General features: G+C 32.0%; 1 protein-coding gene across 4 annotated transcripts; it reads left to right on the top strand.

Annotated features, from left to right (window-relative positions):
* The first annotated feature begins 35,330 nt into the window (after positions 1-35,330).
* On the top strand, positions 35,331-67,223 carry LOC117921459 (serine/threonine-protein kinase BLUS1). 4 transcript variants are annotated; one of them, XM_034839326.1, is made up of 21 exons: positions 35,334-35,822; positions 40,900-41,154; positions 41,610-41,734; positions 42,058-42,102; positions 42,187-42,268; positions 42,360-42,428; positions 42,518-42,688; positions 42,790-42,855; positions 51,091-51,159; positions 51,249-51,362; positions 51,453-51,523; positions 51,748-52,008; positions 54,066-54,178; positions 54,303-54,397; positions 54,508-54,549; positions 65,273-65,413; positions 65,495-65,543; positions 65,653-65,702; positions 66,548-66,609; positions 66,698-66,749; positions 66,843-67,223. In XM_034839326.1, the coding sequence occupies exons 1-21, from the start codon at positions 35,664-35,666 to the stop codon at positions 66,846-66,848; spliced, it is 2,097 nt and encodes a 698-aa protein (XP_034695217.1). In that variant the 5' UTR covers positions 35,334-35,663; the 3' UTR covers positions 66,849-67,223. The 4 variants fall into 4 exon arrangements, with proteins under 4 accessions (XP_034695219.1, XP_034695217.1, XP_034695216.1 ...); XM_034839325.1 differs by having other exon boundaries at positions 65,641-65,702; XM_034839327.1 differs by having other exon boundaries at positions 35,335-35,822; positions 51,772-52,008; positions 65,641-65,702.
* Positions 67,224-67,496: the final 273 nt, after the last annotated feature.

Genomic DNA, 67,496 nt, shown 5'->3' with positions numbered 1-67,496 from the left:
TTATGTTCATTTTCTTGGATAGGAAACTGACTGATTGTCAGGTTGTCTTGAATTAATCTAGAGTTTTATAGAGTTTATTCATTCACAAATTTAAGTGAGCAAGACTAAAGAGTCTCATGCATGAATGGGAAACGCAACCAATCTTTCAAGTCTTTTTTTTTTTTTTTGATATATCAGGTAAACTTTTATTCCTTTTTGTAAGTTTTACTAAGTGAAGCATTTGCAATCATTGTTTAAGTGTTAACATATTGTATCTAGTGTTTTTGTCATACAATTACCATATTGTGATTATTGGTTTAGAATTTGTATTGTGTGCCACGTAGGCCAAAGCTGGTTGTTTCTATTAGAAGTTGTTATGTCAGTTAGTTTATATGTTGCATATATACAGGGGGTATAAAGAAGACTGTTGTAATAGAATAGGTCTGGACTTCAGGAAAGGTTTTGAGGTGTATTTGAAAGAAAACAAAGAAGATTTTCTTAGTGAGTTTTTTTAGGAAATCAAACACGAAAAAAGAGGGAAGAAATCTGTGAGAAGCTTGTACTTAATGTTCATCAATAAGATTGACTCTGCATATTTTGGCACAACATATGATTTCTTTGTCACTCTTGTTTTTATGGAAATAAAATAAGTTTAAATTCAATAAGGTATTGTTTATTAGAGAATTAATTACAATAGATTTTCTTTATGTTTTTAAATTCTTCTAATTAGTTGTAATTTCCTTATTTTTGTGTTTTGGGCTAATTCTATGATTGTTTCCTATTTTTGTGTTTTGGGTAGATTGTTTCCTATTTTTGTGTTTTAGGTTTGTGTATATATATTCATTCTTAATCAATGAAAAAGTCAAGCCATTGTTTCTCAATAATCCTCTCTCTACTTCAACATTGTTGGCAACTATTAGAGCTTTCTTGAGTTGAGTTTACATATTTCATGATTCTTTCTCTTTCTTTCTATTGATACTCACTTTTAAGCACTTCTTCCTTTTCTTGTTTGCTATAAGTATAATCGAGGGCATGTTTTCCTAAATTACCATTGATGTCAACTAATTTTTGTACTTGGACCCTAAGAAACTTGCAACATTTCAAGATATGAAACCTAAGAACTTAGCACTTTTAACCATTGCTATGCTCCTTAGCTTCATACAAACATTAAGAAAAAGGCAACACTGACCAATGGCATTAGAAAGATCAATATGGTTTTTTAGTTATATTGTGTCATTGTTCCATGAAACAAAAATTAATATTAAAACGTTAGAAATTGTTGGTTAGCCTCGATTAAAATATATCCCCTACAACAATTCTTTTACCATAAAAAAGATGTATATCTATTTTTGGTTTCAAGATGCATCTACTTTTTATTTCTCATATTTCTTATTCTTTCTATAACAATGATATCCTACCAATTGGGTTAATTAGTGTGTTTGTGATTATGTTGACTTTAGTAAGATCCTAATGGCTAGGCTAATGATGTCATGCTTTATGTTAGTTTGTTTGTGAAATACTTTATGTATTTTTATTTGAGATAGTTGTATATGGATAATAGACAAAATCTTCATTGAATTCTTGGGATGAAATATACAAACTACAACCTTTATAGGAAGAGGACATAGGATTCTAAAACTTAAGTTAGGCCTCATGATCACAGTTTCATGGACTTATAGTCCAAACTGATGTTGGGCCTAAAGACCTTTCAAGCTCAAATTACTTCAATATGGGTTTGGGTTTCTCTAACGAGCTCCTGGGTAGATTCTGCTAATCAGTTTACCTAATTTTTCCTTTACCAAGTCTCAATTTTTGAACTCATAGGCAAGCCTTTGTTTTAATTCCTTTTTTGTTTAACCTTAATGACCTATAAAAAGAAAGGCCCACACGAGGCCTAATTATTGAGCCCATGGAAACTTAGTTTTTAAGGGTGTATGTGTGTGTGTGGTTTTTTTTTTTTTTTTTTGTGAGGTCATTCTCAAGCCTATTGTAATATTGATGTGGAAATGATTCTCCAACTAGTTATTTAATTGGTTCTTTTTCCACCTAAATCCAGTTTTCGATTGAGGCTACCAACACTATAAATTTCTTGTGGATGCAATCAAATTTTTTTACTTGCTTCCATGTTTTAATTGTCCATGTAACTATATTAATGTCATTTAATCTATATGTTTAGAATTTGTGGTATGCTTGTATGATTTCTTGCTTACCTTGGAAAAAATAGTTATTCAAGGATCAATCTAGACTTTGCCCATGTTAATATAGTTGTTGCTAGTTGAATTTATTTTTTGACATGAATTTTTTTGTGCAAGCTTGGTTGGATATTAGCATGTTGGGTTGGATCTATGTTGTTGTTGTAGTTTTTTTTTTTTTAATGAAAATTAATCATTATTAATGTTGGTTTTTTTGTATAATAATGAGTCAGAATGTTGAAACTAGTAAAACAAATTGGATTGGCCCTACTTAGAGAAAACACTTTATTAATATTTGTCTTCAAGAGACAAATAAAACCTTTAGATAAGGTGGAGGTTTAAAGCCTAATGCTTGATCTCAAATTGCTAAAGAGTTGGAAAAGTTACTTGGAAGACACTATGCTCCAAAACAACTTAAGAATGAGTGGAATTACATGAAAAAACAATATCTCACTTAGAGTAAAATGATGACCATGACAGGACATGGTTACAACTTTGTAACCAAAACTTTTGATTGATCAACTGAAAGATGGGAAGAATATTTATTTTTAAAACAGTTGTATTATATATATATATATATATATATATATATATATATATATATATATATATATATATATACATATATATCTGTGTGCGTGCGTGTGTGTTTGACTAATTTGTTGTTTATTTTGTAAAATAGAAATATCCAAAAGCTAAATAATTATATTTTAAACAGTTAACAATCACTACTAGAAAAATTGTATACAATGACGTTCATTTTCTTGGTGCTTTTAAAAAGTGTCACTATTTCTAACCAACAATGGCACTTGCTAGAAGGTTGGGTTATAATGGCGCTTATTGTATAAATTCTTGGGCCTTTATAAAAGTGTTCTTAAAAAATTAACTTTTTTTTTTTTATATCTAAGACACTTGGTAAAACATCATTTGTTAACATATTATATATACTTCTTTTTGAAATTTTATTGTACCGCAAAACATGCCCTCAAACAAATCGAGTTCCCTTTCGAACCCACCAACACATATCGAACTCTATTTCACTCTAAGAAAAACTCTAGTGCCACAACTGAATATTGAAGACCTACTGTGAGGGTATTTCACACTGACACCCACACTAGGGGTAGTCTACTAGCGATTTCTCTGAAACACCCATGAAAATAGATCACTCCATTCTTAAAGCCTAAGATTCTAGCAATCTACTAGAGATCGAACTTACAACAAGTGGCTAGTGAGCGAAATCATTCCTTGCAAAATCTATATGAAACAAACCCATCATTGTTAAGCTTATTCTCATTTAACACATTTTCATGGCGAAGACTCTCAAACTTTGCCCGAGGTTAGTAAATCTTTTCTTCTCATCCCATCCACTTGAAGCATTGAAGTATTCTTATAGTTTTCTATTCAACCCTAATTTCATTTTAGCTAGCCCTAACTATTGTTTTACCACTAATTAATTAATTAATCAATTAATTTTTTATTGTTCAACCATAACTATTTTGCCTTATACATATGATTTGGCTTGAATATTTCTACCAAAGATGACATGTCAGGTTAATGCTCTAAATTTTCTCTTATTTTTCTCTATATCATACAAAATATCTTAGGATTTGCAAGAATTTTATAGTTTTCTTTGTATTACTTGAAATCCTTGAATTTCCTTTCTAAGGTCTCCTAATTCATTGTTAAGATTTCATGTGTTAAGGAATTAGAGGCATTGTTTGGTAGAACGCTAACCTTTAGTGTTGAGGAACATCAACACATTCTACATGTATGCCTAATGAAACTTTGATTAATTTAGAAAATATGAGAATTCACCAAGAAATACTAATCTAGAGACCTTGTTCATCATCCCCTATGCAACCTTACGTAATTACCAAAACACCCTTATGTGTAAGAATGAACCTAGAGTTAATCTAACTCTTATAAACCGTGCGATCATGAAACATGAGCTTAGAGTAGGGAACATTGAGACCCATAGGAGTATTGGACCCCTAAGAATCCAATTCTGAAGTTGATTCAACATTCCACTAAAAAGAATAAACTGCACTCCAGTACCCTAGGTAAATAACAAATAGACAAAGTTCAAGTTAATGACCTACTATTCACTACATGCAGACTCTCTATGAACTGATGTTCGTAATCTAACAAGGTAATGTTATCACTTATCAAGATTACTTCTCCAATCCTTGAGTTACAGATTCCACTTACTATGTGATCAACTGACATACTCTATTTCCAAGGAACATATGTTAAATTTCATTAAAGGAATTACTGTGGCCATAGATCTCATGATCACATGTCATTTGGATCACCCAAGGGGACTCACTGTCTCAATTCCATGAGATATCATAGTGCACAACTTTATTAAGAATACATGTTGTCACTAACCTCCATCAATAGTGACCTAATCCATAGTGATAGATGACCACTTTAAGGTTTCACCCATAGGTCAAAGTCTCCTATTGATTTTGGCACATGCTCAATATCTTCAAAAGGTTGAGAGTTCATGCAATATAATAGCTTTGTGAATCATGATATTTGATGCCTTGTGTCATGATTCACTGTAGGTCCTATCTAGTGTTCATCACATACGCTAGTGCACTCACCATAGGAAACCCATCCCGACGGTTAAGACAAACCATCCCTCCAATTAAGATATGGTGTACTATAGTTTCTACTAAATTGCCCAAATCCATGAACCGATTGTGAATAACTTATCTACTTACAAGGAACTCATAACTTGTATCTTTTTTACAACTCCAAATACACCCAAGTCATGTGCAATCTAAGAGCATAGCCTGAATTCTCAAATCAATGTCAATACACCAAAATGATAGCAAGGGGATACTTAAGTTTAACTTTGTTACATCATGTCTTCCTTTTAAGGGCTCAATCTCAATAATAACCACCTTAAAGTTTCATCCATAAGTTAAAGCCACTAAAGACATCAACACTAACTCAATATTCTCTGAAGGTTAAGAGCCTATGCAACATAGTACCTGGTGAAATCAAGACTACCTGATAGCCAATGTCATGATTCATCATAAGTTCTATTCAATGTGTAACCATATATAATAATGGAAACTAAAATCATAATATATATATATATATATATATATATATATATATATATATATTAGTTTCATTTTATTACATCATGTCATACTTTTAATGGCTCTATTATAATAAAAAAGATAAGGTGGAACAACGAGAATTCATGTCAAACAATAAAAATTCATGTAAGACAATAAAGATTCTATAAACTAACTTGGAGACTAAGGGCACCATAACCATTTCCCATATCAAAGCCCAATTTATGAAGGACTCCAAACAAACAAAACCAAAATATAATTAGCTATTAAACAAGCTACCTTAAACCAATTCAAGCCTAATGATACTAAAAGAATAAGTAAAAAACCAAAAGTAAATTTTTAGTCTAAAAATATCTCAATAATAATTATCCAAAACACTTCAAATAACAATTATAGAAATTCAAAAAATGTGGAGTACTAATTTTTAATTCAAAATGCTAGTCATAATAGAAGCACTCTTTATACCCTAATTGTTTCTAGTTAATATTGAATGTACCTAAAATACAGGACAAGAGAAAGAGTGAGCTCAAAAACTCAATAGAGAGCAAATTAAAGTAACAAAGATTAGCAATATATAACTTTAGATTTTATATCATTAACTTAAGTTTCAATGACCAACTAGTTGAAATTATGACAGATGCACTAAAAAAAAAATTGAAACCAAGTTTAAGCATCGACATTTTATTAATCTAACATAAATCATCAAATTTTTAGAGATAAGCTACCATTTCTTTTTCTGACTAGGTCATCTCTAAAACTAGAATAAAGAGATATGATAGAGGAAGAGTAATTGAAGGGATTACATTAAACTTCAATTACTTTCTTAAGAAGAAAAAGTCAAGTGTGCTAGTAAGGATTCATATGATATTACAATGATTTACTCATAAAAGAAAAAAAAAAGATTCATGTGAAATAATAAGGATTCTAATAATGCACATGATTCATTTCAAAATTATTCAAATCTCACAAATCAATATCCATATCTAAGTATACTTAATAACAAAATCTTCAGATCTCTATTTCCAATACACTTTTTAACCTTGATTTTTACTATTATATGTTTGTTTAATTTATACATAAGATCTTTTAAACATGTAAAAGGGTATTAATGACCCATTAAAAAAGATACCATATACATTGTCTTGATTGCAAACCTCTTGCATAATCATTACATCTCCTTGTTGCAATTATAATTTAGTTTGTTGTTCAGTAAAACATATCCTTTAGGATAATGTGTGAAACTTCACCATTGAATATTCAAGGTTTAGTTGCATCATTCTATAGTGAAACCCAAGATAAGATAATAATTAGGTGGTTCACAACAACAATAACAGATGAGACGAACTCACAAACATAATTTTTTTTTTTTTTTTTGTATGTGTTTGTGTGTCATTATTTATATCATTAATCTAATCGATAGTCATAATGATATGCATACCCATTGGACAACAATTAAGAGTGGGAATTCCAATATGAGATTAAAGGATGCAAAATATTTTTTTAACCTCTTATAAAATGATCCATCCAACACTAATTATCATATTCCCATGGTTTTAAAAATCGAATCGGACTGGTCGATTCGACCAATTGAACCATCAGTCAATCCGATCGGTCGGATCATCGATCGATCATCATTCCACTAGAACCAACCTTTGAACCGACTTTGAATCGTTAGAACCAATTATCAAACCAATGAACTGGTTGGCCGGATCAGTTTTAGATGAACTGAATGATTCAAAAGATTTTTTTTTCTCATTTTTTAAAATGATGACATTTTGCTGCTCAAACCTATCCATTGTCCTCTACCCTAACATTCGCCCGTTGCACTCTACCTCCAACTCTCTCTTTCTATGTTGTTGTCACCCCCTCTAACTCTAGCCTAATGCATCACCGTTGATCGGCGACATTGCCATCTCGACAGCTATAACTTCTTTTTTCTACACCAATGTTGGCACCTCGAGTTGCACCCCCATGCACCGTCATCGGCTGACAATGAGGCAATTCTAACAATGCTGCCATCTAAGCGATGATGCCATCCTGACAGCTATAAGCTATAATAGTTACCATAATTCAATAGAATTTTAAAATTTTTAAGTTTTAATATAAAAATGTCAAAGTTTATGATGAAATTTATGGTTAGAATTTTAAATCAAATTCTAGTTTACAATACTATCTAATTATCTTTAAAAAGGAAAACTTTAAAATATTAATTATATATTTTGAAGTTTGTTATTGGTTGAAAATACCAATTATATACATAAAAATTTGTCATTGGTTGAAAACGAGATATGTGATACATAAAAGTTATTTTTTTGGTATCATAGTTAATTTTTTTTTTTTAAAAATAAGATGGCGAATTAGTGATTTAATAACATATGAATATTTCAATCTTAGCATTTTTATGTGTGGTTAAATATGAATTATAAAATAAAAATATAAGGAAATAACATTTAAATACAAAAACACGAGATTATGAGTCTTTTACTCACATTTTTAGATTTTCTTTATATTTTTATTTTTGTTTACGTTATTGGTTTATTTTCATTGTTATTTATTTTAATTTTACAATTGTAATTTTTTTAACCATATGATTTTTAAAATTTATAATTTTAATTTAAATTAATGAGATCATTATGATTTTAAATAAATTTCTAAAAATATTATGTTCCTCAGAAGTTATTATTTTTATTTTTAAAATTATTTTAAATTTTAATAATATATAAAATATATATTTATGACATTGCCGGTTTGATCGCTAGTCCGACCAGTGAATCGTGAACTCGTAACTTTTTCGGTTCAATGACCAGTTCAGTTCTAAAAACATTGGATATTACCATGTGGATACTCCATGAGTCATGGGTTGGACTAAATTAAATTGATCCAATTTCAAAGAGATGTAAATCATAAAAATATTTAGTGTCTTTTAATATAACACCATGTTGAGTACAATTTGTAATGTTTATTACATCTTACAAATGTAAACTTGTTTTTCCATCAATTTTTAGTCAACTTTTATTTTAAAGAGGAACTACAGTTTTACAATATTTTAAATTATAATAAAACCTATAAATTGCCACTTACTATATAATATAACCACCTTTTATCACCATCATGACATAATATGAAATTTATTTTGTAAACACCTTGTTATGATTTAGATAATGATTCTTCATAAACTTTCAATAATTAGGTGTTAGAAATATCTGAATAACTCTATTCCAAGTCTTAGATCATTGGGGTGCATACTGCTATAATCCTAGGGTTACTAGATCTAGGCAATGAAAGTATTCACAAACATGAATCTAGATCTAGGTGCTTAGAAAACCATACATATGATTTGAATAGTCCTAGATCAATTCTAGCCAATGAAGACGATGGTGTAGATCTTGAATACTTCGTGATCTTCCAACTCGATGGCGCTCTCTTATACTTTAGCATATGAGAATGGTAGAATCCTATCCTTATGGATGAAAGTTAGAGCTCCCTCTCTCTCTAGAAGATTAAATGACAAAAACTTAAGCTTTCTACCTTTAAGGGGGTTTATATAGGCTTACTTATGGGCTTAAATGACTTGAGCCCATCTTAAGTTTGGGTTACTTAATCTTGCCCACCAGGTCATAATTAATTAGCCCTAATGGGTTCTAATTAATTAACTAGCCTAATCTAGAAAGACCATTTATAAGCTCTTGTGCAACCTTATATACTTACTAAAATGCCCTTATGCACATATATAAATAAAGAACTCAATCCCTCAAATAATGTGTCACCAAGGAATACGAGTTCAAGCGTGGACCACTTGAACCCATAGGAAGAAATGCTAGTTTCCTCAAAATATAATTCTAAAGTTGACTCAACATCCCACTATAAAGAGTTAGTTGTATTCCAATATCCTATGATATTAGATCGAAATGAAAAACTCGGATCTGTGACTTACTAATGCGCAAAGTCCCTATGAACTAGTATCTATAATCTAATGAAGTGAATGCTATCAACCTCTCAAAATTATCTTCACCATCCTTGAAATGTAATTATTCTTCTTGTGTATTCTTAAGATTTGATTTGAGGGTTGCATTTGCCTTTCTTCTACTTATGGCTCTAAACATTGATGTAGGAGTTGCACTAAACCTTATACCACATACATGACTATGTTTATTTGAGCCTATCACCTATATTTAATAATTCTTCATGTGTATCTAAGCCCATTGCTTATATTTCACATAACTTAGAAAAAATTCTAGCCCTAGTATAATATGATCAAATATTGAAAACTTCTTTTATTTTAACCATAATTCAAATTGATAAAGGTATCACTTTATAAAAAGATTTGTTACCCAACAACAAAGTCAAGGTGATCATCCAAAGGAAAAAAAATGTGACAAACAATAGAAGACATGAAAACAAGAAAAAGTACTAATAATTTTTTAATATGATACAAGAAAATGAGAGAAGATAAGATAACCAAAGAGAGAATAATAGAACAAAAAATGAGAAATGGTAAGCAAAGTGAATATATACCTACTTATTGTTTTTCTTTTTTGATAAATAATGCAAAAATATACTAATTAGCATATAAAAAATGAGAGTGTATGAAAGCCACCTAAGGTAATTACAACTAAGCTTTTTCCTTAGTCCCCATCTACGAGGAACAAAAAAAAAAAGAAAAAGAAAAAAGAAAAGAAAACAAGAGCTAAAAAAAAAAAAAACCAATTTGGAATTAATGAACATACATCAAACGTATAGGAAATATAAAAAATTAGATTTCAATATCACCACCAACCGTTTCAAATCCTAAGACATCTTCTATCACATTGTCTCCAAATGAATCATAACGAACATAGAGGCATAATCCTCTATAGCCTCTTCCTATAATTCGAAACACGATATAATGGAATAATAAAAAAAAAAACAACAACAACAATTTCAAGGTCAAGATATTATGTTACTAAGAGAAGATATACCTACAAACTGTATGCCTTTTAAACCCTTTGAATAATTGTTCACAACAAGCTAATTGAATACCATAAAACCTTAGGGCTTAGTTTTGGATAAAACATAAACAATAGATGAGAAATCATACTTGAAATCATCAAAATGAAGAAAGGAAAAACGAAGAAATATGAAATAAAGAAAGGTGAATAGTACTTGAAATGAGCAAAGATAGGGTTCATAGAAAGTCTAATGGGTTTGGCTATCAAGGGTATAGAGAAGAGGGGTTTGGCTATCAAGGGTATAGAGAAGAGGGGTTTGGCTATTAAGTTTATAAAGAAAAGAAGTTTGGTTATTGAGTTTATAAAGAAGAGGTGTTTGACTATCTTTTATATGGGACACATATTGTAGTGGTTTATATTACTTTAAGATCCATGTGGTGGTAACTTAAACAAAAGTTGAGTTTATAGGACCATCTATGGTAATTGTCAATAATTAAATGCAACTACAAGACCATCTATGATAGTAGCCTACAAAATCGCTATAGTAATAGGCATATAAAATTATTATTATTAAATACAATTCCAATTACAGTCACAATTATAATTTTTTTGGAAATTTTTTTGCCAATACCAATACCTTTAGATGCAATTGAAATATGTGTAAGACTATAAATTGCCTTTGGTCATGGATTTTGTTGACATTGACTAAAATTATGCTATTATATCCCATATTTCTTATAGTGTCATTTATTTATATATTCTACTTTATATAGCCAAACAATCTCTCGATTGACTTGTTATTCCCATGATTTTATAACAAATCATTATTATAAATTATTTGGAGTAACGTACAAAACAAGGATATTAGAAGTGTGAAATGACAGTTGTGCCCCACAAAAATACGATTAGGATTTTTTTACTTACTTAAAGGCTTTCTTACTTTTCCTTTTAATAAACTTTTTATGTTTTTCCTTAAAATTGACATTTGATTTATATTAGGTGACTAATAATAACACTAGTTGTATTTTTTATTGAATTGTTTTTTTTTTAATATTTGAATCCTAAATTACTAAAAAGTTTAAAATTTTAAACTTTAATTTAAAAGTGTTATCATTTTTAATGAATGTTTTATAAAAACCTTTTAATAATTAAAAAGAGCAATGGTATACTTAAAAGGTTACTCCAACCAAAAAAAAAAAAAAAAGAATTTTAATTAACACGCTCTTAAAATTAATCTATGTTACTATTTGAATAGTTTTTTTTATTTTATTTCAATAATTTTATTTAAAAATTTAGGGTTGGTGTTGAAAGTTATATTACATGCTTATATGAAATAACAAAACTCTAAAATTAGTTCATTTCCAGGATTGTTCATTTTTAAGATGTTGAAAAATCATTTTGATTTTAAATATAAATACTTAAATGTGAACATACTCATCATGTCTTTGAAGATTTTCAAAACAATGTCTATACTAATATTCTAAAATTGATAACAATCAACGAAAATCTCAAATAGATGAATGCTTCACCATGTTGCAACTTATGGACAGTGGAAGAAAATACCAAAACTCATAGTAGCTCTAGATAAAATAGAAATTAATAGAGTATATTAACTTTACTATTTAATTTCTTTCACAAAATTTTGCTATATTATCACTTGTTTTACAAATATTTTTGACTTATTTGCTTTCTAGTTTACTTTTACTAGGAAGAAATAAGAATGTTTTTTTTTTGCTTAGATGTAGTTGGATATCACTATTAATTTTTGAGATTTATATAATCTATAAATAAATTCATTAACATTGAAAGAATCCTTGCTATCTCATATGAATTTTCATTATTTCATATAAATCCTTGTTGTATCATTTGAATCATTGGTGTCTCATGTAAATCCTTATTGTTCCTTGTTTATTTTTACTAGGGAGAAAAAAGAGATTTTTCTTAGATATATTTGGATATGATTACTAATTTGTAAAATTTATTTAATTTAGAAATAAATTCATTGGCATTGAATAAATTTTTGCTATCTCACATAAATTTTATTGTCCCATATAAGTCCATGTTGTATCATGTGAATCCTTGATGTCTTATGTTGAATCCTTGCTGTCTCATGTTGAATCCTTGTTAAATTTTGCTATATTATCACTTGTTTTACAAATATTTTTAACTTATTTGGTTCCTAATTTATTTTTACTAGGAAAAAATAAGATTTTTTTTTTCTTAGATGTAGTTGGATATCATTATTAATTTTTAAGATTTATATATTCTATAAATAAATTCATTAACATTGAAAGAATCCTTACTATCTCATATAAACTTTTATTATTTCATGTAAATCCTTTTTGTATCATTTGAATAATTGGTGTCTCATGTAAATCCTTATTGTTCCTTGTTTATTTTTACTAGGGAGAAATAAGAGATTTTTCTTAGATATATTTGGATATGATTACTAATTTGTAAAATTTGTTTAATTTAGAAATAAATTCATTAGCATTGAATAAATTTTTGTTATCTCACATAAATTTTATTTTCTCATATAAGTCCATGTTGTATCATGTGAATCCTTGTTGTCTTATGTTGAATCCTTGTTGTCTCATGTTGAATCATTGTTGTCTCACGTGAATCCTTGCTGTCTCACGTGAATCCTTGCTGTTAATTGAGATAAACCTTATTGTCTTGCTTGAACGTTGTCTTCTTGCGCAAGTAAAGAGAAGTTTATAAAGCCCCTTCACCCAACCTTCCTCTATACAACTCTCTAAAGATTTGATGGTTTCAGATATGTCAATAAAAGGCATATGCATGAACTTGCCTTCAAAATAATTTTTGTTTCAACTCGTCTTGTATATATACTGTATCAGCCAATAGTTCATCGAGGCTCAAAATAAGGGTTTTTTTTTTTTTTTGTCATTAAGGATTCAATTTTGTGAACACTATCTAGTTTCGAGTCTCATGAATTGTTGGCTGATATTGTCTATTCATTGAGTTGAAGTAAACATTTTTTTGGAAGGGAAGTTCATTCATGTCAACTCATTAGTTTGTTCTAAAAGATGAATCTTATTCCCAACCAACATCAACTAAGAACACCAAATCCCTAGTGAGTATCCTTTGTCATTGTTTTTTTCATTATGAATTTTGAGGCTTTTTCACTTTTTAAATGAAGTCGAAGAAAATGGTTGCCTTTGTTTTTCTAATTGTCTTTTGATTAAACTTTTTTTTTAATTTAAGTATTTTAAAGTTTTGTTTCTCTAGTGTGACAGGGTTTAGCTTGTTTATAATTAGATGTTTAGATCTATAAACACGCTACAACAAATATGATGTTTCGCAACAAATGTTTTTGTGACAAAAAGTTGGATTTTCATGACAAATATATTTTTGCCATGAAAAACATTCGTTGCAAGATTGTCTCGACAAGTCCATTACTAAAAAGTTTTACCAACAAATAATATTTATGGCAAAAAATAAACTATTCATGGCAAAAAAAATTGTCTTTAGGAAAGTTGTGACAAAAAGTCTCTTTTAATAACGAATGTTAATTTATGGCAATATAATATCTTTAGCGACAAATTTATGTTTGTGGCAAAAATTTTATGATATATATATTCATTTCTTGTGGAGGTTTTGAGGATGAGTATCTATTTCTAGAAATATGATAACACCCCCATACCTATCTTAATCCTAGGGGAGGCCATTTTGGCTTTCTAATAATTATTATATTTAATTGTAATCCTTGGGACTCGAACTCATGATCCTTCGGTTTATCACCACTTTTTGAAAAACTATTACCTTATCTTTTATAAACCAATTGATGTTTAAAGAGGAATAACAAAATTTTAATTGAGTTAAACATTATTTCTATTTTTATACTTTTTTCAAATTATGATTATTTTTCATATTATTATCAATGAACAAGTAAAAACTTGAAAAAGAGAATTAAAGATTTCAAAACAAACTTTATAAATTATTAATACTTATTTGCATAATTATTCTTAAAAAATATTAAAAGATAGAATTGTTTTTTTTTTTTGAAAAAAAAGTTAAAAGAAAGTTGAGATTTAATAAAATAAAAATAAAACTTAAAAAAATTACAGAGTTATTTAAACTGAATCATAAGATATGTCAAAACTCTTAGTAAAGGAATCTTTGAAAAAAATGTAGAAGTTATGTAAACTAAAAAAATTAAAAGCAAAAATAAAGAAAAAAAATTGTTTATGTTAAGATTGAGAATTTTTTTTAATGTTGTTTTATTTGATTCATTATATTTTTCATTAATAAGTAAAAATATTTCCATGAAATTTTTAAAATAAAATTCAAACTTCAAAATTTATATACTTTTATTAAATTTTTAAAAATTTTATTTATATCTTCAAAATTATAATTGTTAAACTCACATAAAAATATGAAATGACTTTTTTTTTTTTTCACTTTTTATCAACATAATTTTTTTATGCTTCAATAAAAAAAACTATTTTGATAATAAATGACTATTTTGTACAATATTTTTATAAATTATTAAATATAAAATATAATTATTTAATAATTCTTTTTAATATTTAATTTATTGTATAAAGAGCAATACATATATAATTAAAATAAAAGGTAATTTTTTTCTCACAAATTAGATTTTGGAAAAAAGGCTGAACAAAAATTGAATTTGTGAGTCTTTCCTTATATATATTTTTACTATAAATAATATCATACTAATTAAAAAGAAAAATTTATAGCATAATGTCATATACTATGAAAGAATTATTCTTACTATAGTTTTAAAGATGAAATGTAAATTCATGGCTAAAAGTGATATATTGCTAGAAATAATTTTGAGGCAAAAAGTGGAATTATTCCCATCATATTTTTAACAACAAAAAGTGACATCAAAGTGACAGTTAATATTTTACCATGAATAATTTTATTCCAAAAAATAGAGTTCATGACAAAATGTCATATATTCCGTAAAAATTATTCACATTATATTTTTTGTGACAAAAAAGGAATTTATGGCTAAAAGTGACATTTTGCCACAAAATTTAGTTAATGGCAAAGAAAAAACCATAACAAAAAACTATATTTGTTGTAGTGAACTTTGGATGAATGAAATAGCTAAGATTTTGGTTTATATAAGTTAACTTTATTAGAATTAGGTAAATTAAAAAAAGAAAGAAATGGATCCATTTAAGCAAATCAAAAATAACATTTGGAATTTGTAAAATTTTTTATAGAAATGAATTAGAAGGGAATCCATGTTGTATTGCTAAAAAAGAAAAAAAGTCATTTCCATAAATTCATATTAGCATTTCTAATTTCTTTTTATATTTCTTATTTTATGCTATATGTTTACAAATAACTAAAGATTTATTTTTCAAAAAAAATTCTTTTATATATAAGTCATTTTAACTCTTACAAATTGTAAGAAAAAATAATAGGACATAAGAAAAGATAAAGACAAAATAAAAAATAGAATATATCCCTATAATTTATTTTTCTTCATCTATTTTTGTATTTAATTTGGGATCTATTTTTCTACATTGGAATATGTCCCTATATTTTTTTATTTTTTTTTGGAATTATGTAAACATGCATGGTTTAGAAATTATTGTTGTTTTTAAAACCTGAAAATAACTCTTTCATGGTTAGTGCATTTTTGGGAAAATTCTCATTCCATGCACTAATATAGGTGTCATCCTTACATTGGTTGAAAATACCCTTGGAGTGCTTTTTGCCAGGTGCTCATACAACCAACAAGGTAAAGATACAACCACATCAACCAACCCAATTTGACTTTAAATTATCACTTAACCAATTTATAGGCATAATAAAATATATTTAAAAACATATTAAAATGAAAACCAAGATGAATCAACATTTATTCTTTGGTAGAGCCTTACCCCCACGAAACAGACTTACTTGGTGGACCCCTAACCCTCATGTCTTGGAGAAAGTGGTCTTGCCATTTTTCCATCTCTATGTGAGGTTCATTGGTTGCGATGTCGACGTCGTGTTAGTGAGAAGGAAGGGCGACAACCTCTTCTCTCTCAAATCTGTAACCGTTCAAACAAGAATGAAAACGTAGAAAAATTGTTAGTTAGATTATATTTATTTATTTATAGGGGACTTATGTTTGCAATCACTATTTATTGTTCTTCTCTCTAATTTCAACAATTTTATCTCCTGAGGTTGTAGAGACACCATGGATTCCCAACAACAACTCTAATATCCTACTAAACTCCGATCTTTTAGGGTTTATACTTGTGTCATCCTCCTAGAACGAGTCTTCTCCATGTTTTGTTGTTTTTTTTTTTTTGGTTATAGAGAAATATGGGAAAATAAAGAGGGATGAAGTTTTTTAATGTTTGTTTTAGTTGAACTGAGCCTAGCTCAGTTTGGTCAAGCTTCAAACTTTGTACATTTTCCTTTTTCATCTTCTAATTCACAAAATATGAAAGATTAGAACTTTTTTTTTCCTTTGTTTTCTCGTAAACCAAACGGGTTATTTAATGAAAATTGATGTACTTTGATAATTTGAGTATATAAATACATGCATAGAGATTTATTATAACTTATATTAATAAATTTAGTATCCCAGAATTATTAAAGTAATTTGGAGAATATATGGTAAGTAGATGTAAAGGATGGGGATGCATGTTAGAAATATGAAAACATATAATCATAACATTTTGTAGATTGTTGTATGACATCATTATGTTTTTTTTTTTTTTAAATTAGGCATTTTTTTTTGAAATATTTAGGGCATATGGTAATAATGGACGAAGTATTGAACTATATGTGAAAAAGTCGGTATTGTTCGCTTAATGAAAATTAGGGATGAACTAAAAAAATTACAAGTTTTGTTATTTGAACCTCACAAATGAGGTTGTGTTAGTTTTTTTGGAATTGGAACTTGAAAACCTAATTGAAACCTTCTCTTTAGGTCCTTAATCCACACTTGGGATTGAATTTGAATTTGCTAAACTCCAAATACACGATTTAATACTTTGAGGTTTGTGAATTAACCTTTTTAACTTTTAATTTTGAATTAAATCCCATATAGACTAAAATACATCATTAGCACTTTGGTGGAATTTTTGTTTTTGTTTTAGTTTTTTTTTTTTTTTACGGATAATAATATATGATTTATTTTGCTTTTACACTGTATGGTTTGGAGTTTTGGATAGGGTCATGAGGGAAAGGAAATTTATGGAGTTTGTGATTTTGTTTTTGGTTCTTTAATTATTTGGGGTTAGTTTTTAGAATACTTATTGAAGTTGAATAGTTTATGGATTAGTTGTGATATTAATGATTTTACTTTTGTAATGTTAATCTTATTAAACAACCAATTTAAATTCTTCATTGTAGAACTTTTTATGAGATTGCTTCTAGTATGGATCAATTTGGTTTACAATATGAGCATAGAGTTGGTTTTCACTTTGCACTTGAGTTTAGGTTACTTATTTTGCATTAAAAGTTGGATTGTTTTTAGGGGGAATTATGTAAACATGCAGTATTTAGAAAATATTAAAGGGTACAACAATTGTAATGTAAAGTAGCAGTGTATTGGTCTTATAGTAGCATTGTTTTGGGCTTAAAATACCTTTATTGGTTGAATGATGTACCATCCTCATGTGAGTTGGGTATAGATTGACTTAGTTTTCATTTATAGTTCGTTATTTGCATGATTTGGACAGTAGGATGCCACATAACCCTTGCATATTAGTAAAGGGTACAACAATTGTAATCTAAAAGTAACAGTTGTTTTGACCTAAAATAACATTGTTTTAGGCCTTAAAGTATTAATGCAAGTTGAATGATGAACCATTCTCATGTGAGTTGGGTTTTAGATTGACATGGGCATTTGTTCTTGGTTGGCATTCTACATGATTTGGACTAGGGCATGTCATCCAATACTTGTATAAGTTAAGGATACAATAAATGTAACATAAATATAACACTATTTCGGCCTTAAAGTAACATTGTTGGTTAAATGATGTACCGAGCTCATGTGAATTGGGGTTGAGATTGACTTTGGGTTTCGTTCCATTTTTTTTGTTACTAATTTGAACTTAGGATTGCCACCTAAGCCCGTATAAGTAAAGGGTACAACAATGGTAATGTAAAAGTAATAGTGTTTTTGGAATAAAACAACACTATTTTGGGCCTTAAAAGTACAAATGTAGGTTGAATGATATACCATCATCATGTGAGTTAGGTTGTAGATTGACTTAGGGTTTCATTCTTGGTTGGTTGTTTGGATGATTTGGACCACGACATGTTATCCAACCCTTGTATAGGTTAAGGGTAGAAAAAATGTAATGTAAATGTGACACTATTTTGGGCTTAAACTAACATTATTGATTAAGTGATGTACCAATTTTGTGTGAGTACAAAAAAGAAATACATAGAATTAATATTATTACAACAATCTATATTAGTGTTTAGCATCATAGTTATGTATATGCTTAGAATTTATGAGTAAATGATTGATAGGAAATAGTGTGATAAATTTTTATGAATTTAAGTGATGTTTATGAATTTGTCATACCTGTGTTAAACTGTATTGAATGAATATAGTAGCATAGACAATGATAGTTTATCAACATTAGATGTTTATTAAATTTACATACCAATGATGTTTGTTTTTTGCAACAAAGTGCGTGTTATAAAATTTAGGACCATTGTGTCGTGTGGGAATTTGTATAAGGTTACATGTGAAGAAGCATAATATATGATTGTGAACATTAATGCAACATTTCCATGGGCTAAACTATAAATTGCATAAGTAGTGGTACTGTTATAGTAGTCAGGAAGTGCATGATTATATCTAATATGAATTTGTATGCCTCAATATTGAAGATCATGATGCTATTAGTTAGATTGTAAGATAATCCAACATGTTCTAACAATGGGTTAGTGTTTTACGATTAACATTGAATAGGTTAAAACGTTATCACAATATTTGTGCTTTTTTATTGAGCATATGGATAAGGTACGATCTCTTCTTGTTAACCACCATAATGCCCTCCAAGGATGCAAAAGAAGCCATTGGCCCAAAGATCAAAGAGAAAATTGCTTTAAACATTGCAAAGGGTGAAAACTACCCCACTCATGTATATATAGGTGGTTCCATCAAAGTCTCGATTGGAAAAACATACCTCGATGTTGCCTTGAAACACCGAACTTGCATATGCAAAGTATGGAAAATGTCAAGAATCCCATGTGACCACGCATGTGTAGCTATACGTAGAATAAGATTAGATATTTCTGAAAATTTTAATGAATGGTTTAAGTTCAAATTTTAGGAGATGATCTACTTAGGCAACATGAATACTTTGGTGACTCATGACATGCCAATAGTACATGTAGATGACTCTGCTTGTGACAACTTAGGACATATTTTTCCTTCACTTCTTCCTTCATTAACAAAACAACCTCCTAGGAGACCTAAGAACGGTCGAATTGAATCACAATTCATGTCTAAAAAAACAATATGTTGTTCCCGTTGGAATCAAGCTAGTCACAACCATGCAAGTTATAATAACCCATTACCATGACTAAGAATTAAAGGATAGTTGTTATGATGCCTTGTATTATCAATTATGTATAATTTGTGTGCAGACATTTCTTTAAAGGTTTATGCCGTACAAAGTTTTGATATAGTCAATTACATATCATGCTATGTAATCAATGATAGTAATTGACATCGGTGAAACATGAATTATTGTGGGTATGCATCTTAATCATGGTATTTTTTTATTTTCAAGATTATAATCAATTAGAGTATAAAGGCTTCTCTTATTTTATAACTATTAGCTCTTATAGCTATTTCCACCACATTTTATTGATATTCATCCCATGTAAATGCTGATGAAACAAATTAAACTTGCAGTTCCAATAGAAGGCCTATGTGGATCATCTTCTTTGGTGTTATTTATCATAGACATGTTCAGGGTCAACAATATAGAAGATTGGTATGTCTCATTACTCTAACTTATGTATGAATTTTCTTTATTCATATGACATTTTTCATTGTTTAATTCATGCAGAATATTGTTTTCCTAGTATATAAATAAAAGCTTCAGTATCTTCTTCTCCACTTTTCTCTAAAGAAATTTCATAATTAATCAATGGCATGGAAGGAATGAGGCATTGTGAAGACAAAGCAATAAGCATCCATGAAAAATGACATATATCTCTCTAAGAAGAATTTGAACTACCTCCATGGCTTCTGCCTCTAGAGAATGAAAATGGCATTAAAGTTTCATGGATTGGACAATGAAGTAGCATATTATAGAATTTTCATTTTTTTTGTAATAATTATATGGTTGCTATTAGGACATTGAGTCTAGTTTATATGTTGACAATTTTGTTCATTTTTATATTATAGAAATATTTTTAGATAGTGACATGCTCTCCATTGAAGATCGAGGGTTGTTGTTTGTCCAACTGAGAAGTCACAAGTATGTCTAAAGAGGTTTGACATGTGGCATATTAGGCTCATTTGAGGTAAAAAAAAAGTTCAATATTATTTTTAGACTTAAAATATTTTTAAAAAAAGTAGGGGTCACTCAAGCAGCTAATGTTGGGATTGAGCCCCTAAAAGCAAGACATGATGTAACAAAGTTAGATTTAACTATCCCCTTGTTATCCTTTTGGTGTATTGACATTGATTTGAGCATTCACTCCATATTTATTACATTGTACATGACTTAGGTGCATTAAGAGTTACATAGAAGATACAAGTCATGAGTTCTTTGTAAGTAGATAATTTATCCACAGTTGGTTCATGGATTTGGGCAATCTAATAGAGACTATAGTGCATCACCTCCTAATTAGAGGGATGACTTATCTTGGCCGTCGGGTCGGGTTTCTCATGGTAAGTATACTAGTGTATGTGATCCACACTAGACAAGACCTACGTTGAATCATGACACAAGGCTATCAATTATCATGATTCACCATGCTAGTATACTACATGGACTCTCAACCTTGAGAGAATATTGAGTCTGTGCCAGAATCAACAAGAGGCTTTGATATTTGGGTAAGACCCCAAAGTGCTTATTTATCCCTATGGATTAGGTCACTATTGATGGAGGATGGTGAAAACAAGTATTCTCAAATAGGCACCATGATATCTCATGATATTGAGATAGTGTGTCCCATTGGGTGATCTAAAGGAAATGTGATCATGAAATCTGTGGTCACAGTAATTCCTTTAGTGAAATTTAACATATGCGAGCTAGAGAATGTCAATTTATCACATAATAAATTAAATCTGTAACTCAATTATTTGAGAGGTAATCTTGATATGTGATAGTACTACGGTGTTAGATTACAGACACTAGTTCATAGGGAGTCTACATGTAGTGGATAGTAAGTCACGAACTCGAGCACTTAGTGTCTCGTTTTTATTTACATAGGATACCGAAGTTCAATTAATTATCTATAGTGGGATGTTGAATCAACTTCAAAATTGGATTATGAGGGAGCTAGTACTCTTATAGGTCCTAATGGTGGTCCCCACTCTGAGCTTATATATTTTGTTGGCACGGATTATGAGGGTTGAATTGACTCTAAGTTCATTTTTTTGCATAAGGACATTTTGGTAATTATGCAAGGTTGCACAGGGTAAGTGAATAATGTTTCTGAATTGGGCTAATTGATTAATCGGTAAACCTTATTGGGTTAATTAATCAATTAGAACCCATTTTGGGCTAGATTAAGTGACGCAAGCCCATATGGGCTTAAGTCACTTAAGTTCAATTACGATCCCTATAAATACCCCCTAGGTGTTAGGGCTTTCATAACTTTTATCTTCCACTATCTAGAGAGAAAGAGAGTCATAACCTTCACCCTCCTTTCATTCTAATCGGAAGTGTGCCAAGAATAAGGTTGAATCATCGAGCGGAAGATCATGGGTTTATGAGACTTCCAACAACTTCAAGGTTGTCTTTAACACTTGGAATTTAAGGTTTAAGAACATTCAAACCTAAAAGTTAATACTTTAACCCTAAAAGATCAATTTAAAAAAAATTGGAATTGCTTTTGTTACTAAGATCTACGATGCCAACAACTTATCCCGCTCAAGCGATTAGCCCACTCAAGTGATTAGGCTCACTCAAATTTTTATTAATCACATAGGATAAAAATTAAATTTTTATTGATCCTGTAAGTCTAATGTGGAACAGTAAAAAAATAGTGCTCCTTTGAATAGTCCATCCTACTTTGATAAGAATAACTATTCCCATTGGAAAGCAAGAATGATGTTTTTCATCAAAATGCAAGGTGAAAGGGTATGAAATTCAGTTGAATATGGTTGGGGACCACCATTAATCCTTGATGCTTAAGGAAGATCAACAGGAGAACTTAAACCTACAAACGAATTGGACAAAGCCAACAATGAAGGTAGTGGAGTCAATGATATGGCTTTATTTAATATTTTTAACGGAGTTTATCCATATGAGTTTCTCATAATAGGAAATTGCAAATGTGCAAAGGAAGCATAAGATATTCTTCAAGTTACTCATGATGGTATGTCTGCTGTAAAGATCTCTAAGTTGTAAATGTTTGCTACTAAGTTTAAGAATATTAGGATGCATGAAAATCAAACCTTTTCTTCATTTTATTTTGAACCAAGTGATGTTGTTAATTGCTTATTTAACCTTGGAGAATCTATTCATGATTTTAAGGTAGTTAGAAAAATATTGAGATATCTCCTTAAGAGATTTACACCTAAAGTAATTGTCATAGAGGAAAGTAAGGAAATAAATTCCATGAGAGTAGATGAACTTGTAGGCTCCATATAGACTTATGAGATGACCTTACCTAGTTCTAAAAAGCTTAAAGACTTTGCCTTTAAGGCCTCTGAGAATAAGAAGAAATATATTAAAATGTCATATGATATAACTAGGGATGAATTAGCACATATAGCTAAAACAATAAAAAATGTCATGAAATTTAACAAAAAGTTTTATAAAAACAAAGAATCTAGAAAAAAAAGGAGACCTAATAAACAAATGCCTCAAAAGTATTCTAATGACGAGGGAAAAAGTTCTTTTAAAGGTAAGAAAATTGAGCGTTATAACTGTAGAGGTCTGGGACATTGTGCTAATGATTGTCCTAGTCTCAAAGATGCCAAAAAGTCTATGCAGACAACATGGAGTGATACCGACTCTTAAAAGAGTGCTTCCACAACTTCCAAAGATGCAAGGTACGATCCAAATGACTTTTTAGCTTTTATTGCATCTATGGAATCTGTGAATGCATGTGATTGTGATTGTGATAGTGATGATGAGTTTACTAAGGACTAAAGGGTTGAATTATTGAGTGATCTTGTTGTTGAGCATGAGAAACTAATTAAGAGCTATTTGAAAGATCTTGATATTCTTGAAGCTTATAAAACCAAGATTGATATGCTTAATGTAGAAAAAACTAATTTACTTGATAAAATTAGATTTTTTTTACTCTGAGCATCGTTCTTTCCTTGAGAAAAATAATGCTCTCACTTAAGAGATCAAACACAATAAGCCTTCATCATCAGTGAATGAAAATTTCCACCCTAAAACTAAAGTACTAATGAAATACTTGATAAATGCAAAACTCATTGTGATAAAATAGGTTTGGGGTACATTAACAAAAATGAAACTCTATCTAATGGAGAAACCATGTTTGTTAAAGGCAAATATGAAACCCCTAACCTAACAGAATCTTTTAAAAAGCCATCACTATGCACACATTGTAAGAAAACTGGACATTCTCAGTTTAGATGCTACACTAGGTTCCTAAAAACGTTTGAAACTCAGAAGAATAGACTTATGAATGACTTCAATTCCCTTAAAAATAACATCTTGAATAATGGAAAAGGAAATAAAACTAATCAGAAGCCTGGAAGTCAACCTAGTTCATCTAAGTCGCCATCTAGGACTAAACAAGTCTTGTTGAGAAAAGATAGGGTTAAATGTCAAGTTGTGTTCAATGCTCTTAAAGCTAAATCTTCTCGTAAGTGGTACCTTGATAATGGCTACTCTAGACGCATGGCAGGAGATAAAACCTATTTCACTTCTCTTGAAAACTATAATGGTGGGACTATTGCTTTTGGATATGGAAGCTTAGATCGAGTGAAAAGTAAGGGTAGTATAGTCATCCCTAGTTGTTCTATACTAGATGGAGTTCTCTATGTTGAAGGACTTAAGGAAAACCTCCCAAACATTAGTCAAATGTGCAACAAAGACCATAGGGTGAATACTTGCCAAGACTTATGCTAGGTAGTTAAATAAGAAGGAAAGATAGTCATCACAGGACATAAGATAATGGATAACTATTACGCTATAAATCCTAAATCTAGAAAACCTCTTGTGTATAGTAGGGAAAAAATAGATCGTACAGAACTCTAGCATAGAAGGCTAGGTCATATAAACTATTAGGACTTTGTGCACTTAGTGAATACTGAAAAAGTTAAAGATATCCTTAGACTTAGTGGTGAACCTAAACCCATTTGCGATGAGTGTATGAAAGGTAAACAAACTAAGAGTTCACACAAAATGTTTAAGGAGATAAAGATCATTAGACCTTCATACCTTCTTCACATGGATCCCATGGGTCTAATGTGAACTGAAAGTAAAGGTAGCAAGAGATATGTCCTTATGGTTATGGATGATTTTTCAAGATACTCTTTTGTGAGTTTTCTTAGGGGGAAATTAGAGACCATAGAGCACTTAAAGTCTTTATTTAATAGAATACAAGCGGAGATAGGCTAGCTAATTGTAAGGATTAAGAGTGATAGGGGGAAAGAGTTCGACAATATGGATATTGACCTCTTTTGCAAGTTTAAAAGAATTAAACCTGAATTTTTAGCTCTTAGAACTCTTCAGCATAATGGAGTGGCTAAAAGAAATAATAAAGTGTTACAAGAAATGGCTAAGGTAATGAATCGTATGCATAATACCCTTATGTAATTTTGAGTAGAAGCAATCAATATAGCATGTTACACTACTAAGAGGATTTTTCTTAGGCTTGAAACAAGAAGACATGTTATGAATTATGGACTAGGAGAAAACCTAATCTTAAATACTTTAAGACCTTTGGCAATGAGTGTTACATACTCAGGGGTAGGGAGAATCTTGGAAAGTTTGATGCTAAATCTAATGTAGTTATCTTCCTAGGTTATTCTACTATGAGTAAAGCCTATAGGATTTATAATTAGAATTCTAGGAGTCATCTAATGTAGTTATAAATGATACTAGGAATGATTAGGATATAATTGATAATCAAATTTTAACTCAAGAATCAATTGGGGATAACCTTAAAGATGTGGAGACTACTAAAGATAATCCTATTGATATCCCTGAAAGAAACATTGACCCTAATATGGATGAAGTTAGACCTCTAGATGATACTCCTGAAGAAACAAAGAATAAGCATAAACCTAGAATACCCAAGAACCACATAATCTCAGATATTATAGGTAATGTAAATGGATGTGTGGTTACTAGGAGACAATCAAGATTAAACGAAATGGGTCTTGTATGTTATACCTCCTAAATTGAACTAAAGAATGTGGATGAAGCTTTAGGAGATGACGCTTGGACTATCGCACTCCAAGAAGAGTTAAACCAATTTACTAGGAATGATGAATGACATTTAGTCCCTAAACCTAAAAATAAACATGTCATATGTACAAAATAGATCTTCAAGAACAAGTAGGATGAAAATGGGATCATTAAGAGAAACAAAGCAAAATTGATCGCCTAAGGATACTCATAGATAAAGAGGATTGGTTATGAAGAGGCATTTTCACCCTAGCAAGATTATAATCAATTAGGATACTTTTGGCAATAGTATGCTTCTTGAAGATAAAGCTTTACCAAATGGATGTCAAGAGTGCTTTTCTAAATGAAATTCTAAGTGAAGAAGTTTATGTTGAGCAATCTAAGGGATTTGAGGATCCAAAATTACCAAATCATGCCTATAGGTTAAAGAAAGCCCTCTAAGGATTAAAGTAAGCTCTTAGAGCTTGGTATGAGAGGCTCACAACCTATCTTTTAGAGAAAAAGTTTGAGAAAAGGGGTTTGATAGAACCTTGTTTATACATAGGTCCAAAAACGAGTTGTTAAGAACTCATATTTATGTTAATGATATAATTTTTAGGGTTACCTCTAGTGACTTTGCCCTTAGTTTTGCTAAGGAGATGAAGACTGAATTTGAAATGAGCATAGTAGTGAACTAACATTTTTCCTAGGATTGCAGATTAGACAACTAAAAGATATGAATTTTTCTTTCTCAATCCATGTATGTTAGGGAGTTAGTTAAGAAATTCAGTATAGAATCCTCTAAACACTCTAGAACACCTATGAACACAACCACTAAGCTTAGAAAGTATACATCTGGAAAAAATGTTGAGCAAAAGTTTTATAGAAGTATGATATGAAGCTTATTATACCTCACAACGAGTCATCCTGAGATATCTTTTAGTGTTGGAGTTTGTGCTAGGTATCAAGCAAACCCCAAAAAGTCACACTTAACTATTGTTAAAAGAATAATTCGTTATATAAATTGAACTCTTGATTATGGTTTGTGGTACCCCTATGATTTTTTTCTTGTGATTGTTTGATATTCCAATGTTGACTGGGCTAGAAATGTTGAGGATAGAAAAATCGTATTTGGTGCTTGTTTTTTTATTGGTAATTGTCTTGTGGCTTGGCTTAGTAAGAAACAAAACTCTATATCCTTATCTACTGTCGAAGTTGAGTATATTGTTATTGGAAGCTGTTGTAAATAAATTTTGTGGACGAAGGAAATGCTTAAAAACTATAGAATTGAGCAAAGGACCATGAATATACACTGTAACAACTATAGTGCTATAAATATTTCAAAGAATCCTATTCTTCATTCTCGTACTAAACACATTGAAATCAGTTATCATTTCATTAGGGATCATGTTGAAGAAAAAATTGTTTATCTAAAGTTTATCCCCACTAAACATCAATTGGCAAACATTCTTACCAAACCCCTGGATTCTCTTAGGTTTGAGTACCTTAGGAAATCCTTGGGCAAATGCCTTATCCATTGATCATCTTAGAAATAGGGTTCAAAATTTTTGAGCTTAGTGTTTATATCTTTTTTGTTTTTTTTTTCCTTATTTTACTTTGGGCATATGATTTTTGTTTATTTACTTGATATATTAGCATGATTCATGATACTTTGAGTTTGTGATTTAGAGAAATAACTATATCTACAAGATATGATGTGGATGGATTCATAGATATTTGTTAATCATTATTAATGTATTTGATTCTTGATAATTAAATGTCTTTGTATGTGGAATTTCAACCTTAGTTACATCTGGAACTTGATTAAGAGAGAGACTTCTTAAGTTTAACTCATAAAGTAGACTTGATTGCTTTGGAAAGATTTGTTGTCATGCTCAAATCTTATTATCCACATATCTTGTTTGACTATGATCATTATAATTATTTCCCGAAGTGAGTCAATGCATAATGTTTAATCTTTGGTTAAGCATAACTCTCAAACGCTTTCCAAAATTCATGTTCTCAACTATACGCTGCTCACTTGGAACATTTGGAAACATCCCTAAAGTGGATACAAAGGCAACAATGAATGAAAACAAAATGAAAAATCAATATTGATCATAGTGTACAATGCCCCAACTTTCAAAACAAAAAGAAAAGAAAAAGAAAAATGATATCAAATTAAGGGGAAGTCAAGTTGTGTTGTATATAGATTAACGAGGCCGTGTTAAATGAAAGTCTGATGATCTTAATTCAAATTGACTAGACGTGTTCTTTAATCTAACCAAAGACATGACTTGATCTTTTCTAATGATCAATTTCGAAATATAGGACTTGATAATAAGTTGTATTCCCTTAAACATCAATACTTATGTTTCTCTGTTGACTTTTTTATACATTGATGGTTAAGCATTGAGTTTTCAAAACTGAAACCATGATTAACTTTGATATTTGAACTTGAAACCTTATTCTTGATGTACTAATGTGTATTATTTGAAGTAACTTACTTAAGTTATTACTAATCGATCTAATGTTGAGAGTTTTTGGACTTAATTATTTGCTCATTTGGATTTATCTTTAAAATTTGTTTTAATTGGTGACAATCCTTGATCCTAAATTATTATGGTTGAGTCTACTATCCTCTATAAGTATTGAAATTAGGTTTAGATCGCTTGAGCCCTGCCTCCAACACTTAAGTGCCTCATCCAATAGTACCATCGCTCAAGTGCTAATCTGCATCCAATGGTACGTTTGACTTTAAAATCCCATCTCGTGCACTTTTTAGTTTTCAACGCTTTTCTGTTTCTTTCAGGCGCTTTGGAAATTGTCTGTTTGATATTTGAGGTCATTTTTTTTTTCAAGTTTTTGACTTCATATTATTGTTCTACACTTCGTCGAAAGCATTTCTAGTGGTTTAGTTTTTCTCTATAGTTTTCTCAGTTTACGTGTCTTGTAGTATTCTTTTAGTTATATCAAATCGTAGGCGTCAGTAAGAGATGACTCATCTTAGGTCACCTAAGCTCATTTAAGGTGTTACTTTTCAGGGTCCTTTTAACCCCTTCTAATCTTCTTATGGAGTGTTTCTACTCTCAAGAGTCTCATGATCGATTTTTTGCCTTCTTTCAAAGTCATATATCAAGGTCGAGCATTCTATCCACCCTTATGCATTCATTTCAGAGTCTTTGTTTACTTTGCAATGATCTTCCTATCATCTCCTGGTTCATATGTTCTATGCGAACATGCATACAGTCTCACCTAGTCATTCATTTTGGGTGACCATGTTTGGTCAGACTTTTCAGATTACTTCTCTGATAGTTAGATGTGTACTCGACATGCCTCGACTTGATGCGTTTTTTTAGGATTTTCTTCCAGAGGTTTAGGCTCTTACTCTAGGAAAGTTTGTTTCTATTCATTTTTCATTATATGGAGTTCCTCTTGAGCTTCCATTATATATTCCATTGGTTGGATTTTCTAAGCCAACTTGGATCTTTGCTACTTTTCTCACATATTCATTCTACCCCTCAACCTATCACACTGAGAACTGTTGTTCAATTGCTCGATTCATTCATGTCATCTTCTTAGGACAATAGCTCGATATTGGACAAGTTATCATCGACACCATTACCCAATTCCGTGATTATTCATTCTATTGAGGTAAACTTCCTTTTGGGCTCCTCATTTCTCGTTTGTTAGAGCATGTTGGTTTTGAGATTCGTACTACACAAAGGGTCCATGCAACTCATGTCTTATTGGATGAGAGCTCATGAGCTAAACACTATAGTCATGTGTATGGTCCCATGGCTCTTCCAACTCTTAATAGTCCCCAAAACGTTGCACCGACACAACAGGTAACTCAAGAGGTGCTTGTAAAGGAATATGAGATCTGTACTATAGAGCAGGACACACTAGTACTAGAGGTTGCTCGTAGGACTCGATTTACTCAAGATTGCACTCGTTCATCTAGAGCTTCTCATAGAGCATCGACTTGTGTAGACTCGACTTCTTAGGAAATGGATCCATGACTCAAGTACTTCAAAGATTGGACTCACAGGACATTTAGATCCGTGAGATCCAAGGTCAGTTGTCCTATATTATTTCTTGGATCCATGCTTAGAGTTGTCCAAGCTCCTTCTCTCATCCACCTCATCTTGATGTTTAGTTGTTTATTTTATTTATCTTATGTATATGTATATATATATATATATAGATGTTTGCATTTCTCCTTATTTCTTGTGTGTTTACATGTGTTTATAATTCATTTACTTTGTCATTTTTGTGACAAAAAAATGGAGATCATTGAATATCTAATTCATTTTTTTTTTAAAAAAAGTTATAAATAAGAGAAGATAGGATAAGCATAGGATTAAAAGAAACTCCTTAATTTAGGGGGAGTTAAAGTTAGTAATTTTGGAATTCTGAGTTAGAATTGATAATTTATGAATTCTCTCATTTGTTTATTAATGGAAATTAATTGAAATATTGGAGGAAATTAAACCCAAGAGAAAACCAAATTAACTGATGAAAACATAACTTAGTTTAGAGAGATACCTAACACAGATGTTTCCTACAAAATATTTCCATTTGAATTGTCTATCTCTCCATAACTAATCTCAATCGCATAAGCTTCTTCCCATATTTTTCATTGCCTATTTCTAGTTTGGAGATGGACCTCTATGCATCATTATTGATCCATTTATCAAACTTCTATTGTATTTGGTTGATTTTCATACATCTATATTCCTCTCAAGCTTTGCTTTGTACCTTGGTGTCATTATAGGAATATGTTCCTTTTTCATGCTTTCACAATACATCAAGCAAAGTTTCTATTTATCCTCTTATGTTGCTTTGATCATATCTTATCCCACACATTGTTTTACCTTTGGTAAAGTTTTCTGTATGTGTGCATGTTGTAAGGTTGGAAGATAAGTACTACAAAGTGATGCAAAGCATTCCCTTAGTTTAATTTTAATTGAGTGTTAATGTGTGTTATGTAAACTCTTTTATGAGAATTCGGGTGGGTTTATGTAACAATGTTTTGTCACAAAATTGCCAAAGAGGAAGATTGTTAGAACATTGAGTCTTGTTTATATGTTTGCAATTTTGTTCTTTTTTTATTTTAGCCATAGAAATCATTTTAGATAGTGACTTGCTTTTCATTGAAGATCAAGGGTTGTTGTTTGTAAAACCGATAAATCATAGGTACATTTAAAGAGGTTTAGCATGTGACATATTAGGCTCCTTTGAGGTATAAAAAGGTTTGGTGTTATTTTTAAACTTAAAATGTTTTAAAATAATTTTTTAAAAGAAGCAAGGACCACTCAAGCAGTCAACCCACTCAAGTGTTTAGGCCTACTTAAGTAGACCGCTTAAGCGGCATAAGTCCACTCACGTGGTCATGTTAGTCCTGTCGAGATTAGAAACAGATTTTGAATGAATTTCACTCAAACTCTATTTTGGAAACTTAAGATACCGAAATTCTTTTGGTATTTGCCTATAAATACATTATTATAACCTTTTGAGGATTAATGATCGGAGATCTTAGAGATCAAAGATTTTGAGAGATTGGAGATATATCATTTGAAAGACCCCTCATTCTTAAGAGAGGGACTCCTTGAGAGAAAGCCTAATGTGCCACATTTTTCTCGATCTCTCATTCAAAGATTTGATATTTGGTTATTGGGTTAAAGACCATTGTCCCTTCGGAGTGACTGAAGGATCTACTAGGGAGCAATAAGAGATAGCTACGTCATAGATGTGAATCAAGTTGTAAGTATTGGAGAGTATGTCTTTAGGGTAAAATGATTGAGTAAATCTATGTAACTTGATTTCAAATAGTGGATTTAGATTAGTAGTCTTAGACCTCATGGTTTATTATCCCCACAATTAATGTGAGGGTTTTTCACATAAAAATCTTGTGTCTCATTGCATATCTTTATATTTATGCTTACATTCTAATTGATTATATTGATTTCCTTTGATTGATTTGTTGGGTTGTTATTGAGTTTGTTAGGGCGATTATTTTGATAGTTATTATTATCCCTAGCTTCTCTCAACAGATATTTTGGATATTAATAATTATATTATTTTATCTCTTACTAATCACAAGAATTCAATTAAACATAAAAATTAGTTTTTTTTATATATATCTAAAGATTTTAAGTATAACCCATTTAGTTATTTGGGATACTTGATATCTATTGGGTTAAAAGAATTATATATAATACATAAATATTTATTAAAAAAATTTAATCACCCATTCACTCCCCTCTAGGTGTTCTATATTAGACTTTCGATGATTTTTCAACTACTATTCTATAAAAAGCAATACATTTTTAATTTTATTTTGATGTTAAAAAATTAAAATTCAACTTCCTATGTATCCCTCTTTGGTAATGATATATCCTTTGCTATAAAAACTGTGAATCATAATGAAGCTACATGTTCTGACGACTACTCCATTCAAGTGTAATTTAGCATGCAATGGCATAATTTATCAGCCATGTCGATGCTCTTAACATTTACTCCTAAGTGGGATAATATTTAGATTATGTTTATGTTTTCCTTATAAGAATATGCATGTTCCTTATAATGGGAACATGTAAATATACCATGTTAGCTTGTGTCACTACTAAAACTTAGAGGTGACCCATCCAAAATGTGGATGGCCAGATCAACCGATAGTTCCTATGAAATGGAGAAAAACAATAATAATAAATACCCATGCTTGGTTTTCTTTCTTTTTTTTATATTTTTTTATTTTTTACCATGCATGACGATATTATTAACAAAGACAAGATTATTTGATAATTTGCCTATATTTAACGAGAAACATAGTTGGAAATTATTATTTTTGTTTATTTTGCATATTATGGTAAGTTTAAAAAATGTTAAATATGTTTCTTCGATGATTTTTGTAATGATGCAGCTCATAGTAATAATCCTATTAAAGTCATCGAATTATTCCAAATGATCAAAACGGTTAGTTATTAATAGAGGCTCTTTGTAAAATACTTGTTTTGTTCAGCTATTTTGCCCAAGCCAGAGTTACGGGACATAAAACAAAAAAATATGTTGATTCTGACCAAACATACTATAAGTATACCTCAGTGTAGGTCCCGGATAATCCTTTATTTTATAATCCAGGGGCTATTTACAATTAGTTAATTAAAAATTTTCAACATGTACTAGTATTATCATAGTGTGTAATAAAAGAAAATTTGATCTTATTTGGAAAGTAAATTAATGTAAAGTAAGTGATAAACTATTCAAATAATTATTTTAAATAATATTAATAACAAAAATATTGATTTGCAAATTACTTAAGAAAGAAGATTATAAAATATGAATAATTAAATTTAAATTAATTTTCAAATGTTATTTTAATAGAACTATTGAAAGTATATTACTATTTTTACATAGAATTTTATTTTAATATCTTAACTCACATTATATAAGGAGATATCTCATCAATACGCTGATACCAAGTTTTCCTAGCTTGAGTAATGTACCAAAAAAGTGCCACGTGACCTCCTTGGGAATTCAAATCCCAGGAAAACTCGGAAGGGAAAGACAAGCTTCGAGTGCAAGGGATTAAGGATGCGAAGCATCTTATCCGTAACTTTTATTATTATTATTATAATGTAAAGCTAAAAAAAACAACAATACTTAATATTTATAAATTTTAAAATTTTCACGGGATGATGTTATTAGATTAATGGGTTAGAATAATGTTAACGAATTGTTTGTATCGATTTAATTAATTTATTAAATAAGTTATATTGTATTATTCATGTGATAAAGATTCCGATTAAGGAAATTCTTATTATTATTATTTTTAATTTTAATATAAAACCAACTTAACATGACATGATTTAGGGGGGTGTTTGACACATGAGAATGAAGAGTGATAATAAATATCTCATTTTTTTCCTTCCTTCCTTCTTATGTTTGGATAAATTTTATGAAAGTAGAAATATAATAAAAAATGATTTCAATATAAATTAAATCTCATTTATAAGTAGGATTTCAACCCGTCGTAGGTAAGTAATATTCTGATTCATTCATCCCATAAGAAAATACAAAAATTATTATTTTACAGTTACATTTCATTCATGAAGCCTTGATGTTTCTTCATCCCATAACAAAACTTTTTTTTTTTTTTAATTTTATTATTTAATAACAAAAAAAAAGTCTCAAATTTTATTTTTTAAAAACAAAAACAAAAACATTATCTTAAACTATGTGTAAGCATATTATTCTCAATTTACTTATTTTTTTCATTCTCATTCATATTATTACCAAACATCATAGTATAAACAAATAATCGTATCAATATTGAATTCTTAAGTTTATTTAAATTTTAAATATGAAATTATCAAATTCATTTTCATTCACTAAAAAATAGAAAAAAACAAAATATTCATTTTCATTCTATATTCTCATATACCAAACACCTTCTTATAGTTTGGGTGGGTTCGATAGATTAGAAGGCCAATGCTTGTCAAATTTCCTAATATGATATTACTCGTAATTCAAATGAATTAGATGAATTAAAAGATTAATACGTTCCAAATCTCCTAACATAACTTATAATTCATGCATATTTGACAAATTAGAAAGCTAACACATACTAAATTTGTCATCAATATGTTTAACCTTTATCCAACCCAAATTGAGGTCAACTGAAGAATTATCGATACATGCGAACCCAAACCGAGGTTAGTTTAAAAATCATCGATACTAATAAAGCAAATGCATATTCAGAAATTCAGATTCTCACTATTTTCGTAGGTTATTAAGTAAAATAATTTTAACAATCTAGTCCACAAACTCAAATTTCAATAGTTTAAAATATTCTAACAATTAAATAAAAATAATATTAAGATAATTGAAAATTAATAAATTATAACTTAAGATAATTAAAAAGTGAGAAACATTAACGTTTATCGTTTGTTAAGTTTAATAAATAAATAAAATAATAGATAATATCATTTAAAAATAATAAATAAATAAATAATAATATCTTTTTATATTTTTTTATGTTAAGTTGTTTTCACATATTTTTCTAACCCAAACCCGACTCCAACCATTCAGACTTCATTCATGCCAATCAGAACCTTGGCTTGAACGTGGTTCAAACGGGTCAAACCCAACCAAGTTGTAGTCTTGCATTACGCATTCCCCCTCCTATACTCAAGTATGCCTAAAATTAGATTAGGGCGGGCAAAATTTGATGAAATTGCATCCTTATATTTAAAATAAAATTTTAATATGATTAAATTAGTTATCATAAATCACGTAAGATATGCGTATAAAGTAACGTAACCGTACATGTGGCATAATCTCAGTACTTTTTCGACATGTAGCGTAAAGGTTAAAGTTTAGCCGACCCAAAAATTAAATAGACGAACATAGGAAAGAATCCGACCGAGACAAGTGATAAATAGTCCCATTGACTATGACCAGAGCCTTCAAACTACAATTTTCTTGGCACTTTTACCGGTGACCAACAGCCACGTGCAGGTCACGTTTCCTTTTTTTCCTTATAACACAAGAAACCATAAAAGGGCCCTCCGAAACGGCGCACTCCATGCCTAAAAACGGCAAACCCAAAAAGAAAGGAAAAAGAAAAAAAAAGGAAAACAACAACAAACAACAAAAGCTCCCCCATAACAGGTGGCGGGACTTCGAATACAAACGCCTTCTCTCTCTTTCTTTCTATCACGAGAAAGCAGAAACTCAGCCTCCTCCTCATCAATGCGCTTCTCATCATCATCATCATCCTCATGCCCTTCCCTTTTCCTACATTGAATTTGTGATTTCTTCTATCTCCCGAAATATCTCCGCTCTCTCCGCTGCCTGCAGGTTCCTCCGTGTGTGCTACTCCGTTTTCTGTCTCTGTCCCTGAGCCTCAGATTGAGAGTTTTTGGATCTGTGAGCTGCTGCGATTTGAGAGAGATGGAGAAGAAGAAGTACCCGATCGGCCCGGAGTTCTACACGCTGTACGAGGAGATAGGGCAGGGCGTCAGCGCTTCGGTGCTCCGCGCGCTGTGCGTGCCGCTCAATGAGATCGTCGCCATCAAGATCCTCGACTTTGAGCGGGACAATTGCGATCTTGTAATCTCTCTGATTTGTCCCTTTTTTTATTGAATTTTTTTGACGTGCGATTTGGTTTTGAGCAAGAGCAGTGGTATCATGGATCCAAATTGCTTTTCTGAATAGAATTGTTTCTGGAGCATTACAATTCTACAATGCCACGACTCTGTTAGATTGCATGTTACGAATTTATTTATTTATTTACTTATTATTATATCGTTTTGAGGAATGGTAATTTTGTTTTTTCATTTATCTGAATTTTTTTGGATCCGTGTTATTTAGTTTTGAACAAGCCTAATCTATTTCGAAGGATGAATTTGACTGTCCTCATAGTCATGAGCAATGATTATCTCGCGGATGAGGTTGCATGGTGTGGTTGTAGGTATTTCTTAATTTTTTTGGTTTCATTGCTGATTATTTTTCTCTGTTTATTAGATTTTTATTTATTTATTTATCAGATTGCATGTCTTATTTGTAGGTTTTATGTTGATTATTTTAAAAAAACTTTTATTGTCTTTTGGTTGTGGTGATGACATTGTTTTGTTTATTGGCATCAGTTCGTAGGACCTTTTTTTCCGGGATTTTTGGAATGAGATCCTAGTTGATGAATTGCTCATGATATTGCGACAGTTGCAATCTCGTAATGACTCTGTTCTGTGTTGCTGTGGTTGCCTTTTCTGTTTGATTTGATGTTTTGAATTATATGAATTGGTTTGGATGTATTATTTCTTTGGTTTTGTGTGGTTGTCATTTGGTTTAATTTATCTTAATTGCTTTGAATTTATTGTCGATTTTCAGCTATGGTTAGTGGCACGATTTTCCTTTTCCTGTTTTTTGTTTTTTTTCGTGAGATTTTATTTTATTTCTGATATACTAATGCTAAATTACTCAAAAAGGTCACATAATTTGGTGCTTTAAATTGACATAAGTAATATCCACCCCTGATTTTTCAAAAGACTTTTGTCATCATGTCTGTGTGGAGAATCAATTTTGAGCTGAACCTTTCTTGTTATTTAGTGTTTTCTCTAAAGTTCTCGGTCTCTTTCCTTTCTATTTTTTTTGTTTCTTTTTGTTTTATAGAGTCTGCATGTTGTATGTTTTCTTTTGATTGTTTCTTTGTTTCATTGTCATAGTGATTCGGTTTCTAATTTGTTTGAATTCTTTTGGATCTTTTATTTGGTTTCAAACAAGAATGTAATTTTATTTTTTGTTGTAATTTTTTTCTCTTTGGTTTTGGTGATGTATCAAAACTTTGTTACTCCATTATATAGCAAATAATTTGAAAGGTGAAAAGCAAAAACTCTCATGTCATGAAGAATTTGTTAATTGCAAAGCGGTGATGTTTCAATGCTTTTGGTTGTGTGATATTGGCTTTTTTTTATACTTTATTTGAATTGGATGAATGTGTTTTTTGAATTTTGAGGAATGTTTGAAGAATGGTGCTTTTTTGGTGATATTCTACATGACGTGGTGAAGATTTTGAAAGATAAAAAACAAAAATTATGGGGAAATTCATGAGAAATTTCTCTAATTAGGGAGAGGTGACTCAAGATCTACAAGGGCTTCATGATGTTGAAAGAGATATCATGTTATTTGTGATGTTTTCTTTTGTTTTGTTTTTGTTTGCTTTTTTCTTGAATAATTTTCTTGGTTTTTCTTTTTTTTTTTCTTTTTTGTTTTTTGGAGAAGGAAACTCCTTGTTTTCCCCTTCCCTTTGGGAGATGTATGAAATCTAAGTTGATGAATGGAAATACAATATGGTGAAGAATTCGAAAGATGAAAATAAAAAATTGTGAGGAATTCTAAGTTTGATAGCGATTGCATGTCATATGTGCAATTTTATTTTTCTTTATTTATTTTTAATTTTGTGTGATGGTGATTTTGATTATCTGAATCAGGATGGTACTCTTTGTTTATTGTTACTCTTGTTATTAATTTTTTGGTGTGGTAGGGAGGGTATGTTTTCATGACATATGATCTTTGTTGAAAATTTCTGTATGATAGGAGGCAATTCATACACTTGGTTTATTCTTGGTAAAAAAAAAAAAAAGACAAGGGGGTTGCTGGTTGTGTCTATCAGAGGAGCTGTTTGTATGAAATGGCATCGTTCTTCTTCATCCATAACAATATCAAATAGCAAAGAATATGAAAGTTAAAATAGAATAAAATATGAGCATCATGAAATATTCGCCTAACGTTGAAGTGGAATAGAATTTACAAGGGCTAAGGGTTGGGTGCATGTTGAAACATAGGACCACAGTTCTCAGAGGCTTACAACCTTGAGGCTTCAAGGGGAGCTGAAGGAACTTTCAACCTTGAGACTTAAGTGAACTAAAGGTTCCCACCTCAAGCTGTAGGGGCTTACTTCTCACTTCATCAAAGGCAAAAATGCTTCGACTCTCCTTCCTCTCCTTAAAATTGTACCCAGGACATAAAGAAATACCTGAATGGACGAGTCCCAATTTTTCCTTTAAAGTGAAATTACAGCAGTGAAATTATAGCTGTCCTCGCTTAGAGACATCAAGAGTGGGTGAGGGGGTGGCTTTGAGAGAGTTGTTAGCTGCTATGCCATAATTATCATATAAGTTACCAGAAGTAAAGTTATATTCTTTGAAATTCATTGAGGGTCAGACGAAAAAGATTTATAGCTCAGCAAATAATACTGATATCTGTGCAAAATAACATTCGTATCATGGGTAATTCATGAATTTTTAAATAACATGGAACAACTCAGGAAAGCATCACAAGGCACTTCTAGTGAATTAAGAATCCCTTCAATTTGTTTTAGACTTTTACTATGTTGTTTTAATGTGGTGATATTCTGAAACGTGCATGTAGAAAAGTCAGTTTAAGCAAAACCATGTCATGCAGCCTATATGTATTTCTGTATTAAAAGAAGCTATGAGAAGATGAGGAGGATGAAGAGGTTTATTATTGTTTTACAAGTGAGAAACTTCCAAATGAACTGTTTGGAAGGATAGAAGGGTTAAGTGGTTGGATGATAGGATATTAACTAACAAGTAACAGGAAGTAGATTATAACCCTATTAATAGTTAAGTAGCCCTTTAATCAAACTTGTTGAAGGCTAAATGAAGTTGGCATACATTGTTGGCTTGTTATCTAACAACTTAAGTTTTTAAGTCAATTGGTAGCTTATCATGATATCAAAGCCTTGTTTAGCACGAGGTCATTAGTTTGAACCTCACTACATGTTTATTTCCCCTAATTTATTGAGTCTAGGTGCAAGCCCTAAGAAGGTTTCCTGTAAGGTGGGTGTTCGGGCTAAAACTCAAATAAGCTTGATATATTGTTGGCAGTAGCTTTATCAAAACTAATCTCAACCATGAATCAAAACATAATTAGAAGAAACTAAAAGTCTAAACCCTTATTGATTCATTGTTACAAATTTGTGAAATATATTCGCTAGAGTAGTTTACTGTAGCAACACAAGCATCTCCCATTACAATGAGGATGCAATAATTTTATTTTCTCTTGTTTTAAAATAGAAGTTATGGGAAACTAGAATGTATGAAATATAAGGTTTAAAATAAGGCATTGAAGGACCCAAATTCTATGAATTTTTTTTTTCCAATGCCCAAGCTTGCATTTCTTGATTGCCATGGAGCTCACAAGCCTTAATTTGGCCTTGTAAAGTCTATCATATTTGTTTTTCTAGTTGATACCTTTACATCACTTCAGTACTTTCTCAACATTGGGAAAGAGCTTGTCCTTTAATTGGTGCCTTGGTTTTTGGCCTTTAACCTGCTCAACTCCTCTTTGAGTTCCTTGAGTGACATACATTCACTGTACTCCTTTCTTAGTTGAAAAAGTTCCACAAACATGCTGCTTACTTGACCTATTTGAATGGGTAAAGTTCCCTTGCTTCCTTTATCTTTTGATGGTGGAATTATTCTTTTAAAGAATATAACAAAAATATAATAACAAAATTTGATGCAGGCATGCTTGGTTCACAAACATTTTCAAATTCCAAGGCTTTTTCTAACTTAACTTCAGTTTGATCTTCTGTTGATTCCACATTCTTTAAACCTGAAGTTCCCACCTTAATGACCTAGTCAATTGAATTATTCTTCAATTTTCTGATAGGAATCAAGAATAAAAAATCCATCTTGAGAGTATTCTTTATATGTTTTTATATGTTGGCGGTGACTCCTAATCTGTATTCTTTCTCCAAATAAAGATAAATCTACTTCAAGTTCAGTGTGATGTCCCACTCATAGAAGTCTATGATCCCATCATTCAAGGTATTGGATAGCTATTTATTAATTTATCAGTTCCCATTATGACCTTGATCTCCTGCTCAAGGAAAGAACTAGCTGTAAATATCAATGTGATACAGAAAAAGAATCATATCTTGTTTTTTGTTGGCTGCAATGGTTGCCAACCTGCATTTTGATGGATTTCCTGTAATTAATGGAAAAAAAGGAAAATTTTTGCCACAATATGATTTTTGTAATTAGATGGGAAAAACAATATGTATCATCCTGGGTCTATAACAACCTGACCTTCTGAACCTTGATTATTCTGAAAACCATATAATCTAAGCCCTTCAGCCTACTTAAAACGTCACATGCCATATAGACCATATAACAGGCTATAAAACTAGAACAAAATAAATCATGGGTAGTTCATTTGGTCTTTTGCAAGCCTCTTTGAGCATGATCTTGTTTGGCCTTTGCAAGCCTCTTTCATGCTTTGCTGTACATTGTTTATCCAGTCACTAAGTGATGAGTTTTAAGTAGATTTAGTTGTTTCTACTAGCTTGAGTCATACCACTAAATTGTCCATGATTTCATTTGCAGTTCTGTAGGATAGTTAGGCTGATTTCAACGAGTAGACTTGACTTATTGCTTTTTCTGGGAATAGTTATTCTGGATCTGGGTGATATATAAATAAACTAAATTATGTGTTTGAACTTGGGCATTCCATTCAAAAAGTTTATATAAAATTTTAGGTTTGGGACTCTGATTTTACAATGAAACTGATTGTTTTTAAATTTGTACATTTGGTTCCACCTATTCTTTATCTTGTTGATAACATCGATTAGCTGTTCTGACACATTTTTATTCACTTTACTCAGAATAATATTTCTCGTGAAGCGCAAACAATGAATCTGGTTGACCACCCTAACGTTCTTAAATCACACTGCTCATTTGTTAGTGAACACAATTTGTGGGTTGTCATGCCATATATGGCTGGGGGTTCTTGTCTTAACATTTTGAAGGCTGCCTATCCTGATGGTCTAGAGGAGGTAGTTATCGCAACAATCTTACGTGAGGTATTGAAGGGTTTAGAGTATCTTCATCACCATGGGCACATACATCGAGATGTCAAGGTGAGCATTTATTTTTTTTTTAATTTTTTATTATTTTTATTTTTAAATCTTAATTGAAGCTCTCATATTATGGTATAAATTATTGTGAGTGCATGCAATGGTTGAAAACCTCTAGGTTGCTTAATAGTATTTTTTATGTAGTTTTGGGAAGTATTTGAAAACAATGAATATCAAGTAACTATGGCAGTTATGATCAGTGTGAATGAAAGTCCATCTAAGATTTTTCCAACTAATTTTAGTGAGTAAAAACCACAATGTCAAAGCATGCCTATCCATTAGGAACCTTGGGTATGGAAAAATGCAATCAAATGTCATGAGCATGCAAAGATCTGACTTGTAAGAGGATCAATTGCATATTGTTGATGCCATCAATCGTGAGAAGAATTTTTTGACTATTGCTTTGTTATTACTGGACTTTCTATATTTATCAGTATCTTAAATTATGTTTTGGATAGGCTGGAAATATTCTCATTGATGCACGTGGTGCAATCAAACTGGGAGATTTTGGTGTTTCTGCTTGCCTCTTTGATTCGGGTGATAGGCAGCGTTCAAGGAACACATTTGTGGGGACACCTTGCTGGTATGCCTTTTCTGATAGGTTGACCCACCCATTCCACAAGTTCCTAGGCTTTTTCACATTTTCTGGTAAACATTTTTTGTAATATAATTTTGATAGATCATCTTTGGCCTCAATGAACTTGCCTGAGCATATTTAAAATAAATAGAATCTGTGGCAAGTAAATATACAAACAAATTGAATGATGGTAGAAAGTTCTAGAGGAAAATCAGCAACATATGAGACTGCATCATGAACATCAGAACGTTATATGTAGCCCAAAAATTTTCAGTGTAACTGTATTTATTATTTGTTGAGTAACATAGTTCTCTATCTTTGTTTCATAGGATGGCCCCTGAGGTTATGGAGCAGTTACATGGTTATGACTTCAAGTCAGTCTTTTGTTTTTTGCAAGTTTCATTCCTCTTATCCTTGATTAGATAACATGGTGTTAATGTTCAACAATTTTCCTGCAGGGCTGATATCTGGTCTTTTGGTATAACTGCATTGGAGCTTGCCCATGGTCATGCTCCTTTCTCAAAATATCCTCCTATGAAGGTGTGTGGGTCATAGGACATGAAATTTTTATTAGAATCTTCTACAAAATTTCCAGGAGTTAATTAAAGCTGAAGAAAATTAATATTGGTAGGTCCTGCTTATGACTTTGCAAAATGCTCCCCCTGGCCTTGATTATGAAAGAGATAGAAAATTTTCTAAGGTATGTTTTCAAAATATATTAGTTCTATTATCAGTCTTGAGTTAGTGATGCCTCAACATGATTTTTTGGTTTTCCTTCTTTGTCCCTAGTCTTTTAAGCAGATGATTGCAAGTTGCTTGGTAAAAGATCCTTCAAAACGACCTTCTGCAAAAAAGTTGCTAAAGCATCCTTTCTTTAAGCAAGCTAGGTCAAGTGATTATATAGGACGAACACTTTTGGAGGGGCTGCCTGATCTTGGTGAGCGTATTAAAGAATTGAAGGTTAGATATTGATTTTGGGATATGATTTTGTTACCCATAATCCATACATGCTACTTTGATTTTATATTTTATTCTTATAAGTGGTGTCTTTATTGACATAGAGGAAAGAAGAAGATATGCTTGCACAAAAAAAAATGCCAGATGGGGAAAAGGAGGAGCTATCACAGGTTTTATTTTTGGATCTTCATAACTAGGAAGAATAAATTGTTGTCTCGTCTATCAATTTTCTGGTTTGTTTATTAGATACTGAATTTGAAGTCTATGGTTTACTAGTCTTCTATACTCAATTTATTATATCTCCCCTATTAAATTGTACATATGCAGGTGCACCTCTTAATTGTTATTGTTTGGAAGCTATGGAGTATTGCAGGGACAATAATCTAGATAAAAGTAAAATGCAAAATGTAGTGTTTGCCTGAAAATCTTTGCAAGTGATCTAATATTAACAGTGTTATAGGTGGATATTAGCCTTGTCGATAGCTATGTTCCACTGCCTTCATTTTGTTCTAGCTGGAAAATCATTATTTTTTATGCTTGAATCTTCTGTCTATTTGCTTTAGATTGAAGTTAAATATTGGGCCTAGCAGACAAAAGTTTTGAGAATGGGAGTGAGACATTAAGTAAGCAATAGTCTAGTTTCAAAAGCCACTTGAACAAATTGGGAATAGGTTTAGATCCATTGCAAAAGAACAAAGATAATAACAAAGAGTAAAATTTTCCGTCTCTCCAAGATCTTACATCTTGTTCTTTCTTGCTTTCAATTATTATTTTCATTAGTAGGCACTATATTCATTTTAGTATTTAGATTGTACAAAATAGAAGAAAAAGTAAGATAAACACTTTGTATCTCTCTAGGAACTTCCCTTCTTTTTTTCATCTTTTTGTTTCTTTCTTCTTCTTCTTTTGTTTGTTTTTATTTCTTGTCTTTACTCCAATGTCCATTGATATACTATCATGAATTTGGTTTTGTTCAATTTATATGAACAAAGTATTGTCACATTTTGATATTATTTATACTAAAATGTAAAGAACATGGTATTTTAACACCACTTAGGCTCTTGCATGATATTTGCCCCCTCCCTTAAGCTAGTGTCCTCAAGATAGAAAGGGAATTTCACTCTAGCTTGTCCTTTAGTACATCTACAAGCACATTGTGTATGGAAATAAGCCCCACACACTCAACTATCTGTTATAAAGTGTTATCCATCTCAATATGCTTGATCATTGGATTGAATTTTATGAAATTATAGTCACATCTTTATTATTGGAACAAAAGTTATAGTGTTTGTAGTATCAAGGGCTATTTATCTTAGTGAATCTTGAAAACAATAAACTAGCATATTCCATATCGACCTGCCTTAAACTCTGATTCAAAACTTGACATAGCTATTGGGCATTTTCTTTTCTAAGCCAAACAACCATTTGTTGCATCTGAAGTACAATAGCTTGAAGAGAATTTCCTTTTAATAACTGTTCTAACAGGATGTGCATAAGTATAGGATCTCACTTTCATATGGCAACATCCAACAGAAAAAAACATTTGCCTAGAACAGAAGTTAGTTATCTATGCTTCCTAAAGACCATCACAAGATGAGAAGTTTGTGGGGTATGTATAAATTGGCTTACAAAATTGACTGCATAACTAGCTTCAAGTTAAGTGTGGGATAAGTGAATGGGGTTCTTTATGAATTGTTTCAGTCCTGACAGTGTGGTACTCATGTCGAAGGGCTTCATTTGGGGGGAAGGGGGTGACAATGAGCATCAAAGGGATAAGAGAGGGCCTTTAAGGATGATCTTTTAGGATGGGAGATTCGTGGAATTCTTGGATAATTTTAGAAGGGCTTCCATAGGGTGTTGCAAAAGAGTTGGGGGAGAAGCCTGTGGTTTTGTGGGGGGACTTGAGCAAGGCAAGTCCATTGGAAGAACGGTCTTATGCCAAGCTAATTGAGTTTTGTAGGTTTCTAGGATTGCCAATTGAGGGGTTGGAGAAGGAAATTCTAGGGCTTGATTAGGAATGTTTTCAAAATTCTCAAAAAGCATTTTTTGAGAACAATTTTAAAAAACAGTTCTCAAATGTTTTATAAAACAAAAGTCTATTTGGAATTTGGAGTATTCTCAACTCACTTTCTATATTTCCAAATATTTCTTAAAAATAAATTTTATCTGTAATGTTTATTTTCAATCATTCATCACATTTATACAATTATTTTTAAAATAACCCTTAGAAAACAATTAAAAACAAGTGAAAACAATTATAATATCTTCTGATAAAACAACCTATTTGTAGAACAAGTTCCCATAAAACTATTTTTAGTCAAAAAATTACCAAATGAGTTTTTTTTAAGAATGGTTCCCAAACAGGCCCCTAGCTTTCATAAGAATGTTGGAGGTAAGGAAAGTGAAGAAAGCCAGGAGCATCGCAAAAAGAGGACAAAGTTTTCAAAAATTGAGAGGAAATTTCGGAAGCTAGAATGTTATGTAAATAACAAAGGAGTAGGAAGGAATGAAAGTGGGAGTGAAAAGGGTGGTTGGGCTTTAGTTGCAATGGGCTAATGAAAGTGAAAATTCTTTCTTGGAATGTGAAGAAATTAATGTCAAGGAGAAAAGGAAGGCTATTAAATCCTTAACAAGATCTGAAAAAGCATATTTGTTATGTTTATAGGAAACAATAGTTCATGACATTATAGTGGAGTTAGTGAGGAGCGTTAAGGGTAGGTGGATGTTTAGAATGGGGTTCAACGGAGGCCTGGGGGATTGGATGTGAAATCCTTGTGTTCTAGGATAACGTAGTGTTGGAATTTGTTAAAAAGGAAGTGGGGAGCATTTATAGCCTCTTATCATTTTCGATTCCTTTGTATACGTCGTGTGTACTTCTTTTTATTCTCATACATTTACACCTATAAAAAAAGTCATTTAGATGCTACGAAGATTTTTTTTTGGGGTGGAAGGAGATTCATTGGGGTTTATGACCCTACCTTGTTTGTGTGAGGAGTGGGAGGATTTTTGGGCTGAATTAGAGGACATTAGAGGTTTGTGGGGTGACCATTGGTGTCTTGCTAGGGACTTTAACATGGTTAGTTTCTTGGGTGAAAGAAGAAACATCAACATTATACAATTGTCATGAGATGATTTTCAAAGATTACAGAGGAGTTGAAATTGCATGATATTCCACTAAATGGGGGCTCCTACACTTGGAGAGGAGGTGATGACAATCAATCTCATTCAAGACTTCACCGTTTCTTAGTGTCGAAAGGTTGGAAAAGCCACTTTAGTGCTCTTTTGGAAAGAGTCGCCCATCTTACTTGATGAAGGTTGGATATGGAGGAGCAAAGCTCCCTTTAGGTTTGAAAAAATATGTGACTAAAAGTGGAGGGCTTTGAAGCCCTATTAAGGGTTTGGTGGATGGGTTATAGGTTCCTCCCCTATATCTTATTCTCAATTAGGTCGACATCTTTCCTTATCAAGCTTACTAATGTTTGCTTCCCTAAAACTCTCATCTTGAAATTGCATCACCACAAAAGCTCTCCCTTATACAACCTCCATACCTATCTTATCTCTAAACAATAAAGACTCTGAAGCATTATATTATTTTAAGGAATAATTAGGAAAAACCTCTTATTTTCATCTACAAAGGCACAAGCAAGGAGATGTTTTTCGCTTATTTTGTGAATTTTTTTTATAATAAAAGATGACTACCTTCCTAATCGGGGTTGATCTCCAAAGAAACTATTCTCTAACCCATATTGGGCCATCCACTAGCCTAAAACACCTTTCTTTTTCTTTGGATTATAGCCTTGAACATTAGCTGGCTCTATCAATACATCCTCATAGATCTCAAAACATTTCAACCTCTTTTTTGTTCTATCCCTACTTACCTAACCAAGCTTCAAATGGAGATTATAGGTCCTTCCTTAAATGAACTGTTAAAGTTCATAAACATAAGATAAGGTGACAAATCCTTAGGATGAATAAAAATAAAAACTTGCTAAAGAATCCAATCCAAAAGGCAAACATAAAAGTGAATTTTCTCTAGTAAGTAATCCTTAAAATAAAGGTCAAACTGAGAACCTCATGGAAGAAAGTCCCTTATAAAATTCAGAGAAGAGCAAACACCTCTCTTGCTAACGTATTTGCTTCTTTATCCACTCAGCCTTAACTTCTACATAGAGAAACACCCTAAACCACTTAAGGCACCAAAGATCTACCTTATCTATTGGTCGTGCATCCAAGGTCATCTCCTACCTTCAGATGCTTAGGATCACACAGTTGCTTGGTCTTCTTCATAGTAAGGTTCCTAATATTCATCCTAGCTTTCCTTGGTAGCCCTTTAATAATGCTAAGGTCAGTTCAATGGTCAAATTTGAGCTAGCATGCTTTAATGAAACTCTAAGATCCTACGGTTATGGTCTCTAAACAAACATCTAATACTTTTTGGCACAAGTTTCTCTAAACAACATCAAACAAAATTTATCTTAATGCATCCTGTGAAAAGAGAGAAAAGGGAGAATCCCTAATTTTTGTTATTAAAAACTGTTAATAATACACATTGGACTTGGGTATATATATACATGTTAGTGGGACCCACAATACAATAAGGAAAGAAAAGGAAAAGTAAATAACTAAAATAACTGTACACTATCTAACACTCCCCCTCAAACTGGAGCATATATGTTATATGCTCCAAGCTTGTTACAAATGTATTTAATTCTAGGACCTCTGAGAGATTTAGTAAAAATATCTGCTAGTTGATCATTTGAATTGACAAAACCAGTCGCCACACATCCTGATGCGATCTTCTCTCTAATGAAGTGACAGTCAACTTCAATGTGTTGGGTCCTTTCATGGAAGATTGGATTGGATGCAATATGCAAAGCGGCTTGGTTGTCATAGATGAGCTTCATCTGTTCATCCTTTCAAAATCTCAACTCTCGAAGAAGATGTTTCAGCCATATGAGTTCACATGTTGCCAGAGCCATAGCTCGATACTCGGCTTCAGGACTAGATCTGGCCACTACATCTTGTTTCTTACTCTTCTAGGATATTAGGTTACCTCTAATAAAAACACAATACCCGGAAATGGAACGTCTATTTGTGGGTGAGTCAACCCAATCTGCATCTGTGTAACCAACAACCTGGGTATGACCTCTGTTCTCGTACAACACACCTTGGCCTGATGTGCTTTTGATATATCGAAGAATACGGATTACAACATCCCAATGGCTATCACATGGTGACTGTAGGAATTGACTAACAACATTTATAGGAAAAGAAATGTCTGGACGAGTAATGGTGAGGTAGTTCAGTTTACCTACAAGTCGCCGATATCTCCCAGGATCTCCTAAAGGCTCCCCCTGTCCTGGTATAAGTTTGACATTTGGATCCATAGGAGTGTACCGGTTTACAGTCTAACATATCGGTTTCTTCCAAGATGTCTAAAGCATACTTCCTTTGGAAAGAACCACATCGGAACTGAATTGAGCTATCTCAATCCCTAAGAAATACTTGAGTTTCCCCAAGTCTTTACTTTGAAAGTGGGTGAAAAGGTGTTGCTTTAGTTTCTGAATACCATTCTGATCACTGCCTATAATGACGATATCGTCCACATAAACTACCAGATAAATACACTGCCCTAAAGAGTTATGATGATAGAAAACGGAATGGTCTACTGTACTGCGAAACATGCCAAACTCCTGAACAACAGAACTAAAACGGCTAAACCATGCTCGAGGAGATTGTTTCAAGCCATATAGGAGAGGATGTGTCAAACCAATGCCTTTAGCCACAGTTTGAGAACCATTAGCTAAGGTAACAGTAGGTAAGGCAGAGGTAGTAGTAATAGAAGAGAAAATATCCTTATTACCAGATATGTGATCAGAAGCGCCAGAATCTAGAATCCAAGGTTCAAGAGAAGATGTGTGGGTAAGATAAGCAGAAACATTACCAGTCTGGGCAACAGAAGCAACAAAAGCTGACTTGGTGGCCTGATAGCAAAGATAGTCATCATACTCACTGTCAGTGAGGGAAATATCCTGAGATGTGGAAGAGCTTGGAGGCTGAGGCGGTTGAGGATCAGATGACTGGGCTATGTGGGTAGTGCGGGGAGGCCGCCCATGTAACTGATAACACGGATCACGAGTGTGGCCAAGCTTATTGCAATAGGTGCAATGAGGATGTTGGCCTCTACCTCGGTTACTACTGCGTCCTCCTCGAGAGTTAGTTTGAGAAACTAACACAGAAGAATCTGAAGTGTTATCAGATGGCAAAGTCTGAGTGGAGGAGATACGGAGGAGGCGAGCAAACACATCATCCAAGGATGGAACGGAGGAACTGCCAAGAATCTAATCGCGAACGGTCTCAAGATCTGGACAAAGGCCAATAAGCGTAAAAACCATGAAGAACTTGTCAATTTGTGTTCGTTGATCCCCAACATCAGTAGTAAGAGGCATTATGGTCAAGAATTCCTTCTTAAGAGAGGCAATTTGGCCAATATAAGTAGATAAATCCATGTCTTGTTATCTGACATTGACAATAGAAGAAGCCACCTTATAAAGACGTTGGATATCATTCTTGTATAGCCCTTTCGCCTGATTCTAAAATTTAAAGCATGTTTTGTAGGCCCGAAGATGAAGCAGAATCTTAGGATCAACTGATTGCCATAACACATTACATAACTGTGCATCTATCTTCCTCCATTGTATTTGGTCAACCTTAGGGATATCCACCTCCTGCGTAACAAGGTGATCCTCATAACCTTGACCCATAAACTAAAGCTCCACAGAGGCAGACCAGGATAAATAATTTTCACTGTCAACCAATTTCTCCGAAGTAATCATAGGAGATCCAGATATAACAGAGGAAAAAATGGAACTTTTAGTAACCATATCTACTTATCTGGAGAATGAAATATGTTTGGATCGAAGAGATCCCTAATACGCCTTCAGATCGCGGCTGAAAGAAGAAAAACCAAGGATCCGCGGCTGTGAGAGACCAAATAGTAAAGAAAAACAAATGTGGCACTACTGGAAGGGTAGAAGAACACTTCCTAAGACACGTGCAGGGCTCGGGGTGCAGAGGAAGTCACCGGAGGTTGCCAGAAAGGCTGTTTAGAGGGTCGACGGAGACAAAAAAACCCAAAAAAAGGCACTTGCAGGGCTCGGATGGCACAAACACAGATGGAGAGTGGCTAGACGGCGTCAAGCGAGGCTGGAGGTGGAAGCGCGTTGCCGAAAAGTGCTCCACGCGCCCTCACGCGCCGGTGCGTGAGGTTCAGGCCGTTGGAGAAGAAACGTGCGTGGCCGGCGCGTGACTGAGATTCTCCCTCCGATGCTTTGACAAAACTTGAAGATCTCCTCCGTGCGCACCTGATGGTATGGTTGGTGTCGGAAAAGGACTTCGCCGGAAAAGTCGTCGGCGGTGAGGGTTTTCTGACGGCGATACAGTTGATCGGAAAGCTTTAGGAGATGGGAAAGATGATCGGAATGAAACACGGTCACTGAAAGGTTTCCCAGAATTGAGTCATGGATAAACCAGAAATAATTAGGTTTTTTTTTCTCCCTAGGCTCTAATACCATATGAAAAGAGAGAAAAGGGAGAGTCCCTGATTTTTGTTATTAAAAATTGTTAATAATACACATTGGACTTGGGTGTATATATACATGTTAGTGGGACCCACAATACAATAAGGAAAGAAAAGGAAAAGTAAATAATTGAAATAACTGTACACTATCTAACACATCCCATGGGTGAAGTTGCTTATTGCAAACAAGTACCAAATTTCCTCTATTGAGAAGCACAATTTAACTTCCAAACTACCAAGGTGCTGAGATGAGCACCTACAAATACTTTTTATTTATTTATTTTTTGTGACAATGACCTAAAATAGGGTAAAGAATACCATCATGATGCTATTGAGCCTCTTGTTATCTTTGAGAAATTTAGTATCCTTGCCAACCATAACATCTAGGGTTGTGCCTAAAATGGTCGAATGCCACATATACTTTCCCCCATTGTTCTCCCCATACACATGGGAACTTAAGCATAATATTGATAATGTTCCTTTTAGCCATCTGCATGATCCCAACCAAGAAAGCAATCCTTGCCATGAGTCATGTGCTAAGTTGTTCTCATGTTTAAAAATATTTGTTTTAAGATTCATATGTTTTATTAGTGTGACGTTAATGTTTGCCATGAGTGCATTTTTTCTTCAGCCAATGGATCAAGATTAGTGGTTTGAATGATTTTGATCTATCTTACTTGTTCTCCACCTTTCTTTGTCCTAATTAGATGGATTTGCTTTCTGTGATAGGATTCCTTTTTTCACAGTATAACAGGATATTGTTTATTTTTTACTGGTAGGTTGTATTTATGTTATCATTCACTGTTTGACCTGTTATTGTTTGTAGAATGAATATAAACGGGGGATTAGTGGTTGGAATTTCAATCTTGAAGATGTAAAGGCTCAGGCTTCCCTGGTATAGTGACACTCATCCTGTTTTGCTTTTGACACTAATTTCTGAAAGTTTGAGGTATTATGCATTTAAATATGTTCTCTTTCTTCTAGATCCCAGATGTCGAGGATTCTGGGTCTGATTTAGGAGGGAGCTCGAATTCTTTGTCTGGGCTTGATGTGCATGAGAAACAATCTTCTATGGGTCATCTTTCACAAGTTGCAGAGGTTCGTTTGTTAGTACTCTTCTTGTTGTGGTTCTTCTATGGGAAGAGAGCTGGGGTCTTCTGTAGCCTCTAATGATATGATATATTGCAGGAAGGTAGTGATTTGATGCAGAATCTGCCAATTCCTCTTCCATCAGTTGACTCAGCCATTAATAATATCAGGTATATTCTCTGAAATGGGTTTTCTACCATTTCCTCTGATCTTAAGCTGTCATGTCTGTTCTATGTTTAGTATTAGTCTACTTATGTAAAGATTTCAGAATATGTAATTGCAGTGCTTGTGCTTGTACTAATATCAATGTTCATTTAATCTAATTGCTACTTTAGCTGGGACAAGGATTTATTAAGTAAATCAATCTCTCATCATGTTTCTGTTATTATTTTAGTTTATTTTATTTTTTATTTTCCAGAGTTCAATCTTATAAATCTGATGACGAATCGAGCATTGCCAGTTCAAGCCATGAACACCATATTTCACAGGGTTCTTCTCCTCGTCATGATGATCAAATTGAAAATAATTTGGCTGAAAAACCTGATCCAGAAATTAGTGAAAAATTATTGGATATGGCTGTTCAATCTCAGAAGGTTGGGAGTTCATCTGACAGCACCAGTTCACTAGAAGTCAATTGTCCTGTGAAAGGAGAAAGGTTTGATTTTTAAAATACATTGTCTTAATTCTGGCATGTTTTCTTTTTTCAGTTAGTAAAGATCATTCTACTGATATTTTGTAGTTGAAACAGTTGTTTTTGTAATGCTTTTTGGCTACCCTCTTGTCCATGATATTTCTTGGTAGCATGTGCATTTCAAATATTTGATATTTCAGTCTCCTGAGCTACGGTTAACTTGTGCTGGTTAGTGGAGTGTCATAAATTTTACAAAGCCTTAGTTGATATCTGTCTTCTTGATGAATCTGTGTATGCTTTACCTTCTCCATGTTGAGGTTACCTTTAAAGAATTGTGTAGGTTTTGGATATCTGATGAAAATAAAAATTTTCCATTCAGAGAGGAAGCTATCATATGGAATGGAAACTTAAGAAAAATATTAGAAATGGAAATCACTCCTTTGTGCTGCAAATTAGGCTAAAATGTCAACTACTAGCACATTCCTTATAAGGCTTCATACTATGTGGTTCCCAAACTCATATTAGCTTTTGTGATCTGTTTACTTAGGGTTGGTAAACTGAAAGCTTCATGCTGGAGGAACTTTTGTATTTGTCTTCTTGTATTCATGTACATTTTCATTTCTGAAGGAGTTATCATCCTTTGTTCCTTTGAAATTTTCCATTTATCTAACAGAATATATGTGTAGTTTTCTATAAAATGATGATTCTCTCTGTGGTTTTTGGGTTTGTTGGATTTTGAAAATGTGAGATACTGTGATGAATCAGATGGATAGACAATGAAATTTTCCAATTATGAACTCAAAGACAATGTCATGGGATCTGTGAGATATCAATTTCCTAGGTTTTGTGGTTTTTGAGTGGTGATTTGGAGTTTAGGGCTGTCATTATGATGGATAGATAAAGATGGTAAGGTTTAGAGTGTAGAGGAGGGATTAAAGGGTAGGGTTGTTTGAGAGGGTGGTGTATTTTCACTAGTTTCAGACATTTTAGGGAAAAGACAACAAGGTTTCTAGTATTTTTTTTTTCTTGGAGTAAACAAGAGATGACCTTGAGGGAATTATAATGGGTACTAAGGATAAAGGTTGGTTAAAAAGAGGGAACAAGCTACAACGATGAAGGTTGTATGTGGCTAAGCAATGAAGGCTCTAAGGATCTCAGTAGAGTCAAACTTCTTGCTTTGATACCATGATGAAAAATAATCTCCCGTATATCTTTACATATGATTTACAATACATATATACAAATAATGATTGATGAGATCCCTTAAATTAGGCTATCTATATAAAAAAAAATCCTTAAAATCAAGCAATCTGATTGTAAGGGTCCTATGTGGAATTTACCCATATTCTTGGTACAAGAATCATGGGTCAGATTTTACAAGAAAGGGAAAATATGGTAGGAGAATTCAGATACATATGAAGAAAAATTAATTGCTGATTTCTTGGCCTATTCTTCTATATGTATGTATATTATTTAATACAAGCAATGGATTAGCTACAGCTCTACAGCTGGTCTAAGGAGGTCCCAAGAGTAATCCTTTATCTGGGATAATTGAAGCATGGGACCCCTCCATCACCTGTATCTATCTCCTGTCAAGTTTGCTTCCCAGGCAGATTACAAGGCCAAACCTCAGGAAGGAAATAGTCTTTCCAGATTTTTTATGAAATATCAAAATTTATTCAATGTTTTATGTTACACACAGAGCTTCGTATGTATATGTAATGATTGATTTAGAAAAGAAATTTGTGACACAGTTTTCTTAGGCAACCATTTGGGTTACTGATGTGGTCATTTCCTAACCTGGCTTAGGCACTTTGGTAACCATGATTTTGCATCATGTTCTGCATATTGGCACATGTGATGAGCTGGATGTACTTTCAATATTTTTGCTAAAAATGATATGCATTTGTTAGTGAGTGATGAAATATCTGTCCATACATCAATCTCTTGTATGTGTACAGTTATTATATCATTGCATCCTGTTACCATATTTGAGATTTATCGATACCTTGTTATTGTATTTAACATTTCTTGCAATATCTTCTTTCAAAACTTCTCATGAAGTACTTTGGGATTTTCAGTGGTAACTTGCAAAATCAGCTTCGGAAGATGTCAAGTTGTAATGGAACAACAGTTGTGACAGTAGTAGACGAGGCACCTTCTGAAATAATTTCTAGGACATCCAAATCATCAGGCATGTGCCATGATTTTCATCAGCTCATGGTTTCTATTGACCATTATATTCATGCCAAACTTTTGATTTAGTTGATGTGTGGGCTATCCTACTTTCCCTTTTAACTAAAATATTATTGTGACAGCAAACAGTGATGAACCTGACGAGAGAGCAAAGATGCCAGTTGTTCAGCAAAGAGGACGTTTCAAGGTCACATCTGAGAATGTTGACTTAGAAAAGGTGAATTTATGATTTTGTCCAAGATGGTTTTCTCTTGTTTTTGTGGTGTAAGTGTTCCTTTTTTAGCTTTAAATAAATATAAGTTTACTTTTCTTTTTGTTCTCCTTTAGGTGGTTTCATCTCCAATGCTACAAAAGAGTCACAGCTTTCAGGTTGGTAGTTTTGAGGTCAGCACATTCGTGCTGAAGTACCAATTACCTATTATACTTGAGTTATCGGATTGCTAGGTGAATGGCATGGAATGTTGTACTTGTTAAATGTATAACTGTATAAGTTAATTTGAAGATGGCAAGGCTATAACTAGTGTTAAATGGGAATAGGTTAGAAGCTCTCTCTCCTTTACAGTCTTGTGACGTTGCAACCAATTCTGCAATTTTAGAAACAATGTTTGTTCATTATCTAAAGTTGAAAATTGTGTTTTTAGCTTATCCTTCATCTTGCCCTAACTTTTGATTTTTCCTTTTCTTCTAATCTCGTCATTATGATCACATTTCCACCAAGTGGAAGTTGAGCTTAACTTTCCTCTAGCACTTCTGGTTCCATTCTACCATCAAATTCTGAAACTTGAACTTGCACTTCATCTTCTATTTGTAGAGCCTATAAAAACTGATCTTCCCATCATTGAAATTACCTATTTTACTGAACTAGTCTCCTTATATCAGGTGTTCTGTCATCAGGAGAGTTCACTTTCTCTTTTGGATAATTGATGAAGTGTCTCTTCCTCTCCCCTTAGAGGATCAAGTCCATGATTACCACTATTTCTATGATTACCACTTTGTTCAAATGCAGCTCTTAGGTGTTGGATTTGCTGCTGCAGTTCATGAAACATCTAAAGAGTAAAGTAATTACCACTCCTATGTCCTCAATGTCCACTTCCTGTTCTGTTAACCATTGCCTCCAAAGATTGGTGCTTTTCCACAGAATTAGAACTATGAGGAAAGAGCCTGCTCTGATACCAAAACGAGGTAAACTAGTTAGACTGTAGAAAGTTGATGACAGATTGCTTTTCCACTTGAAATGAGTGATTGGGGGACTAGAAGATTCTAAAAGAAAATGGGTAGTCCTCAATCCCAATCTTTCAATGCTTGAGATGCTCTTTTCCTTAAAGATAAATTTGGAAAAACTCTATGATAACAGAACTTTGGTTTTGCTTATTATATTACTGATAAAGCATTGATTACATTGTAAGGTTTGTACTTCCTTAATAATTTTAACCTTCAACCACTTAGTTATGCTTCATAGAAGTATCTATAATACTCCTTACATTCTCTAGAATAATTTATTTATTTATTTTTTATTTTTTATTTTTTATTTATTTTCAAGATTGGTTATTTGACCTCATAGGTAATAAAGCTTATATTGAGAATATAAATGTTGATATGTAGGCTGTAAATATGCAGATTGATGGTTTTCCACATGTTGAAAATATGTTGGTTGAAATCTGAACCGTAAATATGCACATTGATAGTTCTCAACATGTTGAAAATATACAAGCTAATATGTAGGTTGTAAATTCTCCTAGATTAGTGGCTAGATTGATTTGATAGTTTCCTAGAATAATTTCATAGATTTGTATGTATATCCTTGTTGTAATATCAATATTTGAATGAAATTCAAATTTCTCCACATGGTATTAGAGTAGGCTTAGAGTTCTCTAGTCTTTTCTTTCCTAGAATCTGGTGGCCTTTATTGCCCTCTTGCTTTTCATTCATTGTGAAGACTTTCTTTTCTTGTCTTTGCTTGGTCTCAATTTCCTAGTATCTTTCCTAGATTTCTAGTTCTTGCTACCCAATTTTTTTTCTTCACCAACCTTTGGCATTAATCTCCAAACTTTCCTTTCCCTAACCCTTCTTGTTGTTCATCACTTGTCCATAATAATGAGAATCATGCCTGATTCATCTTGTTCCCAAACCACGGTCACGACCTCAACAAATACCTAACCAGTAAACACTACCCCTTACTTTTCCTATTGAAAACCCTAGTTCCCAAATCATAACCTGCAACTCAATGGTCAAAATTTCTTGAATGGGCACAATCTGTCAAGTTATTCATCAAAAGGAAAAGGAAGATAGGCTATTTGTTAGGGAAAATTCTCATTCCTGATGATGGTGATCCTAAGTTTGAGACATGGGAAGATGAAAATTTCATGATCATGTCTTGGCTGCTTCACTTTATGCAACCAGAAATCAGGAAACCACTTCTCTTCCTTTCAATGGCTAAAGATCCATTTTCGATGCTATTCAGCTGCAGAAGATGATTGAAGAAGGCAGGATTTTTGTCTTCTTGGCTAGTTTAAATCCTGAACTAGAGTAAGGGTTCAAGTTCTAGGCAAAGAACCTTTCCCCTCATTGAAATAGGTGTTTTCCTATGTATGTGCAGAAGAGAGTTGTTGAATTGTGATATAAGAAAAAACATCTGTGGATAATTCTGCTGTTGCAATTCCCCAATCCAATAACTTTTCTGCAGCTGAGAAGCAAGAAGGAAGGAGATTGAAGGAAAAGGAGACAAGGTGGTTTGATTTTCACAACAGACCTTGACATACACGAAAGACCTATTGGAAGCTGATTCTGAAGGAAAATTTCGCAATAAAAAGGTTTGTAGATTGAAGAAATCATTGTATGGTATGAAGTAGTCTTCTTGAGCATGCTTTGAGAGATTTGCTAAGTCTCTTCTCAAATTCGGCTATCACCAAAGCTACGGAGATCATACCCTTTTCATCAAACAATTACCAAAAATGCAGATTATTGCACTCATTGTTTACGTGGATGACATAATTGTCATTAGAGATGATATAGAAGAGATGCAAAATCTCAAGGGAAAGTTAGAAAAAGAATTCAAAATTAAAGATCTTAGAAATTTAAGATATGTTCTTGGCATTGAGGTGGTGAGATCAAAAATGGGAATTTATGATACTCAAAGGAAGTAAATCCTTGATTTGCGAAATGAAATTAGGATGCTAGGATGCAAACTTATGGGTACATCTATTGATCAAAATCATGAATTAGGTGTTATCATCGAAGGAATACCAATTGACAAAGGGAGATATCAATGACTTGTTGGGAGATTAACTGATTTGTTCCACACGAGACCAAATATAGCATATGCTGTCAGCATGGTAAGTCAATTTATGCACCCAATCCTTAGGTACCTAAAGTTAACTCCAGGAAAAGGTTTATTGTTCTCAAAGAATAATCAGCTTAGAGTTGAGGCTTACAAAAAATTAGATTGGGTAGATTCTATTACTGATAGGAGATCTATTTCAAGGTATTGTACTTTTATGGGAGGCAACTTGGTTACTTGGAGAAGCAAAAAACAACAAGTAGTTGCTTGATCTAGTGCTGAAGCTGAATTTTGAGCCATGACCCTTGGCATTTGTAAACTTATGTGGCTAAAGGGTCTATTAAGGGAACTACAAGTGAATCTTGAGAATTCCATGAGACTATATTGTGACAACAAGGCTGTAATCAGTATTACTCACAACTTAGTACAACATGACAAGACTAAACATGTTGAGATTGATAGATATTTCATTAAAGAAAAGATTGATAGTGGATTGATTTGCACTCCATTTGTCGGATCCAAACTACAACTAGTTGATGTTTTCACAAAGGGAGTTTAAAATTCTACATTCAACTCTATGGTTTGTAAGCTGGGAATGAAAGAAATCTTTGAACTAGCTTGAGGGGGAGTGTTGGAATCCAATAATTAATCCTGGTTTCATGGAGTTTATTTGATTTATTCTTGATTTTGTACATATTCTGTGCAATTTAAATTAGTTGACTATGTAAATTTGGGAAGTTGTAATTTAAAGGGTTTATAGGAAGAATTTTAGGAGTAGGTTAGCTGTCGTATTATGTTTCCATTTATTGTACAAGTTTGAAAGTTATATATACTCTTGTACTAATTTTTCAAAGTGTAAATGAGAAGATTTCTTATTTTCCAACAGCCTAGAACCATATCCTTAAAATTTGCCCTACATGTCCTTGAATTGACATGTAATCTGATTTCAAGAACAAAGCTTATGAAAGATCTAAATTGACCTATAATCCACTAATAGCAGAAATTGAAACATGGAGTCGGTTTGCACCTTTTTTCAAGTATTTTATTGACTCAAATGAAGATCAAAGGCTTAGTTGGCTCATGTTGCTGTGTCGACTTTAGAAAGTGAAGTTTCGGGACTATTGGGCATATCGGAGAGAGATTCCTGCTTGTATTAAGCATTGATTCACTCAAAAGTCGTTAGCTAGGAATAAAGTGCTAAAGAAGTAGAGTTCCAATCAAGTATATCAAAAGGCAAGTGAGCGTGTTGAGTTAGGGGAATTCAGATAAGCGTGTTATAGTCTTGACCCGAATGCGTTCTATAATTTCTAATGTGGCTTTGTCTTGTATGGTATACATACTTCCATTTATGATTGGGCATGCTAAGGAAAATTGGTGAGCTTTACTACCTTGAAAACAATGGTGGGAATGGCAATAGCTCAAGCAAGGGTTGTTTGTTGAACAAATCAAATATCTTTCTTTTGCACAAAAGGCTAGGTCATCCTTTATTCTTTACCATAAAAAGGTGTTTCCCTCTTTTGATTTCAATAAATTGTCCTTTCATGGTGAAGCTTGTGAAATGGCTAAACATTATCGAACTACTTTTTGATCACTAATTGAAAGCTCTTTGGTGCACAAATATGAGGCCCATTTTTCACAAGATGATTTATAATAAATTTGGAACAAAAGTCCATATTCTTTGTTCAAATAATGGAATGGAATATTTCAATAATAAGTTGGTTTCTAATTGCCAAAAAGAGGGGGTCATTCAATAGTCTTTATGTATTGATATAAAATGAGGTTGTTGAGAGGAAAAATTGACATTTTTTGGGGTTTCTAGGACTTTACTTTTCTAAATGAGAGTGTCAACGACATATTGGGAGGAAGCTTTTGATAGCCACTCATTTAATTAATAGGTTACCCTTTAGTTTTCAGTTTTCAAATTCCACTAGAATATTTAAGTCTTTTTCTCCCATCATTTAAAATCTTTAGGAACCATATTCCTAAAAGCTTCGTTTGGTTTGTAGGATAAGATAAGATAGGATATGTATATCCTACATCTTAGTTTAGGATAACATATCCTATGTAGTAGAGATACAAAACAAGGAGTGAATAATATATCCCACTTAGGATGAAAATATTGGTTTTGATGGATATATCAGTAACTTGATTTTACGAATATTTCAAAATATATCGGGAAATATTGGTGGATATTTTGACACAAAATATTAATAAGACAAAAGTGATCAAAACTCATGGAAATGTTAGAAGAAAAAAATCTAAAAAAGGGTAAAAGAAGTAAGAACAGACATTTTGAAATTATTTTATTGAAGAAATTGATATATGTATGATATAATTTATCATAAAAACTATGAATTTTGTAAGTGTACATTCATTATCAAGTTACATTAAATATTATTCAACAACAATATTATGACATTGAATAATACTTATCAAAAAAAAAAAAAAAAATATTATGACATTGAATAATAATGTGTCTAACTTGAAAATATATTTAATATTAAAGCTATAATTTATTTAATCAAATGTATTCAATAATGTAAAATAAATGATGATACATGTATGATTTTTTTTTTAATATTTATTTATTTTTATATTTAATTATCATATAAATGATATTAAAAAAAAAAACTTATTAAGAAAATTATAATGATGGTTTTTATATTTTTGGTAATCAATTAAGTGAAATTTAAAATAAAATAATTAGAATTAATTAATTTATTAAAATATTCTTTTAGTGTTTTGGTTTTATGATGGACGTTAATATCTTAATGTTTGTGCATATATATAATCAAGGGTAGATTTGCCCTAGTGGTTGCCCAAAATCCTCTTCTTGAAAAGTTAAAAATCAATTTTTAGGTTTGACCATGTTAATCAACAAGAGGAGTGCCCTTTGATCCTGTTGATTGGTTGAAAATATTAGGAAAATCCCAAAAAATTCAGCAAAAAAACCGATAAATTTCAAAATATCGGCGATACTTCTAAAAAAAAAAAAGTGAAAAATCTCTCATTCGAGATTGCGATGGTGGATATCGTGTCAACCCATGCCGATATAGGAAATATTGACAATATTTCACCAAAATCTTGAAATTTCAAACCTTGTATCCCACCAGTTATCATATTCCATGTTTGGTTGAACTTAGGAGAGGATAAGTGGTAGGATAACTTATCCTATCTGGTCACCAACTAATCATATGATAGGATATGTTATCCCTTCGCTTATCTTATGCCATGCTACATCTAGCCAATCAAACATGGCCAAAGTGTTCAGATGTGTCTCTTTTATTTATATCCATAGCCAACACCAAATTAAACTTGATCCTAAAGCTCTTAAGCATGTTTTCCTTGGCTACTCATCTACACAAAAAGGATATAAATATTATCATCCTCCTACAAAAATGGTTTTTGTCACCATCCATGCTAAACCATTGGAATGGGAAGCAAGTAATGGTGATCCTACTTTAGTTCACTCAAGTGCTTCGAATGACAATTTGCTTCTTCCTATTGCACTTAGGAAGGGAAAAAGAACATGGATTTAGTACCCCATATCCAATTTTTTGTCCAATCATGAATTATCTCCTAATTTTTAATTCTTTGTATTGCAATTGTCCATCATAGAAATTCCTAGAAGTGTGAAAGAGGCCCCTAGTAATCCAAATTAGAAAGTAGTTATGTTGGAAGAAATGAGAGTCATAAAAGAAGAATGGAACTTGGAGTTTGGAGATTGCAAATTTGCCTAAACGGAAGAAGCTTGTGAGTGATAAATGGATCTTCACAATCAAACATAAAGCTGATAGGTCTTTGGAAAGATATAAAGCTAGGTTGGTGACTTGGTTCACTCAAACTTATAAGATAGACTACAAAGAAACTTTTGCCTAGATGGCTAAAATGAATAGCATTAGAATTTTAATTTCTCTTGCTACTAATCTAAATTGGACTTTGTAGCAAGTTGATGTAAAAATGCCTTTTTGCACAAAGATTTGGATGAGAAGGCATGCTAACTCAAAAAGGCCATTATATGACTTTAAACAATCACCTAAAGTTCCATGGTGAGGTTTGGATATAGATTAAGGTGACCATACACTTTTATTAAATAGAGGCTTTCAAATAAAGTAGTTGATCTAATTATCTATGTAGAGGATATAATAGTGACAAGAAATGACCAAGATGAAACTGGAAATTTAAGACTATATTTGGCTAGTGAATTTGAGATCAAGGATTTGGGAAGACTCAAATATTTCTTTTGAATAGAGGTGGCATATTCAAGAATGGGCATTTTTTGGTCCCAATGCAAATACACTCTTGATCTACTTGAGAATGAGGATGTTTGGGAGTAAACCAATAGATAGCATTATTGAGCTGAATCACAAATTAGGAGATTTCTTAGAAGAACCCAAAGCTGACCAATAAAGATACCAAAGGCTTGTTGGAGGACTTATCTATCTTTCTCATACTTGTCTTAATATAGCTTATGCAGTTAGTGTGATTAGTCAATTAATGCATGCACCACAAGAGAAGCATATGGAAGCAGCCTACTGGATTCTTAGATACTTAAAGTTAGCACATGGGAAAGGAATTTTATTTAGAAAAAGTGAGAAGAGCGATGTGGAAGCCTATACTAATGCTGATTAGGCAGGTTTTTTCATTGACTGAAGATACATTAGTGGGTGTTAAATGCTCATTGGAGGCAGTCTTGTCACATGAGGAAGCAAGAAACAAACATTGGTGGCCAAATCAAGTACAGAAGACAAATTCAGATCAATGACTCAAGGTATATGTCAACTACTTAGGATAAGGATGATGTTCTCTGATTTAGGAATGAAACTACAAGGTCTTATAAAGTTATATTGCGACAAGAAGTTAGCCATAAGCATTGCCCATAATCCGATCCTTTATGACCGGAGTAAACACATGGAGATAAATCAACATTTCATCAAGGAAAAATTAGAGAGTGTTTGTTGGCCAAATCAAGTGTAGAAGCCAAATTCAGATCAATGACTCAAGGTATATGTCATATACTTAGGATGAGGATGATGTTTTCTGATTTGGGAACAAAACTAGACTGTTATATAAAGTTATATTGCGACAACAAATTAGCCATAAGCATTGCCCATAATCATATCCATTATGACCGAACTAAACACATGGAGATAAATCAACATTTCATCAAGGAAAAATTAGAAAGCGGATTGATTTGTATTCCCTATATTGCTTCAAATGGTCAACTTTCAAATTTTCTCACAAAAGGGTTGTCAAGTTCTACATTTCAGTCTATTCTAGGCAAGCTAAGAATGGAAAATATTTTTGAGCCAACTTGAGGGGGAGTGTTGAAATTATATGGACTGATATATAGGTTGGACACATGTAGATTGATAGTTCTCAATATCTTGAAAATATGTAGGCTAAACAATAGGTTGTAAAACATAGCTTGAAAATATGCAGGTTAATATGTAGGTTGTAAATTCTCCTAGAAGAATGGTTAGATTGATTTGATATTTTTCTAGAATAATTTTGTAGAGCTGTATGCATATATATCCATGTTGTAATCTCAATATCTTTAGGAATGAAAATTCAAAACTTTCCCCACCTTATTTAACAAAAACTTTCAGACGAAAAAAATTTCCATCACATCCACCATATCTAGTGTCATATGTATGGGTTAAATCTAATGATGAAAATTTTGATATGGACGAAAATATTGATCGACCAATTTTATGGAAATATTAGTGCAAATTTCTATATCAATGTAAATATTGATAACAAATAAAAAATAATGAAAATGTACATCGAAATATGAAATTTTTGTAATAAAATTTAGACAAAAAGGACAAAACAATGAATAATACAAGTAAAACTAGTTTTTTTTTATAGAAAATAATATATATAAAATAAAATTAGTGACATTGTTCGATTATATAATGTGTGCCATAACAAATATGACTTTAAAGTAAATACAAAATATTACTGTGGAGATAAAATCTTTATTTTATTGAATTCAATACTTGAAAAAATATTTCATTACATTTAATACTAAAATATGGTTTAAAGGTACTTGGTGACGGTGAGATATTATCTTGATCTAAACAATATTGGTATCATGAAATATAATTTTCATAATTGATGAAAAATTTTCACAAAGAATAAACGAGTTTGGTATTCATAAAAATAAATGAAGTTTTTAAATTATGTTTTAGTTTATGAATATAAACATTATTTTGTTTTTACTTTACTACATTTTGCATGATATGTTTATTTTAATTAGGTTATTGTTTTTGAACTAAAAAAGCACATGACAACAAATGTTGTTATGCTTTAACAATAATTGTTTACTCAACTTAAAATTGTTTGTTGTAATATAATTATTTGCTCAAATACATGATATATGCAACTATACTAGTCTAAAAAGTATGAGTTGATGATAAAAAAGCAATACATGCAACAAAATGAGGTATCAAAATATTTCATTGTAGTAGAAATATTATAATAGCCCCTAATAAATGCAATTAAAGTTAACATAGATTATAGGATTGTTAGAGTTTTTAAATGCATTGTTTCAAATAAAATCCTAGCAAAATCATTGGAGAAAATAAGGGAAATAGGGAACAAAATAAAAATAGGAAGAAAAGTAAAATTCCTTAAAGCAATAATACTTATATTTATTTCCTAACCTTACACCCCTTTCTCTCCTTTATTTTAGAGTTTCACCCTTCTCTTTCTCATTAATTTTGGCTTGAGATATTTGAACTCTTTGATTTCACCCAATGTATTTGTATTGACACGATATGCCAACATGTGGGTATGAGATTCTTTTCAGATATTTTGTTCTTATTCAAGGATATATTAACTTTTTGCTTATAATCAACTTTCAATTAACCTTTTCCATTTATTATGTCGTATCCAAGTACCATTCAAGATCATCTTTTCAACCGAGTCCGCATGTCCAAAAATTTAGGATGTAAAGGTTTAGACATCTAAACGCATACTCACACTCAACACCTACACCCAAACCTATGTAATATAGAAAATGAGTGAATTGAAGATGATTTTCTCAAGTAGGTAATTTGCCAATTTTTCCTTGGATGTTTGGCCAAATTTCAACAATTCTTTATGGGATATATATTAAATATCAGTTTTGATATCGAGATGCTCAAATCATGATGCATAAAGGGATATAGCAGTGTTCTTTCTTCTTCTTTTTTTTCACCCCTAGTTATATCATGATGTTATGTATTTTCTTCCTTAGATATCTAAGATTTGAGAATGTTGGTGAATAATATGCTTTTCACAGTGTTTATTTTGGATGAATTTCATATCTAAATTCATAGTTTCTTGTGGCATTTGATTACTGTCTATGCAAGCCTATAGATGAGCTCTGTGTGGATATTTGTGTACACACACATGTAAGCATGTGTATATCTATCTAGTACTTGCTTTTTTAATGCCTTGAAAATCCATATCTTTTTGCCTTGTTTTATTTTCAACACAGATTTTCTAAGACTAAGGGAAATTAGGTTTTCAGCCTCCCATATGTACAGGTCCCAATGGCTTGCTTCAACCCCCTAATCTATTAAATTGTTATGTCTTGGGATTCTTTTCATTTCCTTTTACTGAGGAAGTCAATATAGTGGTTCATAATACATGAAAAGGTTTATTGGATGGGAAAGAAGATAATTAGGTCTATGACTTTGAACAATGGAGACCTATTGCTCTAATCTACTTAGCTGATAGCTTTCTGCAAAGTTTGTTTTAGAAGTAAAGATGCATTTCTTGTGTTATGCTACTGAATCACTTATGGAAATATTATTGATCATGTAGGTTCTTAATCAGCCTCCTACAATTTCTCTTTCATCACCTTTGCCATCACCATCACTATCCGAAGCTACACCTTCGAATCATCAGGGTCATTTCCTTTTTTCGTTGTTGAATTCTGTTTTGCAGTCAAATATTCTTCAAAGGGTATGGGTTTGCCACATATATTTAACCTCTTTGAATTCAATTATTTGTGAAAATTTTTATTTATCATATTCTTGTCAACAGGATACTATCCTAGGAATCATGAGACATCTCTCTTCTAGTGAGTTTATAGGTACATGCATACGATACTTCTTTCTTAACATTTATCTTATACATATTAGGATATCTAAATAGATGATTTAAAACTGAAATTTTTTTAATCACTTTAGCTAACTGTGCAGCTGATGGGGGGTGTATGCCAATGTATACAAGTGTGGCCGAGAAATCAATGGTATGTAAAATATGGACTTTACAATATTTTTTTGTTTATCTCAAACAAATTATGCAACCAATAAAATAAAATGGCATGCTCTTTGTATGACATTTGCTGACACAATAAGTTCCTAGCATATGTTGCTTGCAAATACACTATTTTGGGACTTATGTGACATATGTCGTTATTTTTTACTTCCATTTTGGCCTCTGGGTGCCCCGTATACTTCCTGTGCATTTGGGATGTACCCCTTTCTTATTATGAGTCTCCTAATATTATTTCATTCACTACAAAAAAATGAGAAGAAAAATTTGAGAAGAGGTTGAGAGAATATAAACTGTAATGCACTAGAAGGCTACATATGGCTTTACAAGCTCTTTAGGCAAGGTACCTTGGTCAAATAAAATAACCTCATTTAAGGCACTATGGAAGAATCAAGGATAAGTTTTTTTTGTAGGTTTTTCCATAACCTTGCCGAGCACCATTATACTTCAAGTAGTCTTCTAGCATATTTTAGTTAGTCTATTCAATAAACTTTCAGAGTGTTCTGTACCTTTCTAGTAGACATTAAAAATGTTCTTACAAAGTCTGAAAGGTAAAATCTCAAATGGAAGATGTTTTATCCTTTTGTACAACTGGACTTCCAATTCATTACCACCCAAATCAATGGTGTAGTGCAATCATCTTCCTTTCTGCCTTACTCGGAAAATTAGAAAATTCTGTTTCAGTTTTACCAATTTAGCTCCCTTTTCAAACCTTTTGCAGCCTAACACTAAGCTCTTTTCTTTTTTTTTTTTGCCTCCTAATAAGCCAACTAGAACAGCTCCAATGATTCATTTTTATTTTTCACTTTCTAATTGCAGCTTGAGGCTGCTCATGAGAGGGAAAAGGACTTGCTCCATGAAGTGGCTGAATTACAGTGGAGGTATTACTAATGATATATGTCCAGAAATATTTATATTGCACCATTATTTGATACTGATATCTCTGAAACTTTTGCTTGTTATATGTAGACTCATATGTGCCCAGGAAGAAATCCAGAAATTTAAGACAGAAAACGCTCAGGTTAACTTTTGTTGGTCCTTGCTCTTGTATTTCATATCTGTTGAACCCAATGCTTGGGGCTGTTAATTATGGATTTTTGCAAATTAATTTCAGGTATGATTGTGTACTCTTCCATTTGTGCCTTAGCAGACTTATTACAAATTTCTCAAACCCCAACTATACTTGAGAAAACAAACATGAAAGAACAACGATGGCCAAAAATACTCGAATGACTTTTAGGGCTTTATTTTAATCTGTATTATATAGTTGTTCTTTTTTTTTTTTCCCCTTTTTAAAACTTGTAGCACATGTCAAAAAAAAAAAAAAAAAGTAGAAAAGAAAGAAAGATGGTTGTGCACCAAGCAGGGTCACTGATTAAGTTGTTCATGTATATGATCTATGGCTATCTTTTCTCAGTTTGTAATTATAGTAAGAATGATATATTAGGCATGATTTCTGCCTACATGTGTAGCAGAGTTCGGTTTCTTTGTTGCATTTAGCCTGTTTGTTGAGTTACTTGTGTAGCTGCATATAGCATCATTTTGAAATGAGTATGAAAAGGATGAGTAGAAGGTGAATCTACTTCCTGGAAAATAGAAGCATTGGAGAACTTTGACCTAGAAATTTAGCTTTGAATGGTCTAGATGATGGATTTTTTAGGATGTTCTTTGCAAATCTAGGTGTTAAATAATTGCTTGGAGGGCCCTAATTGATTGGGTTTAGCACTCTGATTAATTTGCCAAGAGGAGGAGGGCCATGATTGTTATG

This window comes from Vitis riparia, chromosome 9 (assembly GCF_004353265.1).
Source record: "Vitis riparia cultivar Riparia Gloire de Montpellier isolate 1030 chromosome 9, EGFV_Vit.rip_1.0, whole genome shotgun sequence".
Lineage (NCBI taxonomy): Eukaryota > Viridiplantae > Streptophyta > Magnoliopsida > Vitales > Vitaceae > Vitis > Vitis riparia.
Note: the sequence above shows the minus strand (reverse complement) of the source record. Positions and strands in the feature narration are given on the sequence as shown.

Coding starts and splice junctions, on each gene's coding strand:
- LOC117921459 (XM_034839325.1), top strand. CDS start 35,664: ATGGAGAAGAAGAAGTACCCGATCGGCCCGGAGTTCTACACGCTGTAC. Junction 42,103..42,186: donor TTACATGGTTATGACTTCAA/GTCAGTCTTTTG, acceptor ATTTTCCTGCAG/GGCTGATATCTGGTCTTTTG. Junction 54,550..65,272: donor AAAAGAGTCACAGCTTTCAG/GTTGGTAGTTTT, acceptor TTGATCATGTAG/GTTCTTAATCAGCCTCCTAC.